Source organism: Nannobrachium achirus, assembly GCF_963921795.1.
Source record: "Nannobrachium achirus genome assembly, chromosome: 14".
Lineage (NCBI taxonomy): Eukaryota > Metazoa > Chordata > Actinopteri > Myctophiformes > Myctophidae > Nannobrachium > Nannobrachium achirus.
Genome location: NC_137821.1, coordinates 20,319,901 through 20,391,989, shown reverse-complemented (window position 1 = coordinate 20,391,989; position 72,089 = coordinate 20,319,901). Strand labels below are relative to the sequence as shown.

At 43.2% G+C, this 72,089-nt stretch overlaps 2 protein-coding genes across 2 annotated transcripts; both read right to left on the bottom strand.

Moving 5' to 3' along the window:
* Window positions 1-16,498: 16,498 nt before the first annotated feature.
* On the bottom strand, window positions 16,499-24,844 carry LOC308298251 (uncharacterized protein). The gene is made up of 6 exons (XM_080741813.1): window positions 24,598-24,844; window positions 23,178-23,277; window positions 20,845-21,222; window positions 20,458-20,547; window positions 20,215-20,321; window positions 16,499-19,534 (listed from the first exon to the last, which is right to left on the bottom strand). Exons 3-6 carry the CDS (start codon window positions 21,026-21,028, stop codon window positions 19,424-19,426), a joined length of 492 nt encoding a protein of 163 aa, XP_080597939.1. The 5' UTR covers window positions 21,029-21,222; window positions 23,178-23,277; window positions 24,598-24,844; the 3' UTR covers window positions 16,499-19,423.
* A 5,148-nt stretch (window positions 24,845-29,992) lies between these two features.
* LOC308297884 (E3 ubiquitin-protein ligase RNF103-like) lies at window positions 29,993-47,718 on the bottom strand. Its single transcript, XM_080741449.1, has 10 exons — window positions 47,667-47,718; window positions 46,708-46,961; window positions 45,197-45,345; window positions 42,704-42,819; window positions 39,613-39,682; window positions 38,718-39,070; window positions 36,133-36,265; window positions 34,673-34,759; window positions 31,586-31,788; window positions 29,993-31,426 (listed from the first exon to the last, which is right to left on the bottom strand). The coding sequence occupies exons 2-10, from the start codon at window positions 46,931-46,933 to the stop codon at window positions 30,094-30,096; spliced, it is 2,670 nt and encodes an 889-aa protein (XP_080597575.1). The 5' UTR covers window positions 46,934-46,961; window positions 47,667-47,718; the 3' UTR covers window positions 29,993-30,093.
* Window positions 47,719-72,089: the final 24,371 nt, after the last annotated feature.

Genomic DNA, 72,089 nt, shown 5'->3' with positions numbered 1-72,089 from the left:
GGCTAGGTCACCCCTGCAAACAACCTTTTCATCCAAGGCACCCCTGGATTACATTGTTACTTACTTTATAGAACTTTACATTTATGTACTATTATGGTACATACAGTACATATGTAAATCTTTTCCCCTAAGATACAGTATAGACCTATGTGTCACAAGGAAACTAGGAAAGCTTGAGAGAATATAGTTTCCATTAAGCCAGATAGAAAATAACTTCATATCCTACTTGACATTTAAGTTACCACTTGAACCCCAGCATCTCTATTCTGGGGGGAACATTCACCATCCCCAGACTTGTGTCACGGCACCCACTTTGAGAACAACTGCATTATCGACTTTAGTGATGAAAAGTGATGAGTCATCACTTTTCAGAGTTTTGTGGGTGTTTTCTGGAGCTGTGGTGACCCCGAAGGTCGCCGACTCGGGCGCCCTATAGCTAAATCATTAGATTAGAGCATGCCCTGAGCTACATCTGTGCAAAATTTTGCACTTTTAGACTGATTAGCACGAGAAAGAAAACCCTAAGGCCTCCGACTAACATGAATGCTCACCCATTAATGCATCGTTTTCTGAGGCCATTTCTAGCCCAAGGAATGTTTTTTGTGCAAAACAAATGCCTGCAATGGATTCAGCATCATGACAAACCCCTAGTTCGACCCCTCAGATCCTACTTAAAGCCATACTGTGTAAGTTGCCCAACTAGTGGTCATTAGCCCTATAGCAAACCGCGGTCGCGTCCGCGTCTTTCGTCCGTTTTTCGTACCTTCAGACCCCCGCGTCTGCCTCCACCTCGCTGAGATCTATCTTTTAAGGGGTCCCTTGTTCCTGTGCGTTCAGTAATTCCAGAGATACGGACTCCTTCACCCTGCCTGGTAGGCGAAATTACCTAGAGAAGGGATGGTACAAACGGGCGACAACAAATATGGCTGCCATAGCGACCCCACTTCAAGATGCGCTGTGATTGGCCGGCAGTTGTATAACCCTCGCTGTGATTGGCCGGTAGTGTGATGACGCAATTTTGGCGCGAGATCCGGTCCACGGCAAGGATCTCAGTTTACATATAGAGAAGGCTTTACAGGCTGAAATTCACGGCGCGGATCTTCTAAAACTTTTGTGATTTAATAGTTAGGAGAATTTTAAGATTTGTTTTATAAAAAAAGTTACATAGTACAACTTTAAATACCCAGAAAAGAAAAAAAAATCTGGGTATTTTCCTCCTGTATAGAAAGTCAATGGGAGTCCAACTTGATTTGGCCGCTGTGGCGACCCCGAAGGTCGTCAGCTCGAAGGCCTAGCTAAATCATTAGAGCAAGCCCTGGGCTACATCTGTGCAAAATGTTGCGCTTTAAGACAAATTTGCACGAAATTAGCATTTGCTCCCCTTAAATCCCCACACTAATAGGCGTTGTCAGAGACAGAGAAGATGTGGGGCGGAGCTTCAACACGCTTCTTGCCTCTGTAGGCACTCACAACCTCCTGGTCGTAAACTGGGAGCCACTTGTAGGGGTTCACAGTCGCACAGAACAAGCCAGAGTAGGTCTGCAGGGGAGAAGAGAGAGAACATTAATTTAACATACAACATAGCACTGAGAATGCCACATAGGCTAAATAGTATCACATAGGTATCTGGGACACAACAGATCACTATAATCAATTTAACTTCAGAACCATGTTTGTTTGAATTTGTTTTTCTGGTTTTCAGTTGGTGATATAACTTGCACTCTGTATTAGGTGCAATTCTCAGCATGTACAACCTTGAACCTTACCTTACATAGATCATCCATGCTGCATAGCGCTCTTTGAGGTTATACAGGACAGTGGCTTCAGTGAGGTGGGTCATCATGGCCATGTCCTCAATCTTGTCATACTTGGGAGGGTTCATCGGGGTGACGTCAGCCTCAGGCACAGTTCTTTCCTAAAAGAACACAAAAAAACCAAAACAAAACACAACTTTAGAATGTACCGTGAAATAGAAATAGAATGTATTGTGAAATAGCAGATCTACAAGCTCACAATGCATCGCATCGCATATAGATCTGCTATTTTCAAATGGCCGAAATGTATATATAGAACTGAAGTAGGTAATGTATGTTTTGTAATAATAATCAAAATCTACAAAGTAACTACTAAAGTTTTCAATTATTAGTTATAGGAAAAATATGAACACTCACTTTTTCCCTTCTACCAGTAGCAGTGGAAGCTTGTGTGCAACCCCTAAGTGTGAGGGGAAAAAACAATAATTTTGAGGACATTAACACGAGTTAAATGATTTAATACAATATATCATAATCATGAATTAGATAGGATTATATGAATCCTAATTCTAATTCTTGACACACACCACTTTGTAAAAGAAACATGTTTAATTTTTAGCTTCAAGGTTCGTTTATTTAGAGTCCCCGAAGGGCAAATGGGTTTGCAGCGGCATAGACAACAATATATCAAACAATACAATAAAAACAACAAAATACACAAATGTGTATTTTGTGTATACAAATGTGTGTGTGTGTGTGTGTAACCTCAGATCATGTGTGTGTAGCTATGTGGCACTAGATCCAGTCATGTTAAAAATGAATAGCTAACATAATATATTTATATGACTTTGAATAGCTAACATCACTAAAACATTTATATGACTTCGATGGACAGATTAAAGTCTCACTCACCACCAAATGGAACTCTGAACTCCTCTACAATGGGTTCCATGTCAACCATCTGAGCATGCTTTTATATTAGCTAGGTGTTAGTTGCAGACTATGCAGAGTTGCCTTTCAAGGTCCTTTTTATTCCTGTTGACATGATGATCTATTAGTATCCATTTAACCATCCAAAGAAAATATCTATACTCTATTAAAAACTTGTAAAATAATACTTCCAACACTTATGTGATATTTGGTAATGCTTCTTGTGCTATGTGGTTTATGTCCGTGCCAGTGGATAATATGGTATAAAAATAGTATAATTTGGCAGGGTGCTGGGTTTCTTCATTTGGCAATGTCATTAGTATACATTACGACATGTCTTGTCAGATACATTATTTTGGAACATGTTAAATAGATATTTCACTTTAAAATCTAATGCGTGAGGGGGCCGTGATTTTTCCAATATTTTCTTTCATTAATTATTTTTGATATATTTGTATATGTTTATTTTATTTGAAAGGGAAATATCCCTTTAATAAAAGTGAGTAAAGGTAAATAAGTACTCATAAATAAATACTGTACTTGTGTATAATTTTAAGGTGTTTCAGTTTAGAGTATTTATGCTACTTCATACTTCCACTGCACTGCATTTCAGGATGAAACTTCACTAAATGTGACCGATTTAAGTTACGCTTTGGGGTGTTGATGTTTTTGTAGACATGTTTATGAGTTAACTGCTACAACAAATAGTCTGGCACTGGTTTAACTGGCTACACTGTCACTTAATCCTTTACCCTTTACTGTCCCATGACGTTATTTACATTCCTACTCATTGGCCTCACACAGCTGATAGCCTACCAAGTTTGACGTCACAGCTTGCTTACAGTATATCACATCTATGGGTTTAATAGTCAAGGCTGAGCACAGAACTGGGCCCCCAAAAGGTTAAAAGTGAATGAGCACAACCGCCAAGAGTATATATATATATATATATATTTTTTTTTTAATCAATTACTCACCAATGGTATGCCACAGCCTATACGGTCCGGGTTTTGAGTAAATCTTTTAATAGTAATGCTCTTTTTATCATGGCCTCCTAAAACTGTGGGTGAGCTACCTCTTTAAGCTGGTTTCAGACAAGACTCAGGAGTTAAAGTATTTTAAAAATGTAAATCTGTTAGCCTCACACCCTAGAAAAATTGAATAGGATTATCTTAAACATGCACACACAATGTTGAAACATTTTGTACTGCTGCTGCCCCAAACAGGGCTCCCATGTAAAATATATATTGAATGTGAATGGGACACACCGACGAACGCACGCAAGCACAATGTGAATATCTAGGGTTCTCTGGTGGTACAGGGGTATAAGTTCCTGCCCCCCACGGCCAGACACTATAGGGTTTCCAATCCTAGACGGTGCATCCAGCTGCGCCTTGCACTGAAACAAATATAAATGGCCATGTTTCCAGGGAGGCAGGTGGGGAGTAGCCTGGCATGGCCAGACTAATATCACTGCGTAGATATTAGGAATCTCTGTATTGAACCTGCATTTCCAAGGAGTGGATTTAAAAAATAAATAACTAAGTGATAGTAAATAAGTGATAATGCCGCCCCATATTTGCATATGGGCCCTGATTGGTCCCTCACTACTTCGGAGGGAGTGAAATCCAATCACAAGTTCACAACTGAGCGGTGCCAGACCAAATCTGCCAAGGTCAATTTCTTTTTTTCAATGGCAGATTTGTCTGGTTTCCAGGCTAGGTGGGGATGGTTAGTCTGCAGACTCTGCACTAGTCCTCCAGGTTGGTCTGGGGGCCTGTTCAGTTGGGTGTGGAACAAGAAGGAATAGTGAGAAGAAGTTTAAAACCATATGGTTGAAAATGTTTTTAGGAGGGGAAGAAATTGCCAGAGGTTGGATCTGCAGTTCTGGACAACCGGGTATAAAAATATAGATACAGTACATATATGCATATCAGTCAGATTGGCAGTTCTGGACAACAGATATATCCAACCGTCTCAACGCTCGGCATATAAATGTCACTAGGGTCATCTGTGACCGAGTGTGACGGCCCTGCCCCTCTGCCTCACTGTTGGCTTGCCGGCAGCTTCAGTGATTGCCAGAGTGGTGCAGGCCGTCAGCCCAACTTGAGACACCTTCGTTATGGGTGTGGAGGAGGGTATATAAGGACCTCTCCTTGAACTCCTCAGGATCTCTGCTACTCTCTGGTTCTGTGTTGGGGTGCCACCTGGCCTGAGTGGGCCTAGCCCTTTTCTTTAGTTTTGCACTTTTATATACAACACGCATACAGCACACTTCACACATTCACACACTGCATACATGACTGACTACTGACTTATTCACATCTCACTCCATTTCTTTGGATTATTGCATTAGTTCTTTATTTTTAGTAAAATAAACCTAAAACTTTAAATGTTTGATCATGTGTGAACTCCCTTCTTTTGCCATGTAACCCTAGTACATGACAAAATGGGGGCTCGTCTTAAAGTTGATTTTGTTTGGTTGTAAATTCAGTTAATTTAGAATTTGTTTGTTGGGAGATTCACACATGATTTTGGTTTCCTCTTAGGAGTTTGAGTAGAGCAGCATTTTGCCCCAGAAAGCAGAGTACCAGGTGAGTGTTGGGATTTGGGAGTTACAGGGATAGGTGGGGGTAGTTTCTTTTGTGAACAAATCCCTCAGAGACTGGTGCCGATAGGGTGTCAGGTTTTTTGTTTTGTTCTTTAATATACCCTTATTGTGGTTTTTGGGTAGCACTTTGTTTGGTAATCTGCACAAGTTAAAAATGTCTATTGTTGAGGATTTTGTTAAGTCACCATCTGTGGAACTGTTCAATCGGTGTACAAAGGACCAATTATTGTTGATTGCTGCCGAGTATAAGATTGACATTACAGAAAGGCTTAAGGAACCCATTAAGAACTGTCTAATGAAAGGTTTGGTGGAAACGGGGGTTCTACAGCAGGCTTTGGAAGAAGAAAAGTGTGAGTTAGAGCCTGGGTTGAGTTTCGAACAGCAAAAAGAGCTTTTGGTATTAAAACAAGAACATTTGATCGAATTGGAAAAAGCTAAACAACAAACTGAGAGGTACAGGTTGGATTTGGAATACAAGAAATTAGAGTTGATCCAACAGGGTAAATTGTCTGCAGACTCACTGAACACTGACAATGGTTCAAGTAGGTCTGGTGCACGTGGTGCATGTTTTGATCTGGGCAGTAATCTGCAGCTACTTCCTAAATTTAATGAAAGGGATCCTGACACATTCTTTTTATTGTTTGACAGAGTAGCAGAGGCACGAAACTGGCCAGATGCAGATCGTGCTTTAATGCTGCAGTCTGTACTCACAGGTAAAGCACAGGAAGCGTTTGCTGCTTTGAGTCCTATTGATTGTAGGAGTTACGAAAAAGTGAAAGCAGCAGTGCTTAAAATATATGAGCTTGTGCCAGAGGCGTATAGACAGCGTTTCCGTGGTTGGCGGAAACGTGATGGTCAGTCTCATGTTGAGTTTGTGCGAGACTTAACTACTCAGTTTTCTCGCTGGTGTTCTTCATCAGAGGTCCATACATTTGAACAACTGTTTAACCTGGTGTTGTTGGAGCAGTTCAAAAACACAGTATCTTGTAATGTGGCTACGTACATTACAGAAAGAAAGGTGAAAACTCCAGGCGAGGCAGCTGTCTCGGCCGACGAGTATGTGTTGGTTCACAAAAGCAACTTCAGTGGTCAGAGCACACATAAAAGTTACAGAGATACATCTTCTCTGGTAACTGGCTCTTCTGAGGTCCAACGCCACAAGGCGAACCATGGTGTGACACCAGGCATGCAGGAGAACGCAGGTGGTGTATGTCATTACTGCAAAGGTGAGGGACACTGGAAAAATGAATGTCCAGTTCGCAGATCTAAAGAAAATTACACCAGCTCACAGATAAGACCAGCTGCACTGGCAAATTCACTCAGACCGTTGCCTCAGCAGAGTTCGCTCTTGCGGCCGAAGGTGGATGGTTATGTACCGTTCATCTCGGAGGGGTTTTTAGCTGTCAAAGGTAGTGAGAGAAGAGTGCCAGTAAGGGTACTGCGAGATTGTGGTACCCTTGATTCGTTTGTGAGGGCCTCTGTGTTGCCCTTTTCATCTGAAACCGACACGGGGGAGACCATTTTAATTCAAGGAATGGGCATGGGTGTTTTTCCTGTTCCAGTTCATAAAATGTCTCGTTTCAGATTTGGTCAGTGGAGAAGTTCACATGGGTGTGCGGCCAGAGTTGCCAGTTGAAGGTGTCGACATAATACTGGGTAACGACCTCTGTGGAGAGCGAGTATGGGCAGATCAGGCACCAAATATGATCACTCGCAAATGGCCTGGGTCAGAACTGAAATGTTCATCAAACTGGAAAAACAAACGAGGAAAAACAAAGCGACAGAAAAAACCAGGTTATTTGAGTCAAACTGTTGGTAAAGGGGGACGTGAGGGAACTGTCAGGGCTTCTCTTTGTACGGCCAGAGTGGCTAGGTCCTCAGCTACAACAGTTACACCAGGGGAAGGTGCAGTTCCTGAGGTCACCTTACAAGGTTGGTTGAACAGTTCGCAATCCTTTCAAAGTCCATGTCAAAGGATGCAATGGGCTTTTTTGCAGCCACAATTTCGACATTTGCCATACCAAAATGTTTTGAAAACGTGATCATAGATCGCATGTTTATTGTGTTCTGTTGTTGATCCTATGTTATGTTTCCTTTTCACTATAGACTGTCCTGTCTCTGGCTCTCTTAATTTGCTCCTGGTACCGAGGTTGCTGAATCTGGGGGCAGGACAGTGTGGCAAAGTGGAGGAGGTAACATGTAGACATGGTGATTAAGCATACAGGGACACATTGGTTATTTTGGTAAGCCTTATGGCAGATTGAAATTTGTAGTTTTGAGCTGTAGGGGGCATTGGTTTATATATGGTTGCTATTGGTGAAACAAAGTATTCTTGGTATTGGTTATTAATTGTTTTCTGTTTTCTAGATAATGTGGTGGAACCCCATTTTTAAGGAGGGGGGTGTGACGGCCCTGCCCCTCTGCCTCACTGTTGGCTTGCCGGCAGCTTCAGTGATTGCCAGAGTGGTGCAGGCCGTCAGCCCAACTTGAGACACCTTGGTTATGGGTGTGGAGGAGGGTATATAAGGACCTCTCCTTGAACTCCTCAGGATCTCTGCTACTCTCTGGTTCTGTGTTGGGGTGCCACCTGGCCTGAGTGGGCCTAGCCCTTTTCTTTAGTTTTGCACTTTTATATACAACACGCATACAGCACACTTCACACATTCACACACTGCATACATGACTGACTACTGACTTATTCACATCTCACTCCATTTCTTTGGATTATTGCATTAGTTCTTTATTTTTAGTAAAATAAACCTAAAACTTTAAATGTTTGATCATGTGTGAACTCCCTTCTTTTGCCATGTAACCCTAGTACATGACACCGAGTTTGAAGTTGGATGGACCATGGACGGACGGACAGACAGACGGATTTTGTGCATCCGGGGGTATGTCGCACTACAACAGATGATGATATCATCATAACTCCCTGGACATCAATCCCTGAATAAGAGCCTATTAATAAAGTGATCATGATTTCTTTCTGGTCTTTCACAAACTTCTACCTTGTAGAATGAAAATAAATTCTTCACATTCCATCAGTTGATCATTTTGGCAATGCATTTATTTATTTTATGTTATATAACACTTGGACTGTAAATAAATAAATAAATACACAAATAAATAAAATAAATAAATGGTTTTACATTTGACAAGGATCAGTGCAAGATGACCTTAAGACATAAGATCTATTACATGTATAAAGTGCTAAAAATTACAATACAATTTTTAAAGTGTCATTGATTTGGGGAATCTGTCGCTTTGAATGTACTTTTAGCAATATTATTTAAAAAAAAAACAATTTAAAATGTAATGATTGCAGTAGTCATATAATGCTGTAAAATAAAATAAATTAAGTGTCCTACCAAATTTTATCTAGAAAGTAAAACACTGTCAGCCCCGAAATACTTGAGCTCAGCCCCTAATGTTCAGTCACCCACTAGCGCCCAGCCTGCCCGGAACCAGCCCAGGAAACCCCTCCTCCCAAAAGCTATTACACTGTCACCATTTACAGTAGCTGCTGTGAGTGTAATGAAATAGCAATGATACATTAATAACAGATAAGTGAGATAACATAATTTTATAAAACACTGGTCAAAATTCTTAGCATGGTAAAGAATATGCACCACAAAATTCTTGACCTTCAGGTCAAAATTCATGTCAGATGCTGTGTCTAGGTGAGACACAATTTGACACAATCTAAATGTCTCAATAGAAGAGCAGGGAGACAATATAGCCACCCCAATAAGTTATATTAACTATATACTAACTACTAACTACTACAGATTAGACACATTTACATTTTATTCATATAAAAACATATTACATAGTTCCGCTTTAACAGGTCAAACAAAAATAGTAGGTAACCAACATACAGTATCAAATTATGCATACAGTAGTAAGACTAGCATCTATCAAAAGGGTGACAAGAAGGGAACAACATTGGGGCCTTTATTCCACATTTTGAGGAGAGGAAATTGAGTCTAGGATGTGTGGAGCAATCTTTTGTTAAAAGGATCCCTGGCTGATACAACAAATATGCCTTAATACATTATAATTGTCCTCTATAACTACAATGTAAAATTAAAAACACACAGTCGTGTCTGTCAGTGGTGTTATGTGTCAGCCCCCTGGGCTGGTGTACTGTTTTAAAAGAAAAAAATAACACCCAATGTGAAGTGAGCGGTGGTCGTGCTTGCATAACGTCTTCAGACTAGGATTTGAGTCTAGGATGTACACAGGCTATGCTACACACACGTTTTGCTATGGCAAAACGCTGAGGAAAAAGGCTACAGACATACGACATATGACATCACTAGACAAACATGATGCTACGTACACACATTTTGCTATGGCAAAACGCTGAGGAAAAAGGCTACAGACACACGCACAGCCACGTATAGGAGCGGTCTACCACCGCTCAAAAACCTAATAAAATACTAATAAAACAAAAACTAAAAAAAAACACCTTCAATATTTTATTTCTTCTAGAAATAGCTAATCTTTCACTCAATAGACAACATTCCTGGCCGATTGCAGGAGGGAGGCCCCGCCCCCAAGTCGAAAGGGAACTTCCGGGTTCTCTCTGTCAGGCATGCATATAAACGTGTTGCCAAGTCAATTTATTTACCTAAACTATCTTGTTTTTTTGCTTATTTATATTGCAAGAGTTGGCTTGTTTCGCTTATTTCTCTCACAAATTTTGGCAACACTGCCCAGCGCTGCAGTAAAAGATTATGACAATGAACTGAAAGGGTTAAACCAACGGAGGTTTTTTTTTCCAGCTGTCAGCTAGATGGTGCGGTGCGGTCATGGTCTCTTGATATGCAAGCCACCGCTATCTTCGATGTTTTTATTCTATCTACACCAGTTAATAGTATTGATGACATCCTTAACATATCCTAAACTCATCAAACTCCCCAGAGAAGCAGCACGACTCACAACAACAACAACAACAACAACAACAACAACAAGGTAAAACTCTCATGCTAGCTAATTAGCATTGTTAGCTACGATCTTTTACTGTATGGTGACTACTACTCTTGTTACAACTAAGTAAAAGTTATTTTCACTTGTGACAACACAACATTGATTATAATTGAAATAAAAGCTCTTCGCTGTTGTGTACGTCCATGCAGGACCAATGAAGCCAGATGTGAGGGTCGAGATCTCCTCATCATATTTATTGCAATAAAATATTTATACACACTTTTCTTTGACTTGTCCATGCCTTTTTTTTAACTGTTGAGGGTTTCAAATGTTGTACTGTATATTGTGTTATTGAGATAAGGAATGTTCCCAATGATGCTTTGAAGGAATGCTTTTAAACACTTGTCATTTTCAATTAATCCAGTTTGTTTTTGTATCTATTAAAGCCAAATGTATTCATTGTTTTGACGTGACAGTTTAGGATTTAATGATTAAATGAGCATTAAATATGAATGGATATTTATATTGCCTTGATTAGGATTAAATCGATGATTTACAGTGATATAGTGAAATGAACACAGCATAGGATGCACATAATAGGTGGGCTAATGTGTATTATGTCTATTCTGGAGTGGGTTGAGTTGTTGACAGGCCTATTTGTAAAAACATTAATGCATATCACACAACACAAGCCAACTGTGACTTCATGGTGACATCCCAGAAGAGTGGAGAATGGAGAAGATGACGTTTGACATGATCAACCAGCGTTCTGAAGGGAAAAGGTTTGCTAGCTAGAATCATACAACATTCGCTTCCATGAAATACTGATTAGGTTCAATGCTTGCTTTCAAATACACAAATCTGTTTATTTGTAGGCCTATATCAATTCAATTCAAAGGAGCTTTATTGGCATGAGAAGACATGTTTATATTGCCAAAGCAAGTGTCAAATAAAATAAAAACAGTTTAAAATGGCGAACATATAATATGACATGCAGTTGGAGGGAGTACAGCATTGTGTAAAAAGCTATGTCGCATTGTGACATTTTATATATATATACAGGGTATAAAGCTTTTGAAACAATTTAAATAGCGTTATTTTTTAAGAAGTTTGCATATGAAAAAAGGTAGTTTCATGACAGTACACTAGTACAAGGTCAACTAAAAGCATACGCCCAAGAAAGCCTATGGCATTGTTTCAATTAGCCGATCGCTATGCCCCTCCTAAAGCCGTCCTCGTCCAATGCCAAGTTAGCAACAGGTTACTAACGCAGCAGACTTGGCAAGCTGCCATGGCGGTGCGCATCGGTGTACCGCTAGTCTGGCTGCTAGATAGAGATGGGATTTATGGTTCTTTGAAGTGAACCGGATCTCTGAGATCCGTTCCTTTCAAAGAGCCGTTCAAAAGACTGGCTCATTTTAGTTACTGGTTACTTTGTAGATTTTGATTATGATTGTAAATCACTTCCACCCAAATAGGCCTGTACATTTTGGCCATTGGATACATTTCTGGCATTTGAAAATAGGTGATCTACAAGCTCACAATGTGTCACGTTGCGATGCATTGTGAGCTTGTAGATCAGCTATTTGCAAATGATTTTTCTACATTTTACTCATTAGAAAACCTGTGAAACAGGACATTCTGCATAATGAGTACGTTCTAATATTGGTACTTTAAGTAGCCTACATTTTGATACCAATACTATTTTACTTTTACTCTAGTAGCCTACATTAATAACATTCCAAACGTGATTGCAGTATTGATATGTTTACCTAAGTAAAGAAATGTAGTACTTTTCCCACCACTGTTCATAGAAAGGAACGGCTCCCTACTGTGAACCGAATCATATCGTTCATTTCAAAGAGCCGTTCAAAAGACTCGATTCGTTCGCGAACGTCCCACCCACTCGCTTCCGTGTCACAAACACTGAAACAAAAACAGAACGGATTGCACTGACCTACACAAACCAACCCACGGGAATAATTTAGGAGCACTTCATGAGAAAATATAACTGGTAACACTTGTGTACTGTATGTTAATCTGACTTTAGTATAGGCTATTGTTTTCTTCCTGGACGTTTGTGGCAGGTTAGTCTGCAGCTGGGTGCTATTGCTGCACGCCGCCATGGCAGCTTGCCAAGGCACCCGCCTTAGTAACCTGTCGCCTAGCTTGGCATTGGGCAAGGACGGCTTTAGGAGGGGCATAGCGATCGGCTAATTGAGATCTCTTTTTTTTTCCTCCAACTCATAACATTGAATGACGGCAGAACGGGTGTGTATCGTCATAACTCATTTATTTATCAGCAGAGTGGATGAGTGTTGCCATTAAGTGACATTGTTAACATAAGTTACAAAGTAAAATTACAAAGTAAAACAATCCCGTCTCATTAGTTAAGAGGAGAATCAGATCAGATGAACGTAAACAGGAAATCGCGCTACGATCAAGCCCAAAAAAGGGCTTCCGGTCGGAAGTAGGGGGCGTGGCCAGGCATGTTGTCTATAGGGGAAATACCTGTCGCAAGTTGATGATGTCATAAATGTCATGTGTGATCTATACCTATGGAATTTATGGCATGCATCCCTTTATTTATTTGTATATGTTTATTTTATTTGAAAGGGAAATATCCCTTTAATAAAAGTGAGTAAAGGTAAATAAGTACTCATAAATAAATACTGTACTTGTGTATAATTTTAAGGTGTTTCAGTTTAGAGTATTTATGCTACTTCATACTTCCACTGCACTGCATTTCAGGATGAAACTTCACTAAATGTGACCGATTTAAGTTACGCTTTGGGGTGTTGATGTTTTTGTAGACATGTTTATGAGTTAACTGCTACAACAAATAGTCTGGCACTGGTTTAACTGGCTACACTGTCACTTAATCCTTTACCCTTTACTGGCCCATGACGTTATTTACATTCCTACTCATTGGCCTCACTCAGCTGATAGCCTACCAAGTTTGACATCACAGCTTGCTTACAGTATATCACATCTATGGGTTTAATAGTCAAGGCTGAGCACAGAACTGGGCCCCCAAAAGGTTAAAAGTGAATGAGCACAACCGCCAAGAGTATATATATATATATATATATATATTAGGGCTGGGATGCGATTAAAATGTTTAATCTAATTAATTACAGGCTCTGTGATTAATTAATCGCAATTAATCGCATTTTAATCGCACGTCGATATTTTGACCTGAGAAGCATTTTGTTGTATGAGGGAATCAACAAGTGAGTTTTTTAAATCTAAATTTTGCATCCACTGGGCAAAGCAAAGCGCTCTGATCGGTTACTTCTCCCTTCGCGTTTGTTTTCTCTTCTTGGTTGGTGCATCGCTATGATCAGTATGCCCGAAACTGAAGGTTCTGTGGTGCAAAAACTAAGTGCGATTAAAATGCGTTAATCTTTTTAATCGCGTTAATTTTCTGTAATTAATTAATCGCAATTAATCAGTTAAAGTCCCAGCCCTAATATATATATATATATTTTTTTTTAATCAATTACTCACCAATGGTATGCCACAGCCTATACGGTCCGGGTTTTGAGTAAATCTTTTAATAGTAATGCTCTTTTTATCATGGCCTCCTAAAACTGTGGGTGAGCTACCTCTTTAAGCTGGTTTCAGACAAGACTCAGGAGTTAAAGTATTTTAAAAATGTAAATCTGTTAGCCTCAAACCCTAGAAAAATTGTATAGGATTATCTTAAACATGCACACACAATGTTGAAACATTTTGTACTGCTGCTGCCCCAAACAGGGCTCCCATGTAAAATATATCTTGAATGTGAATGGGACACACCGACGAACGCACGCAAGCACAATGTGAATATCTAGGGTTCTCTGGTGGTACAGGGGTATAAGTTCCTGCCCCCCACGGCCAGACACTATAGGGTTTCCAATCCTAGACGGTGCATCCAGCTGCGCCTTGCACTGAAACAAATATAAATGGCCATGTTTCCAGGGAGGCAGGTGGGGAGTAGCCTGGCATGGCCAGACTAATATCACTGCGTAGATATTAGGAATCTCTGTATTGAACCTGCATTTCCAAGGAGTGGATTTAAAAAATAAATAACTAAGTGATAGTAAATAAGTGATAATGCCGCCCCATATTTGCATATGGGCCCTGATGGGTCCCTCACTACTTCGGAGGGAGTGAAATCCAATCACAAGTTCACAACTGAGCGGTGCCAGACCAAATCTGCCAAGGTACATTTCTTTTTTTCAATGGCAGATTTGTCTGGTTTCCAGGCTAGGTGGGGATGGTTAGTCTGCAGACTCTGCACTAGTCCTCCAGGTTGGCCTGGGGGCCTGTTCAGTTGGGTGTGGAACAAGAAGGAATAGTGAGAAGAAGTTTAAAACCATATGGTTGAAAATGTTTTTAGGAGGGGAAGAAATTGCCAATTAAGATGCATATTACCATATGGACATAGAGGTTGGATCTGCAGTTTTGGACAACCGGGTATAGAAATATAGATACAGTACATATATGCATATCAGTCAGATTGGCAGTTCTGGACAACAGATATATCCAACCGCCTCAACGCTCGGCATATAAATGTCACTAGGGTCATCTGTGACCGAGTTTGAAGTTGGATGGACGGACAGACAGATTTTGTGCATATATTGTAAGAATGACGTTATGCGTTATTTTGTGCTGCTTTGCGTCAGGTGCATCAAGTGTGAGAGTTGGCACTGGGAACTAGTTCTCATTCCATAGAAGTCAAGTTCTTGGCATTTTCTAGTTTTTTTCTCACGTACCCCCTGGAGTACCCCCGTGTACACTTACCCCCTTTGAGAAACACTTCTCTCTAGAGCACTACAACAGATGATGATATCATCATAACTCCCTGGACATCAATCCCTGAATAAGAGCCTATTAATAAAGCGATCATGATTTCTTTCTGGTTTACAGTTTACAGTTTACAGTTTAGGCATTTAGCAGACGCTTTTAATCCAAAGCGACTTACAATAAGCAGATAACATCACAATAATAAACAAGATAATATGTCAGAACATCAACAATATAACAAATGCAAATGGATATTTATCTAGAAAAAACACAGTATAATCAAAGTTCTAAAAAACCTAAAGACAAAAAACTAATGCTAACTAGCTTCATGTATGGTCACTGACTTTTCTGTAGTGCTAAGGGTTTAGGTGGAGTCTGAAAAGGTGAGTCTTCAGTCCACGGCGAAAGCTAGCGAGTGAGTCCGTTGTTCTAAGTGCGACAGGGAGTTTATTCCACAACTTGGGGGCCAGGAGGGCAAACTGTCTCGGACGAGTGGATTTTTGCCCTGGAGTTTTTAGCGAGGGTTCTGTCAGCATCCCTGTGTTGGCTGATCTAAGTGAGCGGGTGGGGGTGTAGGGGTTGATCAGGTTTTGGAGGTATGGAGGAGCCATACCTTTGGCTGCTTTGAAGGTCAGCATCAGTGTTTTGTATTCAGTGCGGGCCGCAACCGGGAGCCAGTGGAGGCTGCGGAGAAGGGGAGAGACATGTGAGAACTTAGGCTGGTTGAAGACCAGTCGTGCCGCGGCATTTTGGATCAGTTGGAGAGGTTTAAGTGCACATGCCGGGAGACCAGTGAGGAGAGAGTTACAATAGTCAAGCTTTGATATGACAGATGTCTGAATGAGGAGCTGGGCTGCCTCCTGGGTGAGGAAGGGTCTGACCTTACGGATGTTATAGAGTGTGAACCTACAGGACCGGGTGACTGATGCAATGTGTGCCTTGAATGATAGCTGGCTGTCCAGGACCACACCAAGGTTTCTAGCAGTAGGAACCGAAGTCTGGTCTTTCACAAACTTCTACCTTGTAGAATGAAAATAAAATCTTCACATTCCATCAGTTGATCATTTTGGCAATGCATTTATTTATTTTATGTTATATAACACTTATAGCTGTAAATAAATACATAAATAAATAAAATAAATACTGGTTAAAAAAATGTTTTTACAATTGACAAGGATCAGTGCAAGATGACCTTAAGACATAAGATCTATTACATGTATAAAGTGCTAAAAATTACAATACAATTTTTAAAGTGTCATTGATTTGGGCAATCTGTCGCTTTGAATGTACTTTTAGCAATATTATTAAAAAAAACATAATTTAAAATGTAATGATTGCAGTAGTCATATAATGCTGTAAAATAAAATAAATTAAGTGTCCTACCAAATTTTATCTAGAAAGTAAAACACTGTCAGCCCCGAAATACTTGAGCTCAGCCCCTAATGTTCAGTCACCCACTACCGCCCAGGAAACCCCTCCTCCCAAAAGCTATTACACTGTCACCATTTACAGTAGCTGCTGTGAGTGTAATGAAATAGCAGCAATGATACATTAATAACAGATAAGTGAGATAACATAATTTTATAAAACACTGGTCAAAATTCTTAGCATGGTAAAGAATATGCACCACAAAATTCTTGACCTTCAGGTCAAAATTCATGTCAGATGCTGTGTCTAGGTGAGACACAATTTGACACAATCTAAATGTCTCAATAGAAGAGCAGGGAGACAACATATAGCCACCCCAATAAGTTATATTAACTATATACTAACTACTAACTACTACAGATTAGACAAATTTACATTTTATTCATATAAAAACATATTACATAGTTCCGCTTTAACAGGTCAAACAAAAATAGTAGGTAACCAACATACAGTATCAAATTATGCATACAGTAGTAAGACTAGCATCTATCAAAAGGGTGACAAGAAGGGAACAACATTGGGGCCTTTATTCCACATTTATAGGAGAGGAAATTGAGTCTAGGATGTGTGGAGCAATCTTTTGTTAAATGGATCCCTGGCTGATACAACAAATATGCCTTAATAGATTATAATTGTCCCTATAACTACAATGTAAAATTAAAAACACACAGTCGTGTCTGTCAGTGGTGTTATGTGTCAGCCCCCTGGGCTGGTGTACTGTTTTAAAAGAAAAAAATAACACCCAATGTGAAGTGAGCGGTGGTCGTGCTTGCATAACGTCTTCAGACTAGGATTTGAGTCTAGGATGTACACAGGCTATGATACACAAACGTTTTGCTATGGCAAAACGCTGAGGAAAAAGGCTACAGACATACGACATATGACATCACTACAGAGGCGTCAGAGCCTCTTAGAGAGTGGGGGGGATGACATGGGGGGGGGTCGCGCGTGCACGTCTGCGCGCGCGAAAAATGGCGGTTTTTCGCGGATTTGAACGCGTTTTATTCGGATTTCCGCGGTTTATTTCTTTGCAAGCTGTATACCATTTTAAAGCTAAGATTCTTGTGATTCCGAATCCGCAAACCATTTGATTATAGCACCAAAACTCACGCCGCAAACAACGCAGAAGTCGGACATAAACAATAAAGGTTTCCGCGGTTTATTTTTTTGCTAAACAATCAGGAACGGCACACTACACTTTCCCTTTGCCTCTCTCCACAAGCACCAGCCAGCAAGATAGTCTATATAGTTATAGTAGATGTAATTCTTGGTACCAACACTCTAACAGACAGACAACACCAGTATCATATAATCATTCAGTTCCAAAAGCTTTCAGTTAATCTACATAATTTTACACCACTGTCTACTACTACAGCAACTTGCACGCATCGATCCAGACCCCAGTGTTAGGAAACAGTGGTTCTGGTTCACATAGCCACTAGCCCACAACACGACAACAGTGTACATTAGCCAGCAGGCAGCATAGCATTAGCATCCATTCCATCATCATTACTCTAACTCTAATATAGCCACGAGTCACGACTCACCAAGTGTTGAGTTGTTAGGATGAGAGGAGCAGAGGACGATGTTTAATGCCTTTATAGCCTACAGTATATGGTCTTGTCTTGATGTTATTCCTTTATGCCTGTAGTGTGTTCATTTCACCATGAGTCCATAATACGCACGGAAGACAGAGAGGTAAAGGGACTTCCTATGAAAGCCATTTCCTCTCTGCACAGAAGCGCATTTCAAAACAAGAGCCTTTATTTTATTTTTTTCATATACAATCGATCATTCAACATGTTTATTTTGAAATTGTCCTGGAAATATAAGTAGCCATAGCCCCTACTACGCGTTTGTGTTGATGAGAGCCAGCTTGCAGCGCAGGGGAGGGAAAAAATAAAAAAAAAGCACCCCGGCCGGCCAAAAAGGTGGGGGGGATGAGATCACGGTTTTATGAAAGTGGGGGTGTCGCGTCGTACTCACAATGAATGGGCGTGACGCGCCTGCATCACTAGACAAACATGATGCTACGTACACACATTTTGCTATGGCAAAACGCTGAGGAAAAAGGCTACAGACACACGCACAGCCACGTATAGGAGCGGTCTACCACCACTCAAAAACCTAATAAAATACCAATAAAACTAAAACAAAAAAAACACCTTAAATATTTTATTTCTTCTAGAAATAGCTAATCTTTCACTCAATAGGGGAAATACCTGTCGCAAGTTGATGATGTCATAAATGTCATGTGTGACCTATACCTATGGAATTTATGGCATGCATCCCTTTAAAGGGATCCTTCAAAGCTCCAACAGTCTATGTTTGCTGATCTGGAAGTGAGCAGGCCTGCTGCAGCATTCCGAATCATTTGGAAGGGCTTCAGCCAGTATGCCGGTAGGCCGCTATGGCGGGAGTTGCAATAGTCAAGTCTGGAGATGATTGTGGCCTGGACTCCCAACTCCTTTAGTAAGGAAGAGTCTGATCCTCCAGATGTTGTAAAGTGTAAACCTACAAGACCAAGTGATCGCTGCCTTGAAGGACAGCTGACAGTGACTGTCCCAGACAACACCCAGGCAGTTGGAACAGAAGCCACCAGGCAGCAGGCAGGACTTTCCAGGGACACTGTCCTGGCCCTGAACTGTACCCCTATAGTCCATCTACTGCACAGCTCTGCTGGGTAGACAGAGATACTCTAAAATAAATTCTATTGGTTTCTTTCTTTATAATTTAAGTGTGAGCTCCAGTCACATGTTCAGATGAGAGTGACTGACGTTCTTAAGTGTGTCGTTAGCTTTCCAGACAGTAAGTCAGTGATACTGTGTTGGCCAGTAGAATTAAACATTTCCCTTTTCAAGCTCTGCCTCCTATTCAAGTCACAAAGTGTGTCTTGATGGCACTGTCAAACTGGGATTTACAAGTGTTTTTTTTTTATGGTCAATTCTAAATGGGAAGTACTAGTGTCTCATTTCCATCAACATGGACTGTCCAGTGATGATGAGGTCAGATGGTTTTCTTCCAACACTGTATCTGTTTGCTTTGAATTTGACTCCAGCATCCTGTTGATCTCCCTTGAATCTGTTGGCTATTGGAGCAAGAAAAAAACAATTGATGAGCATGATATCATATTTTGAATAATAATAAGCTGTTTAATTGACGCACATTGAGTCTGCGCTTGTCATATGAAATGTGCTATACAGTATAAATAAATGTGACTTGACTATAATATACTGTACTATGATAAATACTGTGAATAAATAACAGCATGTCTTGAAGTATCAAAAACATAATTGATATCAGATGCTTTAGGTATTGCAATGGCGAGTCTATGGACTTGGTAGGGTGTTGTGTGTTTTACAGTGACAACATGTACCACACATTAACCACAGCATCCATAAACCTTTATACAAGACTTCCAAACCTCATGCATTTGGTCTATTAATGCGTGAACTACAGTATTTCGGTTTTAAACCGGTTTTAAGCCAATCATAACAGTATTATTAATCAACTTTGTCAGAAAGACAAGCAACACTTTAACGTACAAACAAGATGAGGTAATTCTTTTGTCAGAATTTGAACTTCTTTAGAACCTCTAACAGACCCGAGTTGCACTGTTATTGATGCATCCTTTTTCGACACCAAATCTCTTTGACGAAAATAGCCTTGTAGGTCAGCTATTTTTGCCAATGATCCCCCAGGCCAGAATAGAGATGCTGTTGTTTAAGTGGTTAAGAAAGTGAGAAGTGGTTGAAGCAGGTTACTCACATTTGGTTGTTGGTGTTTTCTTCTGTATCGCATGTAGATCAATCCCATGATTATCAGCAATATTATCACCAATACAACAACAGCAGCTATCACACCAAATGACACCCCTGGAAATTAGAAGCATTTCAGTTCTCATCATTCTGTGATGAAATGCATTAATTAACCAACATGACAACTCCCATAAAAAACACATTTAGTTGTTATTTGTAAAAAAAAAAAAAAAGTATTGAAAAAGCTTGTTACCTTGCAGGTCAGTGTTACTGTAAGGTGGATTCAGTGTTGAACGTGGTGCCTCTGTTCTCACGTTGCTGGATGTGGTGGTTGGTTGTGCTTCTGAACAAAAATATAAACAGGTTTTTGTTTAAAACAAACCAAAAAGATATATATTTTAGTTAGGTGGGAAAGATAATTGTATCTTAGATGATCATTTTATGTTGTTAGATCTAATACAGTAGTTATGTATGTTCTTCTACTAGGCCCTGCCCTTGTTTCCTACGCACCTTCTTCGCATAAAATAGCAGATCTACAAGCTTACAACATCGTGTCGTGTATTTTGCCAAATGTTCACCCCACAATAGGGTTTCCTGTGGTTAATATTGCGTGCCGGATTGAGTGGCCTCCCAGACTTACCAACAACAACGATGCGGATGACATGCTCTTTCACTTGACTGCGTAACTTGGGGATGAAACATCGGTAGCTGCCGTTGTCAGAGAGCGTCACGTTGGTCAGTTTCAGCGACACGTTTCCGTTCGTCAGTCCGTCTCTGGGGAGCATGGTCCTCCCAAAGTACAGCGGGTTCTTCATTGCGGTCATTTCCCTGCCGTCTCTGTACAGGTAGACATACTTTCGGTTCAGGCCATCCTTGGGGTTGGGTTTTAGGTCGGGCCGGGACCACTCCACCGTTAAGTCTGCCACGTCACGCGGAGGCACCAGGTAACAAGGCAGGGCGATGTCATCCCCAATCACAGCCACGATGGTCTGGGATGGACCAGTGACAAGAGACTGCCCTGAGTGGAGAAAGAATAATAATATCGGTACGTGAGGTATTTTACATGTAGATCAAATGCACCATGGTATGGTGTATTCTTACTCTAGAGTGCAATACTGTATAAATGGTACATTCACTATATAGTATTATTTTAGATGTACTGTACTAATAGAGTACAGCAGGCACATTCACTAGTATTAGTATTTTAGATGTACATCAAATGTGCAGGTGTACTATTAAGGATATAATCTGGAGAATGAAGACCAGCATTCAATCACCATACAGAATGCCCAGAACATGATTATTTAGCTGCTTTTATATTGATGAGAGTAATTAACTTAAGGAGGACCCCCAGGGGTCCTTCCAGGGATTCCCCATCTAAATGATAGTTAGGAAACAAATGCACTCAATTACAGGTCTGCAAGGTGATAAAATGGCCCAATCCATTTCAAACCAGGGGTTCTTGAAATTATTGTATTCGAGGCCCTGTTGTTGTCTTTGCAGCGTTTGTTGTGATTGTATTGACCTTTTAATTGTGTGAAATCATGTGTTTTAATTGAGTTAAAGCTATACTGTGTAAGTTGCTCAACTAGTGGTCAGTAGCGTCCGCGTCTTTCGGCCGTTTTTCGCCGCGGACCGGGCCTCACACCCCCGCGTCACCCCCGCGTCTGCCTCCACCTCGCCGAGATCTATCTTTAGAGGGGTCCCTGGTTCCTGACTGTGCGTTCAGGCATTCCGGAGAAACGGAGTGTTTCACCCGAGTATAGATAGAGACACACGGGCGCCTACAAATATGGCCGCCCTATTGTGATAGCTAGCGACCCCACTTCAAGATGCGCTGTGATTGGCCGGCAGTGTATAACCCTCGCTGTGATTGGCCGGTAGTGTATGATGACGTAATTTTTGCGCGAAAACCGGACCCCGGTCAGGATCATAGAAAACATATAAAGAGAAGGCTTCAGAAGCTGAAAATAACGGAGTGGGTGTTCTAAAACTTTAGCGATTTAAGAGTTAGGACAATTTTAAGATTTGTTTTATGAAAAAAGTTACATGGTAATACTTTAAATCAGGGTCTGTGTGGACTGAGCTATTTCTAAGTGGATAGATATTATATCTGTTAAAAAGTATGTGGGTGGTGACCATAATAAAGTATTCAGTCTTCTCCTGTTGAGGAACAAAGTCAATCCTTTTGTCTTTCATTTCAGACAGGACTAACCTCATATCACCAAGCTTTCTGTGGTACAGTACATCTGTGATAAGCCTGTTTTTTATTTTATTCTTCTTTTTAGTCTTCTGTGCTCTGATCCGGTCTAGAGCTCTACTACTGTATTCAGTAATTTGCACACACACATACATGTCATGCACGCAACTAAGCACCTTTTCCAGTTTCCACTCTAGACCCAGACAGGATCAGTAGGGCTCTCACGATAATGAGATTTTACTTATCGATGAATTGTCGCTCAAATCATTGCGATTAACGATGATCATTAATCGCCTTTCGTCGTTGAACATTGGACCATTATGAATAGAAATAACACTTCTGTTTGACTTTTAGGCTTCGTAAACTAAAGTTGCAGAGGAAAGATATGACAATTAACTTACATTAACTTTGTAAGTAACTTTATATATTAAAAAAAGCTGATCTACATTCTCAAAACGCTGTGTGTCGCGACACGACATGTTCTGAGCCTGTAGATCTGCTAGTTCCACTATTTCTATAACATTTTGAAAATATATCAAGACTTTTCAACATGGAAATGATTGACAATTATACAAAAAATAATTGCGATGATCTCCAATAATTGCGATTAGGTGTTTATATAATAATTGTGACAGCCCTACGGATCAGCAACCTGCAAAGCCAATGATAGATGGTGCATTTCTGCTGTGCCTTTAGCAATTTGCAATGTGTGTTACGTTCACCCAGTCACACACACATCAACACACCAATTGCAGAGGCAACCATGCACCAACCTGCTCATCGGGCGCAGTTAGGGGGTCAGTGTCTTGCTCAAGGACTTTCCACCATGACAATGACATCATGACAGGAGAAGCCGTGTATCAAACCGGAAAACTTCAGGGGTAAATGTAATGAGGTCAGAGAGGTGGAAAGACAAGACAAGACAATACAATACAGGTTAACAACAGGAACGGAACCACTGAGGCATTTTAAATTGTAGTAGTTTTAGATAGTTTTTCATTTTTGACCTACATTTCAATTATGACCTGCAGACATGGAACTCCATGATTGATGTCAGACATCTAACCACCAGCCCTGAATTATAATCTTCAACATGTCATTGTAATTACATGTAAAGCCAAGATAAAAGTGTTTAATAAATATGTGCCAGCTGCTTTTATAGCTAAGTTTACCATCTAGTTTTCAATAATAGCTGTGGTGGAAAAAGTACTCACATTATTTACTTAAGTAAACGGATCAATACTGCAAAGTAGAAATACTCGACTGTAAAACAAAGTCTGTAATTAAAAAAAATACTTGAGTAAAAGTATTGGTATAAAAGTGTACTTAAAGAACAAAAATTAAAACTACTCATTATGCAGAATGTCCCATTTCAGGTTTTCAAATGTACAAACATCTTTTGAAAATAGCAGATCTACAAGCTCAGAATGCATCGCATAGCGACTTGTGAGCTTGTAGATCGTCTATTTTCAAATGCACTTCAGCCCTATAGATTATAATGTATGTTTTGTAATAATCAAAATCTACAAAGTAACTGAATAAAAGTTAAATATAGTTAAATAAATACAGTGTAGAGTAAAAGTAGCCTATAATGTTTGGATCCGAGATGTAGGCTATAGTAGCCCTAAAAATAAAAGTATTGGAAATTGGAAATACTCAAGTAAGGTAAAAAAAATAAAAAATACCTCAAAATCGTACTTAACATACTTCCCACCACTGTCAATAGACAGCACTGATTGGAACAAACAGTGCCCAAGAGTCATCGTCGTCATGGAAAGCATTCCAGGCAAACCCTTTTGTTTACATGTGATCAACGTACTGTAGCTGCGTCACACTAACGTCAACGTGGATGTTGTGAAATTTGAAACCATAAAATGTCCGACCTAAATATTAATAAGTGTAGCCTATTACACTACAGTATAATATGTTGACGTTGACACACAGAGACCACGTATTGCACGCAACTGAAACCACTATACATTAACAGTGATTTAGGAGTTGAACCATAGAGTTGAGAGAGTTGAACTGACAGCTGTGTTGATTGTTTTCAGTTTGTTACGTTACGTTATTGTATTGCTGCAGTGCTTTATTCAAAACACATTTTCCCGAGCGGGGTCTGAGACACATTATATTTAATTATTCTTATCATAACTAACAATAAGATAATTAAGTGTTGATTGAGTTATTATATACCTTCACCGAGCTTCAGAAGCAGCAGAGAAAGGATCCAAACTTTACTAAAGTTCTTCTGTGTAAAATCCCACGTTGAAGCCACGTCCATGGTGAAAAATGGTTTAACTTTATTCAAGGTTGAATCAACGTCCGTCCGTGTAGGTGGAAAAAATAAAACTATTCCTTGCAGAAAAAAAAAATCGACTGTTGGTGATTTTCGTCTTGTCTTGTCTCCTTTTTGAATGTCTCGGTTGTTGTTCGATCTCGGGAGAGGATCAGGATCTCTGCTGGCTCGGGAGTTGGGTGGGAGGCGTTCTTATATTTGACAGCTAGTCAACTCGTTGTCAAGGACAATAACAACAGCATTACGTCATTGGGCGGAGCTTTCTATATATAGCATGGTATCCATCCAAACCCTGATACAAACTTTGGAAGGTTCGGGAAAACAGTGGTTGTGTCTGGCATTAGCCAGACTGACAGTAGTGGGAAAAGTACTCAAATGTTTTGCTTAATTAGAAGGAATCAATACTACTGTAATGTAGAAATACTCTGTTAGGAGCAAAAGTCTGGATTTCAAAAGTAGGCCTACTTGAGTAAAATTACAAAAGTATTCTATTGGTATCAAAAATGTAGGCTACAAAGTTAAACTACTCATTGTGCAGAATGTCCCATTTCAAGTTTTCAAAATGTATACAGATATTTTGAAAATAGCAGATCTCCAAGCTCACAATGTGTCGCATCACGACACACAAGTGGTAATGTTGTTTGTTTGTTTGTATGTTTTGTAATAATTGAAATCTACAAAGTAACTAGAATTTTAAAATAATTGTAGTGGTGTAAAAGTACAATATTTACCTGAGATGTGGAGTAGAAATAAAAGTACTGAAAATTGGAAATACTCAAAGTAAAATAAACTCAAAATTGTACATTAAGTACTGTAGGCCTACAGTAGGCTATTGCTTGCGTAAATGTTGTTAGATACTTTACACCTCTGGTTTGGGGCTTTCCTATGGCATTAGCCGACTCACCGCGTCTAAATAGGTCAAGGCCTAGGTTGTTAGAACTTGTTACAACACTATATGATAACAAATTGTACCCTATTTTTATACAACTTTATAGTACCCTATTCTCATGACATATGCTTTATGACACATTGCCATTTGATTTGATCAGCTGACAAGCCCTGTCTGTTCAGCAGTATCTGGACAAATATACAGCCTACAAGTAACTGTACACAAGTATTCAAAAGTACAAATGAGGAGTATATTTTCTTTTTAATGTCTATGTATTGCTTAAAATAATTGCTGGCTAATAGGCTATTAGAGGAGGAAAAAACCCTAAAAAAGAGCCTTAGTTTTTGAGATACCCCTACCCAGGGTAGAACAAAACGTGACATATTTTTTCCAAATCTTTAGGATGTCCCCTTCATGAAATGGATTGTCACAAGTTTTACTTTTACTGCAAAAGTCATGAAATTGATACATGAATGGACTCACCACATAGGCAAAAAACGCCTATCCCGGAAGATGGAGTTCCAAGTCAATCCTTTGTCATTTTCTACCTGCTGGTTCTTTTTACCTGATACTTGCACAGATGGTCTACAGGTGTCCCTACATCCCAGAACAATCAGAATGCAAAAATGTGGTTCTGTTTTGAATCCGCAAGCTTTTATATAAGGACTTTCTATAGGCGGAAATTACATTTTTTATGGAAATGTAATATTTTACATTTCCTTAAATTCCTTAAATTCCCCAACCAATAGTTGAGGAGCTGCATTTGTCCAAAAAAAAAGAAAAAAGAAATGCATGACATGATTTTTTTCCCTCCTTTCTGTCTTCATCATATGGAAGGTAGGTTGGAGGTTTTCTGAACACTGAACTACAGGTACCTGACAAGTGTAACAGAACCACCCCAGGTTTATGAGGATCAGCAGCAAGAAGTGATACTATGTAATTGTACGAAGGTTTTGTTGTGATTCCATTCCTGGTGTAATATTTCCTGGGTCATGGAAGACAAACTTCTGGCTGACTGTGCAGGAAAGACCTGTATAATCCTCCTTACCTGCTGAAAACAAAGATTTTTTCTGACCCGGCGGAATTTTGTAAATTTACTTTTCGTGTCACCACTACAGCCAAATGCACCAGGTTGTCTTCTCTCATAGAGCAGTGGCTCTCAAAGTGGGGCCCCGGTGACACTCAGTGTTTCCAAATGGACCCTTTACAGGTCTGTAACAAGTTGACAAATGGAACCAAATGGACCCGGTTCCATACGCTCTTTAAGAGTTATGGGGGGATCCTTATTCCAACACAAGGCCAAACACGACACCATGCCATGGTGGCTTATCATAGAATTTGTTTTGCAGTAAAAAAAAAAGAAGAAAAAACAAACAAACCTTGCTTTAAATATGCTTTCAAATGTATCCCTCATTCAATGAGGAGGTTCCTTTATTTTTTGGCAAATTACCTGCAACCAGTCTCACCACAGAACCTGATCCTGACATTGTTGTCAGAGGAAACTGCATTCAGGTAGTTACAGAATTTAAATATCTTGGAATCATACTAGACTCACATTTAACATTCAAAAAACATGTTAAAAAGGTAACAAACACAATCAAATTCAACTTAAATAATTTCAGGCACATAAGACCATATCTCACAACAGATGCAGCTAAACTCTTCATGCACGCAATGATTTTTTTCACACATAACATACTGCTTCACAACCTGGTCACTGACCAATATAACAACCATGGAACCAAAAGGTATATACTGTATTGGTATGACTACATTGCATATAGTGCAAAGATATTACCAGGCATCAAGGCATTATCATGGAGAAAACTAAATTACTAAAAACAAAAGTAAACATTGCCAAGTGCAAAGGGTACAGGAGCTTTACAACAATAGAACTGGAGCTTTTACACACTGCAGGGAGCACAAAATACTGTCAGAGAAACAAACCAAAAAGAACCACGTTGTGAGCGGCAGTAATGGCTGCCATGACTGCTGTTGTTTACAGCTAGATTCACTACACACACTAGAACTAAACAAAACCACAACATTTCTGGTCAAATCTAATACAATCACAAAACAAGCAGTGCTTTTACACTGTACAGTGCTGATAGAGAACAGTTGTCATGTTCAAAAACGTAATTTACCTGAATAAACAGGACAAAGGGAGACAGAGTCAGTTTTAAGTGTAGTTCCTTTCTCCTTCCTTGTTCATTTGAAGGAAAACGTCACCTGACCACCTACTTCTACCTGTCTCACCAATGGAAAGTGGTATAGGTCTGTTCCTAAAATATATGTTCTCTGTTCATTCAGATACACAATAAGGCTCTATAGAATTACAATCAAATCATACATAATTAAACAAAATGTGACTACACATTTGTGTATGTCACAGTAACACAGTTCTCTTTGTTAGAGCCTCCAATCTATGGAGGCTTCAGTCTCCTGACTGAAGTAAGACAGTCCTCCAACTATCTGACCTTCAAGTTTAACCTTAAGAGGTGGCTTAAATCAAACCAAATTTGTAATCATGAGTAATTATCTGCTCCATCGGTCACTGGAGTTACTCATAATTGGCTAGTATTAGTCCCCTTTACAATTTACTATTTTACTTACTACTATTAACTACTATTTTACTATTATCGGCTGCAACCGCTAGAGGTGGCTTGAAGCAAGTCAAACCTACGTTTATGGGTAACTATCTGCTCCATCTGTCACTGGAGTCACTGAACTTGCTATAAGGATGTTTTCCCCTTAATGTTTTATTGTACTGTTTTGTACTGTATTGTATGTATTGAATGTTTTGTATGGATAGCCATACCTTCACTTTTGTACAGCCTGCCCAGGGACTACAGATGAAAATGAGCTCATGGCTAAATATGGCTCATTTACATTGACGTGAAAACTGAAATGTTGATTAATGTGCTTTGTCCCTGACACATAAATAAATACATTTGTACCAGCAGTATACTGCCACATCCGCATTTCAGAGTCTTGACTTTTTTCCTTTGGCATAATTTATACTTCCTCAAGTGATGGTGTAAACTGGAATAATAATAGATAATAACTTCCACCTGTGTAGTGTTTTTCCTTTTGTTTTGTTTTTTGAAAAAGTATAAATCAGCCCTTTTAAAAAATATATATATATATATATATATATATATATATTTCCCTTTCCTCTGAACCATTTTCCTGACCTCCTTACTTTGACATTTTATGAGGGAAAATAAATATTTATTTTACTCTGTCCTCTCCCGCTGGTGTCCCAAAGCCACCAATTGATTTACAAGAGATATTATCTTCCTCTTCAAGTGTTGGGGGGAAAAAAAGTTTTACATTTGCAACTTTTTTCTTCTTCTTATCTTAAAGAACACAACAACAAAAAACAACTTGTTAGCTTTCCTCGCTAAACTCAGTACACACTTCCAAGGGAATGGGGTGGAAAGCACAACAAGCGTCAACAAGCTAGCTGGCGGCAGCCTACAGTAACGTTCTGTTGTAAACAATGCTAACAATCGTTTTAGTACAGCCGAGAAGATGAACAAACGTGGAGACTTTTCTCCTCTCACGAAGACAAGCTGCAACAAAAAGTGAGCTGTGACAATGCTCATGGGGACATAGAGACAGGGAACGGAGACATTAGATTAAGGAGAACGGAGAGAGTTCCAGAGTTCAGTTACAACAACGACAGACAAGGGAAAAAAAACGTGGCCTTTGCTGATCCGATACTTTTGAGGTTTCAAGGAGAATCTGTCAGTCTTACAGATCACTAATATGAGCTTCCTTTTAGGGGGCGGGGCAACAGTTAATCGAACTAATCAATAATAGAAAAAAAGATCAATCGATTATAATAGAACATTATAAATATTAAAAAAATAGCCCATCTGTGAGAATGTAGATTGACTCTATTTTGCCATTTTAGTATTAAATAGGGCTTGTCAATTAGTCAATTATTACAATCGTTTAATGTTGATACATTGATAAACAAATGATCAAAAAGAAAACACTTCTCAGTTATTTGATGAATTGGAAAAGTTATCAATAGAATAGTTGCTAAGACATTAATGGACAGTTACTTACAGAGCTACGTGCTTTCAGGATATTCTTAACATTTCTAATGCTATAGGAGCCTTGGGGGTACACATTTCCATTCCTAAACCTGCCATTCCTACGCACTGCCATTCCTATGGAGGCAGTGACCACTAAACCAAACCCTAACCTCAGTAGGAATGGCAGGTTTAGGAATGGAGAGCTGCCCCTGAGCCTTGGCTAGTGACACAGATCCAATTCTCTAGGAGCCTTGGCTAGTGATCCACACAAGATCAAGATTCTGAACTAAGCTTCTCAAAAGTTCACAGTCAGAGGAGAGAGGAGACAAGGAGGTGGACAGACATCAGAGGAAACAGGGACAGTAGGTGAGGGAGACAGACATCAGAGGAGAAAGGAGAGAGTAGGTGAGGGACACACCAGAGGGAACAAATACATAAGTGGGGGGGTAGTACTGGGGTCAGTCCTGGTCTGGGTTTTGGCTGGGGGCAGCAGCAGCAGCAGCATCGTGGCTCTCTGGACGAGGCTGCGTTTCTTCTTCTTCTTTCTTCTTGTAGCTGGGCCAGCGGCACACGGGGCAGAGGTGTCTGCCGTTCTCAGACTCCAGCCACACCACGATGCAGGGCTGGTGGAAGACGTGCCCGCAGGGCAGCGCCATCAGCAGCTCGCCCGCAGCAAAGTTCTCCTGGCAGACCACGCACACCGAGCAGTGGAGCACGGCGCACGGCCATGTCGACCAATCGGAGGAGGGGGGCGGGTGGTGATCACATGACACGGGTGACCGCTGCTCCGGCCCATCCTCCTCCGCTCCGTTCCCTTGGCGACAGTGGCGGCACGCTTTGGAAACGGGACAGTCCTCGCCGTCGCTGACCGAACCGCTGACCGAACCGCCGCCCGGCGACGGCTGATCGCCGCGTTCTCCGCTCGTCTGATTATCATCGCCCAGGTGGTCTTGCGCGCGGGCGCCGCCGTCTACGAGGGACGAATCACTGTCCGTGTCCACCACCACGCCATCCCTTTTATCCGTCTCGCTGGCCGAGCCGCCGTCTCCGTCTGCGTCCCGCGACTCCTCCTCGTCCCCTCCTCCTCCTCGCCGCGGGCGGACCGCCGGGAACCGCCAGGTGGGCAGCGCCTTCATGTAGTCCACGTCCTCGTCCACCAGGTCGTCGTCCCAGTCGGACTGGTCGGCGGCGTTGGGCAGCACCCCTTGGTTGGGCAGCACCCCTTGGTTGGGCAGCACCCCATGGTTGGGCAGCAACTGGCCTCGCTGCAGCAGCTGCTGCAGCGAGGCCAGGTGTTCGTCCCAGGCAGACTGGTCGGCGACGTAGGGCAGGGGCCCATCGGCGGCGTTGGGCGGGGGCCCATCGGCGGCGTTGGGCGGGGGCCCATCGGCGACGTAGGGCGGGGGCCCATCGGCGGCGTTGGGCGGGGGCCCATCGGCGGCGTTGGGCGGGGGCCCATCGGCGGCGTTGGGCGGGGGCCCATCGGCGACGTTGGGCCTGGGCGGGGGCCCATCGGCGGCGTTGGGCCTGGGCGGGGGCCCAATGCCGACCAGTACGCCTCCCCGCACCTGTAACAGTACGCCTCCGTGCGGGAGCGGGCCTCGCGGCAGGTGGCCTCGCTGGATTAGCGAGGCCAGCTGCTGCCCCCAGACTGGTACGCCTCCCTGCACCCCATGGCCTCCCTGCACCCCATGGCCTCGCTGCTGCAGCGAAGCCATGGGGTGCAGGGAGGCGTACCAGTCCCACAGGCTGCTCAGCCACTCCAGGTTGGTGCTGCTCTCCTCCTCGCTCCTGGAGGTACAGGGGGGAGGTGGGGGGGGGCAGATGTGTAAAAGATAATGTCTGGGTCAGTGGTTATTATCCAGACAGTATGATAGCTGCCGACGTGGAGCAGAGGTGGCTATCATGTCGTCATTTTTGGAACACAGAACAGCGAGACTAATCCCGTACCTGGCGGCGCAGCGCCTCTTCTTCTCTAAGTAGTCGACCAGCAGGCCGTGGGCCAGGTACGTGGAGAGGAAGAGGGCGGGGTGGGAGGAGTAGAAGGTCCAGTCGGCCCGCACCACGCTGGCCAGAGAAGTGGTGTCGGCGTAGCGCAGCAGCTTCAGGCTGTAGCCGTACAGAGAGTCCAGGTAGGGCAGCTGTAGCAGGGCCTGGCAGAGGGAACAGGGGTCAGCAACACGTAGGGCTGTCACGATATGACATTTTACATGACGATTAATTGTCACTCAAATAATTGGCGATTAACGATTTAATTGTGTTTTTGTCGTTGATAATTACATTTCTGTTTGGCTTTTAGGCTTTGAAGTTGTACATGGTAGATATGACACATAACCTAAATATACAAAGAAATTACTGACATATTTGACAACTTACTACTTAAAAAATAACTTTGATAGTGGAAATAGCCGATCTACAAGCTCACAACGCGTCGCATCGCGACACATTGTGAGCTTGTAGATCTGCTATTTCCACTATTTCGGACATTTTTCAACATTCACGATTATGACGATTATGACAAAATAATTGCGATAATGTCAAATAATCACGATTAGACGATTATGTAATAATTGTGACAGCCCTAGCAACACGTCCGTACAGAGGACAATGTGTACGTGGTAAGACTTGGTGTTGTCCGCGGCAAGTTCACCATTATAATGTTTGATTAATTTGATCATAAGACCCAATTTCTTCAGAATAATCATGACACTTATTTACTATGACACTAGTGGCATAGGCATATTAGGAGTCCATTAGTACAGCATGCCTACTAGCGGTTCTCACATGTTCTAGTTACAAGGACCCTCCCCTTAACTCAGAGAGTGTACAAATGGAACCAAATGGTTCATTTGTACACTCTCAGAGTTTCAGACTTGTTATGGTCTTACTCTTTATGTATTTCTGGTAATATTATTGTCCACTCATTTTGTGTGTCTGTGGCAAAAATGGGATTTTGACAAAAAAGTCCAGCATGGAAATGACCCATGTAGAGGGATGTATGTAAACGTCACTTTTTTTGATTGATTGAATACTTTATTAACAGTTTGCTAAATGTACAGAGGTACAGTTATACAATGATGCTAAATGGATTACACAGGAAAAAACCCATGAGGGCGTGTTTCCACTGTGGTGGAGGGCCCTGTGGCGGGGGCCCATCGGCGGCGTTGGGCGGGGGCCCATCGGCGGCGTTGGGCGGGGGCCCATCGGCGACGTTGGGCCTGGGCGGGGGCCCATCGGCGGCGTTGGGCCTGGGCGGGGGCCCAATGCCGACCAGTACGCCTCCCCGCACCTGTAACAGTACGCCTCCGTGCGGGAGCGGGCCTCGCGGCAGGTGGCCTCGCTGGATTAGCGAGGCCAGCTGCTGCCCCCAGACTGGTACGCCTCCCTGCACCCCATGGCCTCCCTGCACCCCATGGCCTCGCTGCTGCAGCGAAGCCATGGGGTGCAGGGAGGCGTACCAGTCCCACAGGCTGCTCAGCCACTCCAGGTTGGTGCTGCTCTCCTCCTCGCTCCTGGAGGTACAGGGGGGAGGTGGGGGGGGGCAGATGTGTAAAAGATAATGTCTGGGTCAGTGGTTATTATCCAGACAGTATGATAGCTGCCGACGTGGAGCAGAGGTGGCTATCATGTCGTCATTTTTGGAACACAGAACAGCGAGACTAATCCCGTACCTGGCGGCGCAGCGCCTCTTCTTCTCTAAGTAGTCGACCAGCAGGCCGTGGGCCAGGTACGTGGAGAGGAAGAGGGCGGGGTGGGAGGAGTAGAAGGTCCAGTCGGCCCGCACCACGCTGGCCAGAGAAGTGGTGTCGGCGTAGCGCAGCAGCTTCAGGCTGTAGCCGTACAGAGAGTCCAGGTAGGGCAGCTGTAGCAGGGCCTGGCAGAGGGAACAGGGGTCAGCAACACGTAGGGCTGTCACGATATGACATTTTACATGACGATTAATTGTCACTCAAATAATTGGCGATTAACGATTTAATTGTGTTTTTGTCGTTGATAATTACATTTCTGTTTGGCTTTTAGGCTTTGAAGTTGTACATGGTAGATATGACACATAACCTAAATATACAAAGAAATTACTGACATATTTGACAACTTACTACTTAAAAAATAACTTTGATAGTGGAAATAGCCGATCTACAAGCTCACAACGCGTCGCATCGCGACACATTGTGAGCTTGTAGATCTGCTATTTCCACTATTTCGGACATTTTTCAACATTCACGATTATGACGATTATGACAAAATAATTGCGATAATGTCAAATAATCACGATTAGACGATTATGTAATAATTGTGACAGCCCTAGCAACACGTCCGTACAGAGGACAATGTGTACGTGGTAAGACTTGGTGTTGTCCGCGGCAAGTTCACCATTATAATGTTTGATTAATTTGATCATAAGACCCAATTTCTTCAGAATAATCATGACACTTATTTACTATGACACTAGTGGCATAGGCATATTAGGAGTCCATTAGTACAGCATGCCTACTAGCGGTTCTCACATGTTCTAGTTACAAGGACCCTCCCCTTAACTCAGAGAGTGTACAAATGGAACCAAATGGTTCATTTGTACACTCTCAGAGTTTCAGACTTGTTATGGTCTTACTCTTTATGTATTTCTGGTAATATTATTGTCCACTCATTTTGTGTGTCTGTGGCAAAAATGGGATTTTGACAAAAAAGTCCAGCATGGAAATGACCCATGTAGAGGGATGTATGTAAACGTCACTTTTTTTGATTGATTGAATACTTTATTAACAGTTTGCTAAATGTACAGAGGTACAGTTATACAATGATGCTAAATGGATTACACAGGAAAAAACCCATGAGGGCGTGTTTCCACTGTGGTCCTGTGTATTCAATTCATCAAGACATAATAATGCTGGGGGGGGGGGGGGGGGGGCAATAGCAACAATAGCAGACCTATTTTGTCATATTAATAAATGTGAAGTCTGAGCCTGAGACCGGTGGAGTTAGGGGAACCTTTTTACATGGATTCATTATTTCTTAACAGAAATCCAACTGAACACCTACCAGGATGGGGAGCCAGGACACCAGCAGCAGGGAGTTGTACATTCCCAGTGTTCGGATCAGAACCACAAATCGCTTCACAGTCGCCCCCTGAGAAGTAACCAATCAACAACGTTTGACAACAACACACAAGATTTGATCATTATTACAAATTATTAGTAAGCCAGGGGGTCAGAGGACATTGAGGTGAGGGTCAGAGGACATTGAGGAGAGGGCCAGAGGACATTGAGGAGAGGGTCAGGGGACATTGAGGAGAGGGTCAGAGGACATTGAGGAGAGGGTCAGAGGACATTGAGGAGAGGGCCAGAGGACATTGAGGAGAGGGTCAGGGGACATTGAGGAGAGGGTCAGAGGACATTGAGGAGAGGGTCAGGGGACATTGAGGAGAGGGTCAGGGGACATTGAGGAGAGGGTCAGAGGACATTGAGGAGAGGGTCAGAGGACATTGAGGAGAGGGTCAGAGGACATTGAGGTGAGGGTCAGAGGACATTGAGGAGAGGGTCAGGGGACATTGAGGAGAGGGTCAGAGGACATTGAGGAGAGGGTCAGGGGACATTGAGGAGAGGGTCAGGGGACATTGAGGTGAGGGTCAGAGGACATTGAGGAGAGGGTCAGAGGACATTGAGGAGAGGGTCAGAAGACATTGAGGAGAGGGTCAGAGGACATTGAGGAGGGGGTCAGAGGACATTGAGGAGAGGGTCAGAGGACATTGAGGAGAGGGTCAGAGGACATTGAGGAGAGGGTCAGGGGACATTGAGGAGAGGGTCAGGGGACATTGAGGTGAGGGTCAGAGGACATTGAGGAGAGGGTCAGAGGACATTGAGGAGGGGGTCAGAGGACATTGAGGAGAGGGTCAGGGGACATTGAGGAGAGGGTCAGGGGACATTGAGGTGAGGGTCAGAGGACATTGAGGAGAGGGTCAGAGGACATTGAGGAGAGGGTCAGAGGACCAGAGGACATTGAGGAGAGGGTCAGAGGACATTGAGGAGAGGGTCAGAGGACATTGAGGTGAGGGTCAGAGGACATTGAGGAGGGGGTCAGAGGACATTGAGGAGAGGGTCAGAGGACATTGAGGAGAGGGTCAGGGGACATTGAGGTGAGGGTCAGAGGACATTGAGGAGAGGGTCAGAGGACATTGAGGAGAGGGTCAGAGGACCAGAGGACATTGAGGAGAGGGTCAGAGGACCAGAGGACATTGAGGAGAGGGTCAGAGGACATTGAGGAGAGGGTCAGAGGACCAGAGGACATTGAGGAGAGGGTCAGAGGACATTGAGGAGAGGGTCAGAGGACATTGAGGAGAGGGTCAGGGGACATTGAGGTGAGGGTCAGGGGACATTGAGGTGAGGGTCAGAGGACATTGAGGAGAGGGTCAGGGGACATTGAGGAGAGGGTCAGGGGACATTGAGGTGAGGGTCAGGGGACATTGAGGAGGGTCAGGGGACATTGAGGAGGGGTCAGCAGACCTGTGTGATGAAGAGGTCCATCGAGGCCAGCAGGTTGACCAGCAGCAGACTGAGAACAAACAGGTCGTTGACCTCTGGCTGCACAGAGCGCAGGAACGTGTCCATGGCCGCCAGAGACAGGAACTCCCCAGTGCTGCAACACACACAAACGCGCGCGCGTGCACGCACACGCACACAGAGTTTAGAAGCATTTTCTTTTAATTGCCCTGTGTTGCCCAGGGCAATTTGAATTCATGAAAGTATATCATCATAAGAAAACTATACAATACTTGTTGTTCAGTCATTATGTAGATTGACCCATACAATTCTGTAACGCTGACAGTGTACAAATGGAACCAAATGGACCCGTCACACTGTCAGAGTTAAGGGGAGACCCTAAAATGTAAAAGTTTGAGAAACACTAATTGCGACCGTCTGTCAGTCAGTCAGTCACACCTCAGGTCGATCATGCTCATGTCCTGTCACGTCTGTGAAAGCCACAGGGAGGCAGCACAGAGCTATGTGAGTGAGTGTGAAAGCAGCAACACAAGAAGTGCACCTTCCATTAGGGCAAGTAGACCAACACCGTAAGGACCGTAAGCTATCCCCCGCATTTTCCCGCGGATCTGTTGCGACAACTGCAACAATGACAAGTTTGTGCCGTATTTAGAATCTCTGTCGACCTGACGGTCGCTGATCGCCATTAGGGTGTTTTACTTGTGTAGAATATGAGATTTAACAATATAGAATTATGCTTATCCTCTATTCAAAACCCAAATTCTTTATGCACTCAAAATGTAATGTGCTGTGCTGTGCAACTGTGTGGCATCTGTCTCCTATAGTATTTTCAGTTTGTCACCTGTTCTTTCATTCTATTTAGGATTGTTTCAGGTTTACATTGCTGTCACAATCCCCCCATGCTGCTGCCTGCTGGCTCAGTAAAACAGCTGATTCTCATGATGTCACCTCAGTCTCACCTCTCCCTTGTCAGCTTAACTTCCCACACACATTTCACAACTTTTCCAGAAGTATTTCACCCCATTTCCAGGCCTGTTGCTACAATAAGGCTCTTCTTACACCAGTGTGTGCTATGCTATCAATGAATGCACCAAGACAGACCCAAGCCAAGGTGCCACGTGAGGAAATATAACAGATCTACAAGCCAACAACTTGTCACGGTGTGTCATTCTGTCAGCTTATATCTACTCTTTCCTGTACTGTACACCCGGTATAAATTAGTCTGCATGCAGCCTGTCCAGTGCAGCACTATGTTTTAACATTATACATTATATAATAGCCAAACATTTTCCAAAACCTCAGTATAAATGTATATTGTTTAAAAGATCAAATATTTGCTTCTGGGCCGGGGTTCCTGGAACAAGTGAAAATATCAGATCTACAAGCTCATATAATGTCACAATGTAATGTGTTTTGAGCTTGTAGATCTGCTATTTCCACTATTCATGTTTCTTTTTTAAAGTATAAAGTTATTAAAGTAAAGTTAAATTAAAGTTGTTAAATTGAACAATTTGTAATACAGTATATGCCTTTTGTTTACGAAGCCTCAAAAGCCAAAGAGAAATGTAAATAACATGAACTCAAACTCTCAACTGTAATTGAAACACTTCCGCATTCACGCACAATACAATATTGATTAAATCGATCCGTTCCATTGGGTGCCCAAAAGGTAGATGGTGATCTAACAGTAGATCAAAATGCTGTGCAGGTAGAACACATGCCATGCCCCTAAAAAAATACATATTAAAATAAAATAAAAACATATGTAAATCAAAAATCATAAAACCCCTCCCCTTTTGGTATCTGCCACTTGCATTAAGGTGACTTGATTGATTGACACCAAGAAAGGCCTCTCAGCTCCCTTAACACCCAAGGAGCCAAACTCGTTCAGTGACGAGTTAAGGCCACTAGGTGTCACCATGCCAAAAGGAGTTAGACAACGAAGGGTTAACTGTACGTGCCTGCCTGCCCTCTGAATGACCCGAGTCCATACGTCACCCCGTAGCAGAGAGAGAGAGAGGGAGAAAATGGCGGAGGCTGGTTTGATTTCCATTCTACTCTGAAACATAAAAAGGGCTTTGTCTATGAATGAGGTGAAAAGAACGCCAGGGAAGCAGAGATCTGATTGTTTTCACGCCGACACTTTACCGCGATGGTCGGCCGCGGTTTGGATTTTAGTTTCGCGAGCTTTTGTAAACAAAGGGATTATCTTCCTCAATCGTGAGTGGACACTCACGTGCACACGCACGAAGCTTCCGAGGCTCTTCAAAATAAAGCGTGAGTGAACGGTGGCAGCAGCAACAGCTAGAAATGCTATAAACCTGAGCAGGCCATGTGTTAATGGCTTCTATTAGGCAAAACCCCAATGCCATGCTTTAATTGTTAATCAGTAGGCTACCATTACAAAGTTATATAAAAAAATTCAAAGAACCCGAAAACCTACTGTACCACTTCCATACAGAATTGGTGGAAGACATTTTTTGCCACACTATTTCCCATTCCCAGTGTGTTTGTCTTATACTGTATGCAATTTTTTTAAAGTATTTTCAGATTTCAGATGAACTGATGCACCCCTCTCTCTCTCCCACCTGTTGCCATAGCGGTAGATCCCCTCCGGCATCTTGAGGATGTAGGCGGGGTCCTGCGTCACGCCAATCTCCGCCAGCCCGCTGTGGTTGTCCCAGCCCTGCACGTCCACGAAGATGAACTCGATGCGTCCCGTGAACTTGACGGACAGCGAGGAGAAGAAGGCGGGCGGCTGCGCCAGCTGGGCGAACAGGAACATCTTGACCGGGTGGGCGGGGTCTGGCCGCCACTCCTCCGCCAGCTGCTCCGCCCGCCGCAGCGTCTTGATTCGCTGGGACACATGTGAGGTCATCCAGCGGAAGATGTGCTCCGTATCGATGCGCCGCCCGTCGTACTCCTTCAGCATGATCTTGACCTTTTTTTGGGGAGCAGGAAGGCAAGTTTTAAATCGTTGTTCACCTTCGATCGGTCGATTATTTCGTTGACGTCAGGGCAGAAATCTCCATATTTGAGGTTTTCGATTGGCAAACGAACGAACGCGCTACTTGATCATACTACAGAGTCACACAAAAGCATCAAAAGTAGCAGATCAACAAGCTCGAAACGGAGCGCAAAGCGTCGCGTTTCGAGCTTGTCGATCTGCTACTTTTACCATTTATTTTATTTGAAACCTGAAAAGTACGAGTTTTGGACATATGAGGTCTCCACCCGACATAGACGATTTGATAAGCTGTAAGAAAAAAAAATAACCTACAACATTTGAGATGGCAATGGCATTTTTGTATGAATAACAGGATTTATTTGTTTTTTATTATTTACTGATTTCATTTTACACATTGATACAATTACAGAAGGAGCATGTGGAATGCTCAATTCATTGTTTAATCGTTTCATTTTATCTGGTAAATTCTTGCATTTAAAAGTCAAGACAAATAGATTATTTGACAGCATTCCTACCTTGGAGGCTGACATCTGAGGAACGGACATGATGAGGGTGGAGCGCTGCCAGCCGTGCTTAGCACACAACCTGAGGAACCAACACACACACACCGTTCATTCAGACACTTTAATTAATGTTCTTTGCTTATTATACTTATTAAAAAATTGGGACAGAATTGGGTGTAGAACTGCCAATACTGTAAAAAAAAACTAGCATTGAGAGCGGTGGTTCCCAAACCTTTTAGCCCGTGACCCAAAAGAGAAATGAGACGTTTGCCCAAACTAGTGAAAATAGCAGATAATAGAAAATAGCATCTACAAGCTCACAAAAGAGATCTACATGCTCACAACGAGGCGGGCTAATTTCACTACTTCTTCAACATTTGTTTTCTAATTTATGGAATAATAATACATAAAAACAAAATGTAGGAAACACAAAAATTAAATAGACCCAAAAAAATCTGTTCCCCAGTGCTTTGCGAAACAGTGATTTAAGAGGCCTGGATGTGGATGACACACAAGAGTGCAGGGCAGGCCTCTCAGCTGTGTGCAGACAGGACTTTAGACTGTGAATCCATGCTAGACTTCACCTGGTCTGAACCTCATTCATTATGTCACACAGTAACATACTCTTATCAGTGATACCTAACATGTGGGCCAAGAGGATATTACAAGTGGGCCACCAAATAATTGGCAAAACACTAAGATGTATTGATATTATTATATAAAAATTATAAGAATTCATCAATCGATATGTCACTGTGGTATTTGATGTGTTTGAATTGTGATATTGAAACGTAAACCAGGAACTTAAAAGTATTAGTTCTATTGATCCAACCCGGAACACGATTGATGAAATAAACAGGCTCTGAAATTGCCCACGGCCCACCCATCTGATCCAGAGGCATCTGGAGACATAGGCAATAGGCATAGTTTTACTGAGGTTAGGGTTAAAGCTATACTGTGTAAGTTGCTCAACTAGTGGTCAGTAGCGGTACAGCAAACCGCTGTCGCGTCTGCTTTTTTCGTCCGTTTTTCGCCGCGGACCGGGCCTTCAGACCACCGCGTCCACCTCGCCACGCATCCGTAGAGGTCTCTCGTGTCCCTCTGCGGACCGGCGTTGGGGAGTTACAGGCTAGACTTCTAGACCAGCGTAAACAACACTGCTGTTGAAGCAAGCTTCCTGAAGAGACGCAAGATGTGCTGTGATTGGACGGCAGTGTATGATCTGGGCTGTGATTGGCCGGTAGGGAGACGTGTACAGAATGATGCAGATGATGCAATTTTGCCCGGAAAAACAGTCCCGGTCACGGCCACAAGGGCTCAGTAGAACACATATAAAGAAAAGGCTTTTGGGGCTGAAATTAACAGAGTGGGTGTTCTAAAACTTTAGCCATTTAAAGCTATACTGTGTAAGTTGCTCAACTTGTGGTCAGTAGCTCTATAGCAAACCTCGGTCGCGTCCGCGTCTTTTGGCCGTTTTTCGGTTCTCACACCCCCGCGTCTGCCTCCACCTCGCCGAGATCTATCTTTTGAGGGGTCCCTGGTTCCTGTGCGTTCAGCCATTCCGGAGATACACTCCTTCACCCATGCCTCCCTGTGCAACCGAGTATAGACACACGGGAGACTACAAATATGGCCGCCCTAGCGACCCCACTCCAAGATGCGCTGTAATTGGCCGGCAGTGAATAACCCTCGCTGTGATTGGCCGGTAGTATGTATGCGAAATTCTCCCCCCTCACGGCTCATAGAAAACATATAAAGAGAAGGCTTTTGAAGCTGAAAATAACGGAGTGGGGGTTCTAAAACTTTAGCGATTTAACAGTTAGGACCATTTTAAGATTTGTTTTATAAAAAAAGTTACATGGTATAACTTTAATAGTTAGGACAATTTTAAGATTTGTTTTATTAAAAAAGTTACATAGTATAGCTTTAAGGTTAGGTTTTGGCATAGTTACTACTGTCAATCACAGCGACTACTGGACAATCACAGCGGGTCTCCCTAGAAAAGCGGTGGTATCCATATTAAGCACGCACCAGGCACATGCAGGAGTAGAACATTCTTTTCAGTAAAATGACACCAGTCAGTGTCCCGGAGGGGAAAATAAACTATAGCACGCTGTGTGCACATTAAGTACATGACTGTACACCATGTCCCACACATCTATTGTTCACCAGGGCTGTGTTTTTGGCATTGAACGAACGTTGGAACATATCACTAAACAATGACACGATTTCTGTTTGCCTTGTTGGCTTTGTAAACAACACTTACACAGGGCAGATAAATTATGATAAATATATACTAAGCCTTTCACTTAAATACACAAAGAAGATGACTGGTCCGGTACAAATAATCGAAACAAATAATGTACATACAATGGCCCAAACAGGCTGCATTCTTACAGCAATAATTTGATGACCAGGTCATCGGTCAATATGAGACTCCGTAGGATACTCTTTGTCTACCGGAGACTCCACCTGACATCAAATTATTGGCTTAGGAATGCGAGAGAAAAAACTAATTCAAGGCTTCATTGGGTGTGTGATTGATAAATTGATTGAAATAAGTCGGTTTTTGGGGGTGAAATAGTGAAGTACTCCTTTGAGGCTAAAAGGAAGAAAAAAATTATCCTGGGGACTTGTTTCCATTGTGGTCATGTAAAAGTTCACTAACAGTATGCATGGGTCTGGCTGAAGTCTCTCTCACCTAGGGCTGTCACAATCATTACATAATCATCTAATCGTGATTATTTGACATTATCGCAATTATTTTGTCATAATCGTCATAATAGTGAATGTTGAAAAATGTCCGAAATAGTGGAAATAGCAGATCTACAAGCTCACAACGCGTCGCATCGCGACGCGTTGTGAGCTTGTAGATCGGCTATTTCCACTATCAAAGTTATTTTTTAAGTAGTAAGTTGTCAAATATATCAGTAATTTCTTTGTATATTTAGGTTATGTGTCATATGTACAACTTCAAAGCCTAAAAGCCAAACAGAAATGTAATTATCAACGACAAAAACACAATTAAATCGTTAATCGCCAATTATTTGAGTGACAATTAATCGTCATGTAAAATGTCATATCGTGACAGCCCTACTCTCACCTGTAGTCGTGGAAACAGTGGAAGGTTCCTGTCCGGATTCCAAACGGAGACACCTTCTGCACCATCTTCCCCCAGTTGGACTTACTGAGCAAGGGCCCCTGATCCTGGGCAATCACCTAGAGAGAGAGAGCATAGCATTTGTAACTGTACTGCCGTACTTAAAGGTGATACACCATGCATTTAAAAAGTATTTATGTCATATTGTTTATGTCCCAAAAACGTTTTTCAAAAGGTTTGAGGCTAAATTACCACTCCTGAATAGAGAGCCTCTCATTTTTGAATGGCTCTCAGAGCATTTTCAGCTGCAGTGCCACCTTTGGCCTGAACTGCCGCCCCCCCCCCCCCCCCCCCCCCAAAAAACGCAAAAAAAAGTGTAAAAAGGAGTAGAGGCTTCTTCTTCTTCTTTCAGAGAGAGGTCAGAGAGAGGCCCATACTCAGTGAACGGGGAAACAGTGAGAATGAGATTAACTCATACCTCGCGATCCCCGTAGAGACCGTAGATTTCCCGCTGTACCGCGCTGCCATGCCCGTAGAGCCCGCAAAGTTTAATTAGCTTTAATCATTATGAAAGGATTAAAAGTATTAGCGCAGATTTTCGCTGATTCTGGCTCTTTAGGCCCGCCCCCCTAACTGTATCCGGTCATTTCCGGTCTGGACCGGATCCAGCTTTCCGTATCCAGTCTGAGCCTGGGCCATAGTCCCGCCTCCATTGGTTTACTGTGTAACTGAAGTGGAAGCTACTCGGCGATGGAACGCTCGTTTTTCAATCGGATTTTTGCGTTTGGAAACTTTGATCCAGTCTCTACACGCCTGGATTATGATCCCCGCACATATCGTGCGTTTTGTGCGCGAACGTGTCCACGTGTTACCATAGCGCACAGTTGGCTTTTTTCAATGCTTTTTCATGTAAACACTGGCGGATAAGCAGGGATACAGCGTGGCAACGGATATGTCTTTTTCAATGGGGTTTTTTGTATTCGAAAGCTTGTCACCGAGTCTACACGTCTACTACATGAGGTATTTATAATTAATTTAATAATAATTCTGGCCAAATTTCATATTCATAAGTCTAAATTTAGTCACTCTAAGCCATTATTCATGGTATTTGAGATTGAAGCCAAACAGTATATTCGAACAATTCGTGACTCAAAAAATAAGAAGGCTGAAAAAACTACTCTTTTGTGTTCACATTTTAATATTTTCGTTTAGTAATTCCCCCTGGCTATGATTTGTTTTATATTGATGTATTGATAACTTGTCTTTTGTGTTGTGTTGTACTGTACTGTATTGTCTGTTTCGTATTGTCTTGTTAATTGTACGTCATGATATTTGAATAAAGATTTATAAAAAAAAAAAAAAAAAGAGTCGCGCACAGATTGTGCACGATGCGTGCGCGTGCCCACGCTAAAAGGTAAGGACAATTTGGCAGCTGCTTACTTCAGCTATGTTTAAAATGGCAGAGAAATTGTTAAGGACCATATCTTTAATCCATCTACTGTATGAATAATTTACAATATTAAAAATGAGTCAGATGATGGTGGTTATGCAAGAGGAGAGAATAGTCAGAGTGGGAGTGATGAGCGGGTGCGGCACGTTGTGAGCTTGTAGATCGGCTATTTTCAAATAGCCTAGGTATAAAATGTGGCCAAAGTGGGATAATTTGTGTTTTATAATATTATAATTTAGACCTGCAAAGTAACTAATAACTAAAGTGTTGAAATAAATGTAGTGGAGTAAAAGTAGAATATTTGAATCCAAGATGTAGTGGAGTAGAAATAAAAGTATTGGAAATTGGATATACTCAAGTAAAGTAAAAATACCTCAAAAGTGTACTTAATTTAAGTACAGTACTTAAGTAAATGTACTTAGTTACTTTACACCACTGGTAGCAAGGAGAAATCATGTTTCTTATCATTGCAGCCTTTTTTCTTTCTTTCCTTTTCCCCCCTAAGGGTGCCCTCAGACCAAAATACCTATGAGAGTGGAATCTGCGTTCCGCCAATGCATTTCAATGAGAAGGGAGCGTTTTTTGCAGAAATCCTCTGCTGGCATGAATCCGCTTCACTCTCATTGAAATGCATTGGCGGAACGCGGATTTCACTCACATAGGTATTTTGGTGTGAGGGCACCCTAATTCTTACCAATTTGCCAATCTACAACCTTGCAATACGTTGCTGTGACGTGTTGTTAGCTTGTGAATCGCTTACTACTCGTTTGTACTTTTTTTGTAAAGCACTTGCGCTTTATTCTTGCTCTGCAAAGCACTTTGAGCTGCATTTCATGTCATGTCAAGGTGCTATACAAATTATGTTTGATATTATTATTATTATACTGTTGATGCTTTTGGGCGTCAATGTCACATGACGAATAATTTACACAAAAGAAAAACATAAGAATAGTGAAATATGGGGAATCTTGAGGATACAAGGTTTCTGCTCAACTGCATCTATGTTTATGCATTATTATTATCATCATCATTGACATTGAGTGTACCTGCACCAGCCAGATGCCATCCTGGGTGTCCTCCACCAGCTCGTAGAAGTGCATCTCTCCACTGAAGGAGGTGCTGCTGGTGTCTACAGCCTCTGTCTGCTCCTTCTCCCTCTTTATGGCCAAGTAGAGCTCACCCTGCATCAGCTCTCCTGTTAGTGGAAACCAACACAATTGACTTTTAACCCATTCAGGCCTAGAATTATTGAATGCTTTAACCAGTGAAAAATAGCAGATATACAAGCTCACAGCGCGGCGAGTGCCGCGCTGCGAGCTTGTAGATCTGCTATTTTTGAAAAAGTCGTGAAAATGTGTGCAAATCTTTGAATATATATGTATTTTCAAAGCGAACGTTTGTAACTCAAATTTTGCTTCTGGGTGGTCCCTGGAACTAGATATTTTGAAATGGGGGTCCGTGGCCAAATAAATATCATTTTGGGGTCCTTCACATGAAAAGGTTTGAGCACCACTGTAGTCTCTCAAGAACAGACTAACTGAGCTCCAGTTAAGTGAAATGGACCTTTTCTTTGACGATGGCTGGCCAGATTGCTGACATAGAAACATAGGTTTTTTCCAAAAATCTTAGAAGGATTCAAAAGACACTTATAGAATCGGGTCAAAATTCTAATTTTCACGATTTTTCAAAAAAGCAGATCTACAAGCTCGCAGCACGCTGTGAGCTTATCTGCTATTTTTTTATATTTAAAGCATAACATATTGCGTCATAATGTGTTCAGGCCTAAATAGTTAAATACTAATGATACTATAAATAATAATAATAATGACTTTAGGCCACTTCTCCTGTTAGCGGAAACCAACACAATATATGACTTTCAGCTACTTTAACCCTCCGGACCAGTAGTTCACAAACCTTTTAATACCAAGGACCACCAAATTGATAGGTTTTGCTCAATTGACTGGACATCTGTTCACAAACCTTTTAACGCCAAGGACCACCAAATTGATAGGTTTTGCTCAATTGACTGGACATCTGCTGTAAAGAAATCTGATGCGGTTTCCAATGGGAAATAGGATGTAGGCGTGATGGAAAAACGGATCTCCGTCCGCTCCCATGTACATTTTTCCAGTAAAATGCTCATATCTTTGGATCCTCTTTTTAGCACAGAGCTGCAGGGCTAACAGCTAAATTCAATAGCAGATATTTTATTCAGCATTTATTTATTTTTATTATTTAAAAAAAATCTGCGATGTCGTAGCATAGCATGGCGGGTGTCCGTGTTCAAGATCAGATTGGATCTTACTTGAGATAACTATTCTGTGACAACTATAAAAGGTAAGAAAAAATAGAAATTGCTGGCAATCTCTGGCAGTAAATGAGTTACGGGGTCGTTTCTGATGAATCAAGCGACTGGTTTTGTGTCTGGGAGGCTACATCAAATGGTAGTCTGTGGCTCAAATAATGGACCTTGGTATGAAAAGGGTGGAAAACCTTGTTTAAAGTAAAAACATTTATTTTAAGCTTCAGGGATCAGGGGGAGGGGTGGGGGACTTGCCTGACTTCTCCACCAGCTCGCTGATGTCCCTCTTCTCGACCAGGCCCGAATAGCCCAGGCCCCGGCACTCCAGGATGGTCCGCAGCTCCTTGGAGCTCAGGGTCACCGGGTCGACTAGCTGGGTGGCGAATGGGCCCGTCTCGTACAAGACCACCGCCTCAAAGAAGCGGGCCAGCACGAACAGGACCGGGAAGTACAGCAGCAGGAAGAACAGCTTGAGACACATCTTCCCGACATTCCCGCTCAGGTCCGATCTGCCCGGCGACAAGTTAGGGTAGATTAGAAAGTCAGCCTGGCTGTCGCAGAGTTTCAGCAAAATACAGTAAACAATAAATCATTTTAACCATGAACATGGTTGACATTGTTAATTAAATGCAGAAAACACATGCTTACTTTAAATAACATAAGCTTCTCGTTTTCGAAACGTTATGGTTTATATATTAGGTGCAACTTCTGAATGATGGCGGTAGTTATAATTGCAAAAACTACAAAACTAAAACGATCGATTGATTTAATTAATAAATGCCTCCGACACGTCGACTCGCAAAATACACAAAATACACTTACACTTGTTACAATTTACTTGCTGATTAAATTGTCACACAAATAATTGTGATTAACAATTTACTTGTGTTTGGACTGGAACATTTGAATACAAATTACACGTGTTTGTCATTTAGGCTTGCACAGCAAATATGACAAATTACTTACGTATACCAAAAACATTATTGACATATAGTTAGTACTTAATATGTATATATGTGTATCTTTTTTTAAAGAGTGGAACTTTGCTCACAATGTGTCACATCACGGCACGTTGTGAGCTTGTAGATCGTCTATTTCCGCTATTTTTGAAAAGGTTTGAAGGTGTTCGAACATTTTTCAACATGGCAAAAAAAACTATTTTGACGATTCCGCAAACTAATTGCGATTATGGATATATAATGATTGTGTCCTACCGACGTAGAAGATGAAGATTACTCGGATTACGCTGGTCTTCGTCAGATGTTGTCGCTGGGTGTCATTGGTCTGTACTGAGACTAGGACAAGAAGGCTTTGGTGAAAAACTAAATGGGGATAAATCAGGAAAACAAGTATGTACATACTGTATGTATGAACATAAATGTATCTAAAAATCTCAACAAAAGATCTAATTTGCTTAACTCAATGGTTTTTTCTCATCAATGTCGGGTCAGGGGCATGCGTACAAGTGCCTAAATATGTATTTTTAGACACAATAAGCCAGCAGTTTCTTTATTGCTATTTACAGTAACACTTCTAGCCCCCAAGTCACATCCAACCATGAAAGGTTGCTTGTATCTTGGGAATGGGCTTATTCTGTGTAAAATGACATATTTATCAACGTGTACGCATGCCCCCAACCACTGAAATAAGAATCTCTAAAACAATAGAAAGAAGTAAATGAAATAATTTTAACACTCATCTTTTATATTCTTTAATTACAATCTAAAATATGAACCCTTGTTGTAAAAAAACAAAGTTGTCCTTTAAATGGACGCTGACGGATCTGTAACTCTGAGAGAGTGTACAAATAGAACCAAATGGACCCTTACTGTAAGGGTCTGTTTGGTTCCACTTGTACACTCTCAAGAGTTATGGTGTACTGCTGTCACTATATAACGTGCCAGTCACGGTTGGAGAGAGGTTAACTGAACCTCAACTAATTTGTTAAGTTTAAAGCGAATACAAGTCCAGTCCTAATACACCTCAGTGTATATGATGTGTGTGAGGATGGATTGATTGGTTGATTGATTTCTGGCGGGCACAACATATAACATGGGGGTCTGTGACCAAATATATATATATTAATTTGGGGATTCATGCAGAGACAGTGCAGTGCCTCGGAAAACTGGGATCACACAGATAAACCTAGAACCCAGCTAATAACATGTGTAACATGTGAAGCTATTGGTTACCTGGTAAACAATGATCCTAGCATCAGTATAAACAATAAAACAGTCAAAACAGTTAAATTATAGGATTCTATCTGTAAAGTTTACCTACATACAGATTATATTGACTGAGTATTGTGATTGTTTACCTGGTAAAAGCTGTGGATGGAGGATAAATACATAGCACACAGCGCTTTAAAGACAAGCATGTACTACTGTACAGTATGGTATCGCTTTTGTGAAGCCAGTGCAGTAGCCTGCTGCATAGCATAGTATTGGTATGTACAGTATACAGTATATTGCCCCATGCCATCTGACAGATGGCCGGTGGAGATGTGAAATCTGAGCAGGCACGGAAATCATGTGGGTGTTGGTCCAGGTTGACAATACTGTCACAACCCCAGCTGCCTCACTCTGCTATATGGATGGCTGTAGATTGAGATGTAAAAGTACAGGGTGGAGGGTAACACAGGCGTGGCTCTCTTGTTCCTTGTTAGACACTGCTAACGTGTTTTCTTCACTCCATGCTCTCCAGGAGCAGAGTTGCTGTACCTGGGTCAATGTGTTGATTGGGTATTTGGGTAATTGGGTATGGTACAGCGTGCAAGGCACTGATGATAGGAGGCCATTGTCATCCAGTCACAGAAACATATCTGTTGGATTGTTTTCATCTCCCCGTTCCATCATCAGAAGTAGGACAGCCTTCTCTCCTTTAACCCAGAACATATCTGTACCGCACTGTGTTAAATCAACCCTGAGAGTGTTATTGTGACCTGTATCGATGTCTACACTCTCAGAGTAAAATTAATTCGATTTTGCAATGAGCAAACCAAAGGCATCAGTGGACAGTTGAAAGTGTACTCTACTTAGTGGACGAGGTCTGAGCCCCCCACCACACGATTCAAATACATTTCTAGGGCAAAATGAATAATATTCTACCGGATGGAGACTCCATTTCTTCTCGTTTTTCACTATTTGTCTTCGCCATCAAGGTGCCAACACTACTGCTGCGCAGGTAGCTTAACCTTCCCTATCAGACTCACCTCACCGCTACTCACCAGTTAAAAGTGGGGTGGCTCAGAGTAGATGACAGAGTACAGCAACTTGCAATGGGCCTGGTGTACAAGATACACCACTATGATACCCAAGTACCTGTCAAAATACTTTATAAACGTTAAGGATGTCCATAATTACAACACCAGAGGCAGTGCCACAGATCACGTTCAACCCAGAGTCAACTCAAAGAAAGGGTCAAACTCATTCTTCTGCTATACCACAAAAATGTGGAATGCCTTACCGAAGGCCATAAAGGAGTGTGGATCACTAGCATCCTTTAAAATTGCCCTGAAAAACCACTTACAGGCAGCAGCCGTTCGCAACTGGTAAAAACCTAGCCCAACCCTACCCTCCCCTGCCCCTTCCTTGTATATACTTACTGTTTGTTTAGACTTACTGTTTTCTTTTTTTTTCCTTTTCTTTATATCTACTGCATAGTACTGTGTTCTATTTGTCTGTCATTCAATGTTATATGAGATACTTAAATGGTTTCCTGTTGAAATAAGCTTAGTCTTTTCATGGATCTCCTTTTAGTAGACCTTGTACCAGTGAACTGTACCGTCATGAATCTGTACATTTTCCTATGCAAACTTCTAATAAAGCCTTCAATCAATCAATCAATCAGGTCAGAGGACCGAATTACTCAGAGCATTAGTCTCACTAGTTGTTATTCAACTCTGCGACGTTGGAAGCGCTGTTTCGTCTTCAACCAGGAAAGTGTCTCCATCCGGTGGAATATTTTTCATTTTGCCCTAGAAATGTATTTTAATCGTGTGGTGGGGGGCTCAGACCTCGTCCACTAAGTAGAGTAAGCTTTCAACTGTCCACTGATGCCTTTGGTTTGATAAGGGGCGAAACAGTTTTTGTTATTTTTGGACCAGACGGCAGGGTTTTCCGGTTTTGCCAAGGAATACGGAGGTAGAGGAACATAGCGTTATAGGGAGAACTCCACTAACGCTATGGACCAGAGCTACGGTTCATCTGAATACGGCAAAAACACATTTTGGGGGTCCTTAACCACTGATAGGCACTTAATGTCTTCTAATCATAACAATTTTCTGAAAAAATCTTATGTTGCCATCAGTGTTTCTCAAACTTTGTCATGTGAAGGACCCCCAGAATGATATGTATTTGGCTACGGACCCCCATCACAAAATATTTTGTTCCAGGGACTCCCAGAAGCAAATATTTGATTTTAGTCTATTCTGCATCTAGCTTAAGGCCACAGACCCTCTTATTATAACTCTATGCCACAGACCCGTTGGGAAACGAGTTTGGGGGCGACTTTGAAAGAGGACGACTTATCTGGCTACCGTTCATCTTACCCCGTTCTCCCCTTACTTAGGGTGCGTTCGGAAATGCGCACTCAACGCACTGGTGTGCCATGTTGTCGTTTTTTTTACTCGGTGCACTTGCATGGTGCGTTGTCGTTCGGAAATCCAGTGCGCGGCGCACTGGTGTGTTGAGTGCACGCACTCACCAACCCTACTCAGAAGATGGGGTTTGACGGTGTGGTGCGTCGGTGCGGTGTTCTGATTGGTTGGTTTTCATGGCCGTGTCTCGAATGCTTCTCAGCTGTGAACAATGTAGGAAATTACCGCAAAATACAGCACTTGCAGCTTAATTGGTCGTTTGGGCTTGATAGTTTCACACACATCAACAACATGCCAATGTTGTGAATTAGACCTACATCTCCTAATACAGTAGCAACGTTACGTTAGCATACTCAGCAGCAACTGCTGCTTTTCAGAAAGTTTACCTTCAGAGTTCAGAGTGAAAAAGCACACAGCTGCCTGTTAAAATCCATGGTTAAAACTGGTCGTTCGTAAATAAGCCACACTGAATGTAACCTCGCCTACCAGTCTTTCTCGGGAGAAAGCCTGGTGTTCGTTCACAACAGACCGTTTGGTTTCCGCCTAAAGTGCGGAAACCACTAGAAGAAGCGGCGTCGCTTTGATTTAGTTCCCCTCGTTTGTTTCCCCAATCCCTATTAAAATGTTCGAGAAGCCTAGTGTAGTCTTGCCAGTCGCTATGAGTTGGACTAAAAGATACACATACCAAACAAATTTTTCGAAAGCAAAACTACGCCGCATCAAGGTGTTTATTAGGTAGGCCCTAAAACTATGTCCTTGGGTGCAGGGGAATATTTTGGGTTAAAACTGAATCCGGTTGATAGTTCCGGCCAAAGTGTAGTCCGTCTAGGACTACAACATGACGTAAAGTGGTTTCCGCTCCCGACCGGATCAAACCTCGTAAAGTGAAGTGATCCCAGACTACACTGAATGCACTCTCCAACGTCACGCCCACTGAACTCACTACACTGAGCACACACCCGGTGCGGGTTTTCCGAACGCACCCTTAGTTACTTTACACCACTGGAGACAAATTACATGTAATTCTTCTTATCATAACTAACAATAAGATAATTAAGTGTTGATTGAGTTCTTAAATACCTTCACCGAGCTTCAGAAGCAGCAGAGAAAGGATCCAAACTTTACTAAAGTTCTTCGGTGTAAAATCCCACGTTAAAGCCACGTCCAAGGTGAAAAATGGTTTAACTTTATTCAAGGTTGAATCAATCCACGTCCGTCCGTGTAGGTGGAAAATTGCAGAAAAATAATAGACTGTTGGTGATTTTCGTCTTGTCTTGTCTTGTCTTCTTTTTGAATGTCTCGGTTGTTGTTCGATCTCGGCGGAGGATCAGGATCTCTGCTGGCTGCGAGCTGGGAGCATAGAGTATATATGGGCAGTGGGAGGCGTGGGAGGAACTCGTTGTCATGGTTACAAAAACAGTCTGTACATGGCCAGGCCGGACATTCCAACTAGGAGTGCAGGGTAAAAGGTCAACCTGGGCCTCAATGAGTCAGGACATCTGGATTTCATCCAGACTCCAGAGTGCGTGCACACACACACACACACACACACACACACACCATCTTAGCTGTCCATCGTAGACGATGATGACGCTTGCTTCACGATGGGGAAGGGGGGGGTTCAGCGTTGTTGCCGCTGATGCCACTTGGTGTGGCTGTCGAGGCCGATGCGCGAGCCGCACATCCGTCCACAGGTAGGGCAGGGGAGCCCCATCGTTGGGAGAATGCCGGCTTCCCTCTGGTGTCGCTGGGCACGTCTCTCGGACCTTCGTTGTTGGTTGCTGTTTATTTGTGTGATTGCTCTGGTACAGGTGACCTGCCATGCTGATCGATCAAGTGCCAGGGTTTCAAGCTGTGTGGGGTTGATGGCAGTGCGCTTCAGAAGGTCCTTGGTGTAGTCCTTGTAGCGCCTCTTTTGTCCGCCGGCGGCACGCTTTGAGTTTTGTAGTTGGCCGTAGAGGACTTGGCGGGGCAGACGATGCACACACACACACACACACACACTGGGCCCCTACTCCCTGGAGCACAGGACACAGACACACACACACTGTTATAGAAATCTAAATAAAAGTAATTTTTATTTTGTCCCTAAAGTAACCAGAAGGTCATGTAATTGGTATAGTGTCGTGTCAGGGTTTATATTCTAAGCTTTTTAGACCAACTGTTGAGTGAGTCACTCCTTCACCTGTCACCAGAATGTCATGTCCTGTCATTAATTATTCCTGACTAAAGCCTTATGGATGTCTCTGAACTACTCCTTTCAGCTATTCCTGTAACCCTGTCATAATTTGTCTATGTCCTATCAAACTCTTGTGAGTCTGTCTGACACGGCAGCTGTCTGCTTCTGTTGCGTTCTATTTTCATCATACAACAGTTACGCCAGGGTTCCGTCCAGGGTACCCTGGACGCTCTGGTTACAAACTGAACATTCCAAAAAGTGCATGCTTTTCCAGTCCAGCTAAATCCATCCTTCCGGTACACTACCATTCCACCTCTCCCAGAGCTTTAAATAGGCCTACTTAGGTGTTGTCATCTCCCATTCTCTCAGCTCAATCCATAAGGAGAACTATGGTAAACTCCCTGACCGAATTAAAATTGATGTTCAGAGGTGGAATAAGTTGCCCCTCTCACTGGTGGGCCGGATTGAAACAGTTAAAATTAACATTTTACCACGTCTTCTTTTTCTTTCCCAAATCCCTTTTTAAGTCTCTTGACTCAACCTTACTATCCTTCGTCTGGGCTGATAAGGTACAGAGGACCTCAAAAATAACTCTCCAGAGACCCAAACAAGATGGTGGCTTTGCGTTACCAAATATGTTATTTTATTATTGGGCTGCAAACCTGCAAATGCTCAAAAAATGGTGCCACTCTCCTGATATAAATTGGTGTAACTAGGGTTCAAGTGGTTAATATAAAAAAGGATAAAAAAGGTTTCTATCACATAAAGATTTGGAGGACCCCCTGTAGTAACTCTGAGGACCCCCTACCTAGGGGCCCCTTTGAAGACCATTGATATACCATGCACTGTGCACACGTACAGCTACATCATGCATTGTGGCTGGATGAAAAGAACTTTCAATCAGAAGAAAATAAATAAAGGCTTTGTTCAGAATAGTATGGGTGATTTTATTTAATCTTGGCTGAGTGATTTGACATGGACTTACTTGTGAGTAGAAGGATCACAGGATCAGATTCCCACAACAGCCAATGTATAGCCTGCATCAATGGCCATTATATGGGTTGAGCAGGACATGGAAGCGGTGCTTAGCGAGTGTTAACCATTCAGCAACACTTAAATCCAATCAAATCAAATCAAAGTAACCACATCCTGCATTCCAACTGTGCAGGGAAATACGTGGCTTTATTGTGAAGACATGCATATTTTAGAGATCTTGTTCAATACCCTCAAGACCAATGCATTCAAAAATTACAAGTGTCCTCTTGAGTGAGACACTGAACTGAATTAATGAAGAATATCCTGAATAAACAAAACCTGTATCCTGCAGTTACAGTTTGTGCAGAGACTGCTTAGGGTTTTATTGTCAAGATACACAGCATTATTCTCCATCCATTATGTGGGGAAAAAGAAAATGCATACTGAAATTGATTCATCAATCTTTAGTGGAAAAATGTAATCTACCCTTGTTTCTTAATAATAATAATATAATAAAATCGAATAACCTATTACTGCGTATATCTTATTAATTCGTTTTACTTTCATACCATTTGGCCATAGTAGGACTGGATCTTAAGAATGAACCTGATATGGTTTACCTGGGTGTGTACTTTATGACTGAGGGTAATTAGGCGCAGGAAGAATGACGTAGCTAGTTCAGGGGGGAGATCTAAGAGGTTGGCGGCGTGCCCCCAGGTGGGCGGAGTATTATATTCCGCCCCCCACTCAGAGTATATCTAGGGTACTAACCCTACAGTGCTTCAGTTGCTAAACTCAGCGCTGCAGGACACACACAGGTGCCACACCTGTTGCTGCTGGAAGCTGTGCTGCTGCCCATGCATGCACCGCTCCGAGAGGGTGCCTAACTTGGCTGAGTATTTCTGGCTGTTTCTGCTATCTACTATTGCTTATTTCATGTTCTTAGCTGCCAAACTAACTTAGTTAAGAAGCTGTGTTCTGGCCAGGTTGTATGGGAAGGTTGAGGTTGTTATTCTGGTAATCACTGAATGCTAGAAGTTGTGTTCTTGGCCAAGTCGCATGGGTAGTTTTGAGATTGTTATTCGGGTAATCGCTGATTCTAAAGTTTCAAGGTCCATATTGTCTTGCTAAAGTTGCTGGTGCCCCAGCTGAATTCTGTACTTCAGTCATGTTGCTAAAGCTAATCTAAAGGTGCTACGGGCTTGCTAACATGGCTAAATGTATACTCAGGATCATAGAGAGTGGGCTGTGGCTACGGGCTAAATGCTAACTTATTTGTGCCCCGGTGGGCCTTTACTGGGCTACCATGAGTTAAGGTAATCTCAGTCGTTGGGTTTGTCGATGATAGCCACAGTGTTTTGCGACTGCGCGGGCCGTATCGGCTAGCATGGAGCAACAGGTTCTATGTATAGTCAGCCAGGAGCTAGCCGGTGGCTATTGCTAGCCGGCTACTCCGGTAAAGATGCTGTTAGCTGGTAAAACAACGTGCTAGCCATGTCAAGGCATAGAGGCTCTATAGAGCGGCGGCCCCTCGCGATAACGTGGCCCCGTAGCAAGTATGAAACACGCCAGGAGGATTCAGTTTGTAGGCTGTTGTAGGTATCGGCTGCATTCACCTAGCATCCGAGCTAGCCGAGTTCATGTCAAGCGGTGGTTTACGGCATGACGTCGTCAGCGCATACTAAACGCTGGGGATGGGATATGTAGTTCGCTAGCATGTCAAGCCCAGCCGGATTCCGTGCTACAGTCTAATGTGGCAGTCGTTTGTTGCTAATGCTAATTTAAGGTGCTTATGGGTTTCGCTAACGTTGCTAAAGATTAGCGGCTGTCCAGGCTGGGTTCAAGGCAAGGATTATGGCATAAATGTTGGGTTCGTCGTTGTGGTAAACACGGCCGAGGTCTACTTCTAACTACTGCTTCATCAAGGTAATGGTGCTCTTTCCAGCTGAGTTTGCATACTACAGATCGAGACGGGAGCAGTTGCGGCTCCTGGCTAACGCTAAAATAACTTCTTTGTGCTTGGCTTGCTTGCGACCGTTCGCTAAGGTTAACTCAGTTGCTTGTGCTTATCGGGAACAGTGGTGTATTTGTCGGGATCAGTGGCGTATTGGTGTATTTTGTCAGCCGTATATGCTACTGTTGAGCAGCGTTCCTTCCTTGCAGTCAGCCAGGGGCTAGCTTTGCTTGTTGTTAGCCGGCTAGCTTTAACTAATGTAAGGATAGCTGCTAGTTGGTAAAACAGCTTGCTAGCCATGTTCTAGGCGCAAGTATGGCCCCGTCCGAAAACGTTGCTCTATAAACAGCTGCTGCTTATGAGGTGCTAGTTGCTATCAGAGCAGTATAATCAGAGAGTGGTGTCACCGCGGGGTCAGAAACAGCGCTGGTCACGTGGTTCATTGTCACTTTACACCTCATAGACTTCAATGCATTTTGTAAACTTCCGGTTCGCCGTTTGTCACTATACGCCAATAGATGTGTGCGTAGAAGACCTGGCCCCATGAAGTGAACGGGAGTGACGCAACTCTCCATTCTAGGGCTCTGGTTGCTATACCTTAGCAGCTTCTAAATGGTTCCTGTCGCTTGTATGTCTGCGCGGGCTCCTGGAAGGAGGAAAACCTGCAAGCTCATGGGTGCCACAGTTTACGTGCAAACAATGTTTTGCGTCCGCTAACGCTAGGCGTGCTGTCTGTCTTGACGTCACCAGTTGACTCGCTAGTGCATGCAGGGAATCGTAGTCTTCTCTAAATGCTTGGTAGCTCCACTCAACCTGCGGCAGCGTGCTAGCATAACTGCTAATAATTACAGCTAAGGCTGATGCTTGTAAAAATGCTGTATCATGTTTTCTTTCAGCTCATGCTAAAGCTAATACTTGTTGGTTGCTAACATTCTGTCTATTATTTCAGCAAGTTATTGTTTCTACTGCATGTCAAGCTGTTACCAGGGTGTTGAGTGTTTCTGCTAACATGTTGTCATTACTGCTCCAGTATGGCAGCTCCAGGCTCAGCTAAATCACTTTTCTTAACAGCGTCTCGCTGCGGCGGCTATAAGGGCGCGGCTAACAACAGGTCTACGTTGTATTTTTCAGGTTCCTAACCCTAACATTATGTTTATTTTTCAGGTTTCCTAAACATGAGGTTTATCTTTCAGCTTCGGGCTAAAGCCGACGCATAGCGACAGCTACAGCAGGTCGTCATTGCAGCGTCGCACGGCAGCTGCGGGGTGTTTCAACTGCATGTTAAGCTGCTACCAGTGCTTCAGAAGTTAAAGGGATTTAACTCAAATATTTGTTTCAAACTAAGGCTATAGTACCGGGTCACACAGCACACCGTATGTCCTAGCAGTGTTTCCGTGGCCGCTGCACTGGCTACAGTTCTGTTTTCCTTCAGCTCATGCTAAGCTAATACATACTGGTTGCTATTCATCCTGTTTATTTCAGTTTCAGGCCGGAGCGGCTGCAGGCCCACGGCTATGACAGCAGGTTATCATGGCAGCTTTGGCTGCGGGTCCCACTAATCATGTCATGAAGGTTATGTTCCTAGCTTAGTCGACTGCTGTGTGCGGCTGGGAGTCCAGTCGGGAGTCGGTCGGCACCACGGAGGGTATTGTTGCGACGGCGCAGCTGCTTCCGCTGCTGCCTTGGGCCAGCCGGCCCTCCAGCCTTCCTGACTTCCCGGCGACCCGCGAGCCCACGACGGAGGCGCGTAGGGCTCAGGCTCAGCTTCCGGGGGAGCGACACCGCCGTCATGCCGCGAAGGAGCAAAGGAACGCCAGTTCTAGCGCCAGCGGCGGGAGCCAGTTCTCTCGCCAGCGACGGCTGCCCCGGAAGCACAGCGGAGCCAGACTCTAGCAGGTAAATAGCAACGCATTTGCTTGTTCGGTTCCGTCAGGGTGCAGTCGCTCTAAGCCGGGGACTTTACGCATATCGGTTGGGCCATGTTTTGGCATTGCTTGACTTCAAAAGTCAAGAGCTGGGTTGTAGAGTTTCTTATATGTGCGTCAGCAGACTCTGCAGCAGAACTAACGCACTTTTCCATTCTGTGTCTCCATGCCGAAACACCTGGCTGCCCGCCCGATGTCTGCCCCAACGACACTCTGTTCCATGACGCACGCTGGTTCGCCGCGAGACTGAGGGAGCAGGGCCAGAGTGAAGGCGTCGCGCCATCCCTCTACACGCCACATTCCCTGCGGCGCGGAGTAGTTTCGGCAGCGGCGCCCCTGGCGCGGAGCAGCTCGGCGGCAGCACTCCTGGCGCGGAGCAACTCGGCGGCAGCACTCCCGGCGCGGAGCAGCTTCGGCGGCAGCTCTCTGGCGAGGAGCATCTTCAGCAGCGGCGCCCCCGGCGCGGAGCAGCTTCGGCGACGGCGTTCCTGGCATGGAGCAGCGGCGGCGCTCCGGGCGCCCTCGGGCCTCAGCTGGTCGTCAGCAGCAGGCGTCCGCTGCATCGGATGCAGCAGGCTGGGTTCCTCCGTATGCAGCGGCGGAGGAGCAGTCAAGCGGCGTGGGAACGATGTGAAGCAGCCCGTGGGTAATGGACTGATGGGGCCGAGGCACGCAATCAGTCACGCGTCCCGTGGAGGACGCTCAGGTTCAGAAGGTCGCATTATGAGGTTCTGTTTCGGCTGTGTGTTTATTGCTGCCCCTCACATGTATTTATATACAAGGCAGGGTGTCTTTAAGGTTATAACAGTATAGTTACTGTTATGTGCAGCGTATACCTTATATTTGTGGGTTTTTACGTGCTGCCTCTGCTGCACTTCACAGGTCTTTAATTTAGTGTTATATCTAGTTGCTCATGCCCACTACAGCATTGCTAAAAGTACACTAGAGCTACCTTTCTTAGCATTGGTTGGCTTTAGGCAAGCTGCTAATATCTAATACTTTGGTACTAACGAGTATTCCTTGCCTGCTCATTCTAGTATTCAATAGCGCTCTAGAGTTCTGGAGTTAGCAAGTAGATATTTTAATTGCTTCAGCTCAGCAGTAATCGCTAAAAGAAAGAACGTCACGCGGAGGGACGGAGCCCTTCGTATAATGGTGTTCTCTTCTGCAAAAGCAAGGTGTGTTGGGAAGGGGAGAGTTTAATAAATGTATAGGTTGCTGCATAATTCAGGTAATTAAAGGTGCTGTATTCTGAGTATGGGGGCATAGTAAATGTACGCTATAGTGTCAGTTTAGTTATTTCGCGCTTCTGGTCACAGCAGTGTCCAAGCTGTTAGGTCCGCGGAAACAAATCATCCTCACCGGTGATTAGCCTTATTCACGGCCCGCCCACCTACTTCCGTTTCTCAGTTTTCCCCGGGTGCTGACTTCAATTTAGAAGGGGAAACTATACTGGACTTAAAGCCAACAAATCATTATTTCTAACAGTAAAGTAAATTATAGTGCTTTGTGCCGTTTAGTATCTTGTGTTCTTGATCATGCTAGCCGTATTTTATACTTTACTATTCGGAAATTGCATTAAATTTGCGATTTCTGTGCTAACTCCATAGGCTATGGTAGGATTTACCCCTTCAAAATGTGACTTCAGCACCCGTGGGATGCTTAGTGGGCGGGCCGTGAATTAGGCTAATTAGGAGTCTATGGATTCTAAGCGTTGCGTGTGTTGGGGGGGGACCCGCGTGGGTCCTTCCTTTTGGAATCCATAAGCCACTCTTAGGTTCCGCTTGTAGTATAGATTATGCTGCATTTATCCATGCGTGCTGCTCATATTATTATGCTGCCTGCGGCTCATGTCCTTATATGCTGCCGTAATTGTTTAGGATTGATCATGGATTCGGAAGCATTGCGTGTTTTGGGGGTTAGGACGCCGTCCTGGCAGGACGCCGTCCTTCCTTCTTTGGGGGTCTCGGATCATGTGACGCGGAGAGCTTCAGTCACGTATAGATGATTATAGCTTAATCATTTATCGTGGACGCGGCACATGATCCGTTAGCCGAATCCATCGCCAATCTTGATGCTCCACATGTAGTCTGGTTATGCTACATATTCATGCTGCTGCTTAGGCTATAGGATGCTGCTGCTTAGGCTATAGGATGCTACTGTATTGCTATATATATATATTGCTCATATGTCTCTGCTGCCTGCTATATTGTATGCTTCCATTCTTGTCAATAAAGTCCATTCAACCTTAATGATTTGCCCCCTGAAATTAGGCGCAGGAAGAATGACGTAGCTAGTTCAGGGGGGAGATCTAAGAGGTTGGCGGCGCGCCCCCAGGTGGGCGGAGTATTATATTCCGCCCCCCACTCAGAGTATATCTAGGGTACTAACCCTACAGTGCTTCAGTTGCTAAACTCAGCGCCCCACCTCCTTCCCCAACTCCACCTCAGGATTAGGCTATCCCCTTGCTGGGGGTCTCGGATCATGTGACGCGGAGAGCTTCAGTCACGTATAGATGATTATAGCTTAATCATTTATCGTGGACGCGGCACATGATCCGTTAGCCGAATCCATCGCCAATCTTGATGCTCCACATGTAGTCTGGTTATGCTACATATTCATGCTGCTGCTTAGGCTATAGGATGCTGCTGCTTAGGCTATAGGATGCTACTGTATTGCTATATATATATATTGCTCATATGTCTCTGCTGCCTGCTATATTGTATGCTTCCATTCTTGTCAATAAAGTCCATTCAACCTTAATGATTTGCCCCCTGAACTGTAGTATTATATGAGAAATGCTGCTATTGCTGATGATGCAGATGATGCACTCTGTTCCACTCTCTTTCTCTCTCTCTCTATTGTGTCTTTCTTCCTCTCTGACTCTGACTCATCTCTCTTTCTCCCTTTCTCACGCTCTGCCTCCTTCCCTCTCTCTTTCTCACTCTCTCTCATAAATACAGTATATGTATGGATGTATGGATAGGTAGATAGATAGATGGATAGATAGATAGCGTTGCATTCCAGTGCCTTCTTTCCACATAGTGGAAAGAAGGCACTGGAGCAATCACAGACTGTTTAAGCCTTTTTTTTATTCTTTACAGGGTGCAGGCAAGAGTGACACCGTTTCGAAGTCAATACATCTTCATCAGGTCATGACCGAAGATGTATTGACATCGAAATGTGCCACAGAATCCACACTACTTTCACCTTAGTGGGTGCAATGCCATCAATAGCATCTGCCATTTTGAAAGTGAAATGATCATGCTCATTGACTGAGACCTAAAAGAAAGAGGGACAGAGGGACAGAAAGCGTGAATGTATATTTCACTGGTGTTTTCAGTGATATACTGTTTTGGATGATTAGACAGCACAACATCAGCTTGTTGTGAATTGGCTCCATCACATAGAAGAGCACATCAACTGAAAAGCCACATATTTAATATGAACTATTGCACTTATAAGTACACTGAAGGTAATATCTTTCTCTCTCTTCCATTTCTCCTTATCTCTTGTTTAACTCTCTCCATCCATCTTCTCTTTCCACACCCTATCTCCCTTCTTCCTGTCTTTCTCTCTACTTTGATATTATTACCTCAGGCTCTCTGCCACGCCCTTTACAACCTAGGGAATCACTGATACTGTGTCTACCGTGTTTATGACATGCCAACATGCCACAGATCTCTAGGATTTGGGGACGAAGTTGTTTGGCTTCTGAGCATATTCGCTCGTAAATAAATTGATATTCTATATTAATTTATTTTGAGCTAGCGGAGTTAAGTCCTGTGAAAACAGGCAAAGGGGGGATAGGATTTGACTGGGTGGAAGAGATTTGCAACCTGAAAAAAAAAAAAAAAAAGAAAAACAGATAATCAGAAAGAGCCTCTTGACAGATTTGTCCAATCCTGTGAAATATTCAACATGGCCACTACTTTTGAACAGCAGTTTTGATTGATTGATTGAAGAATTTATTAGAAGTTTGCAATAGAAAAAAGTACAGTTTCATGACAGTACAAATCACTGGTACAAGGTCAACTAAAAGGAGATCCTAGAAAGACGAGGCTTATTTCCACAGGAACCACACTTTAAGTATCTCATATAACATTGAAAGACAGACGGATAGAACATAGTACTTTATCTAGGATAATATCAGTTTCAAAAGCATAACATCAAATACAAAAGGCAGAATACAAAGAAAAGGGGGGGGGGGAGCATGGGGGCTTAGTCTATTTACAAGTCACGGGTAGCTGCTGTCTGAAGGTGATTTTTCATACCAATTTTGAAGGAGGCTAGGGTTTTGCTCTCCTTTAGGGCTTGTGGAAGGGCGTTCCACATGTTGATGGTATAGCAGGAGAACGAGTTAGCGCCTTGTTTAGTGTTAAATCTACGCTGATGATGATTAGTGGAGCTGCCTCTGGTGTTATGATCGTGAACATCCTTGACCTTTAAGAAGTAGTTTGTCAGGTACATGGGAATCTTGGAGGTGTAGTGTATCTTGTACACCAGGCCCATTGCAAGATGCTGTACTCTGTCAGCTACTTTGAGCCACCCCACGCTTTCGTGGTGATGCTCGGTAAGGTGGGTCAGAGGAGGGAGACCAAGCACAACCCTAATTAGTTTGTTTTGGGCTGTTTGGAGCTTTAGCTTTAAGGCAGCTGGGGCGTCGCGATACCAGACAAGGACTCCGTAATCAATGAGGGGCCCAATAAGAGCACCTCCTAGTGTCTTTCGGGATTTAATATTGATCAGCGGGGCAACTCTTTGCAAGAAGCGAATTCGTTGATTGACTTTATTGATTACCTTGGTGGTCATTTTTTCACTGGATAGGTTGGCCTCCAGGATGCAACCCAGGTAGCAGATGTGATTTTTTCTCTCTATCACAGTGTCACCTACTTTAATTGTGAAGTTCTCAACTAGGCTAAGTTTCTGACTAGATCCAAAGAGGATACATTCAGTTTTCCCTAGGTGAATTGAGAGTCTGTTGTCATTGAGCCAGGTGCAGATCTTGTTAAGTTCACAGTTAAGGGCCTTTTCAACCTGCAATATGTCTCTGCCTGAGACTAGGAGAGCCGAGTCATCCGCGAACAGAAACAGATTGCAGTCACAAGCAGATGACATGTCGTTTACGTATATTAAGAACAACAGTGGTCCTAGTATACTCCCTTGAGGTACTCCACAGTTTACTGGGAGGGGGGGGGACAGGGTTCCGTTGACTTCCACCATCTGTTCCCTCCCCACCAAGTAAGAGTGCATCCATCTCACTGCTGTGCTATCAAGACCAATAGCTTTGAGTTTTTCAATCAGAATAGAATGATCGACGGTGTCAAATGCCTTCTGGAGGTCCAGCATGACCATGCCGCAATATTTGCCATCGTGAATTTCACGTTTGATGTAATCATTCAAATAGATGAGGCATGTATCTGTGGAATGGGACTCTCTGAAGCCAGACTGGAACTCGTAGATCAGTTTATTCTCTTCAAGATATTTAGCCACCTGTTCATAGACAATTTTTTCCATTACCTTAGAGATGGAACTAAGGATTTAGTTCGCTGTATATGAAAGGAGCCTGGACTCCACACATGGGAAAAAGGCTATTTCCCTTGTCCATCAAGACCAATCTCTTATTGACAGAATGGAAGAATGAAGGAATTCTGATCTTGACCTTACACCCACATGAATGTGGCTGTGTACAGACTGACCCCCACCATTGGCCTAGCTGACACAAGAGATCAAATATGCCAAATACATAAATTTGAGGAGGAGTGTTACATCCCATGGTATGTACAGTACTGTGAATAATGTGCCATTCTATTTAAATCTAGTGTGGGACTCCAGCTCCCTGATTGGAGGGGAACTCGACACTTCCTGGAGAGATATTCAAATCAAGTGTGTGGCTCCCGCCTCCTGATTGGTGGGGAACTCAAACCACCTGGAGACCTATCAGAACTCTGCCCCATGGTGATTGGTGGGGAACTCTCCAGCACCTGCCTACCAACCAGCACTCACCAGTGTTCCTATAAAACTGTCCTGATGTTCATTTGTATGGTCTCTTTTCACTAAGCATGTCCTGCATGGGCATGCTGTCTGTTAAAAGTCAATACTATGTTTGACCTTATGGCAGGGGTAGGCAAGGTAAGCTGGGGTGGCTACATTGGGCACACATGTAGGATGTAAATATAATGTCTAGACTCACTAGGTAAGAGGGTAGGGGCCATTTGTTGTATTTTGGTAGTTTACTTAGTATAGTCAGTTAAGTTAGGTTTATTTTGGTATTCCTTATTTTCTTTAGATTATTTAGGTAAGCGTTAAACCCTGAGGTAGTTTAAAGGTTCTTTTGGTAATCACTGGCCCTGCCCAGCCTTCCTCTGTCTGGTCATTATTCTGAAGTCATTCATGCATTCAATCCTGCCTTATTCATTCATTCAATGTTAAAATTACTTAATGTAAATAAATCCATTTTCTTTGCACCTTAAAATCGTGTATTGTTACTCCCTGTGCCCTAGACCTGTAGCAGGGTCGTAACAAATGGGGGCTCGTCCGGGATATCTTTCCCGTAAGTGAATTTAAAAACATTAGGTTACCTTAAATTGGTGTTTGTAATAACCGGTGCATTACTAGTGATTAGTGTAATAACTGGTGCATTACTAGTGATTAGTTGGTTGAGAAGTAATGGTGGCTTTTGACATTGAACAATTTGCAACGGATCCAACCTTAGAAGCATTAGACAAATGTCTTAAAGATGAACTGTTGCAGATAGCTGCTTATTACAAGCTACCTACTCATAAGAAAGACCATAAGAGGGATATCCAAGCTGTGATTGTAGCTAAACTGTTTCCAGTGTCTCTCGTGCTCGAGGAAAGCCCAATGTCTGAGGGTGGTGTAACTTTGGGGACACCCTCCCCACCGGTGCCTGCTGAGAAAACCAAATCTCCTGATGCACGCTCAAAGTATGAGGCTCTTTCTCCTTCTGGCGAGGACGACCCACAACTCAAACTTCGGTTGGCCCGTCTCCGCATAGATGCAGAGGAGAGAGAAAACAAACGCCAACTAGAGTTGCAGCTGGAGATCCGTAGACTGGAGGTGGAAGCAGAAAAAGCTGTTAAGATGCACCGAAATGAGTTAGAAGCCAGGCAGGGGTTTAACGTTGCTCCTCCTCCCAATCCCTCGGGTACAGTTGGTCCTATCACTCCTCAGGGTGTGGCTGGTTCTGGTCGTCCCCACCAGCCTTTTCCAGGTCCTCAGTCTTTTGATGTGAGTAAAAACATTTCATTGGTACCGCAGTTTCGTGAAAATGAAGTTGACTCATATTTCAGTGTTTTCGAGCGCATTGCTGCTGCTCTTCAGTGGCCACCAGAGGTATGGCCTCTCTTGTTGCAATGTAAGCTCTCGGGTAAAGCTCAAGAAGTTATTGCCGCTCTTCCTCTTGAGGAAAGTTTAAAATATGACTCAGTAAAAGCTGCTATTATGCGTGCCTATGAATTGGTACCAGAAGCCTACCGACAGAAGTTCCGTAATCTCAGAAAGGGCCCCAGTCAAACATATGGTGAATTTGCTAGAGAGAAGAGTACCTCTTTTGATAAATGGTGTAATGCATGCAAGGTATCAGATTTCAATGCCCTTCGTGAGATGTTGCTGCTGGAAGAATTCAAACGCTGTCTTCCAGAGCGCATAGTGACTTACTTAAATGAACAGAAGGTCATTAAGTTGACTCAGGCTGCTATTTCAGCCGATGAGTTTGTGCTCACCCACAAGAGTTTGTTTCACAGTGGGTCACCTGAAAGGTCTGCAGTATCCCGTCCCACTACTGTGTCTCAGCCCAAAGATGTGTCTCAGTTCAAAGATTTTTCTTCTCCCGTGACACGGCCCCGAGAGGAGCGGGAGTGCTTCTACTGTCACCGAAAAGGTCATATTATTGGTAACTGTTTAACCAGAAAGCGCAAGTTGGAACAGCAACAATCTCATAGTCCTAACCAGCAAAAGGGTGTGGGGTTGATTAAAACTGTTCCCTCTCAAGCTACCAGTAGCACTGCCGAGATCCCAGATCCTTGTTTCAAGCCATTTATGTCTGAGGGGTTTGTATCTCTTACGGGAGATTCAAGTGATGAGCAACCTGTTCATATCTTAAGAGACACAGGTGGGGCACAGTCTGTTATGCTCACAGGGGTTTTGCCTTTTTCATCTGACACTGCCTGTGGAGCTAGTGCGATAGTCCAGGGGATAGAGATGGGATTTGTGCCGATGCCATTGCATCGTGTTTTTGTTAAGTCCAAGATGATCACTGGATTCTTTAATGTAGCTGTGTGCTCAGCATTGCCTGTAAAGGGGGTGGAGTTCTTACTGTGTAACGACATTGCTGGAGGTAAAGTGACTCCCACCCTCGAAGTATATGATCACATCCCAGAAAGTGTTGAAGATGATGATCTTGATGTCTCTTTTCCAAATGTGTTTCCAGCTTGTGTGCTCACCCGCTCCCAGTCTAGGAAGCAGAAAGAGGAGATCCCCCTGTTTGACACTGTGTTGATGCCATTGCTTGCTGGTGAGGAGTCTCCTGCGAGCAGTGTAGCGCCCTCACAGGGTGTTGGGGGAAACGGCAGAGGTACCACGACCACCACAGCAGACCCTGATACTGAGCTCTCAATACCTGCTACTCGAGAGAAGCTCATTGATGCTCAACAGGCTGATCCAAGCCTTGCCCACTGTTTGGCAGCTGTGGTGAGTCAGAGTGTGGCAAATGAGAGAAACCCTGCCTACTTCCTCGACCAAGGTATGTTACTGAGAAGATGGTCACCATCAGTAACTGAGAAACTAGACTGGGGTGGTGTGTACCAGATCGTTGTGCCTACAAGTTACCGTGGTCAGGTGTTGTCCATAGCTCATGAGAATCCATGGTCTGGTCATCTTGGCGTAACAAAAACATACAACCGTATTCTCCGTCACTTCTTTTGGCCTGGCCTCAAATCCGATGTTGCTAAATTTTGCCGTAGCTGCCATACATGTCAGATTATTGGGAAACCAAATCAAGTCATTCCGCCAGCTCCTTTGTGTCCTATTCCAGTAATGGGAGAACCCTTTGAGCGCATTATCATAGACTGTGTTGGTCCACTGCCCAGAACCAGGTCTGGAAATCAGTTCCTCCTGACAATCATGTGTGCTGCTACTCGATTTCCTGAAGCTGTTCCCCTAAGGAACATTACTGCTAGATCAGTGATTAGAGCCCTAACCAAGTTCTTTTCTACCTTTGGCCTAGCCAAACTGGTCCAAAGTGATTGTGGGAGTAATTTCCAGTCTAAGGTCTTTAACCAGGTTTTAGAGTCACTGGGGATTGTGCATGTAACGTCAAGCGCTTACCATCCTGAAAGCCAGGGGGCGCTAGAACGCTGGCACCAATCTCTCAAATCCATGTTGCGCAAGTATTGCCTGGAGAATGGCAGCAGTTGGGATGAGGGGGTTCCCTTTGTGTTGTTTGCTGCCCGTGAAACTGTGCAGGAGAGTCTGGGTTTTAGTCCTGCAGAGTTAGTGTTTGGGCACACTGTCCGGGGTCCCCTTAAAGTGTTAAAAGACAAACTGCTGTCAAGTACTGAGTCTTCTGGTCAAAGTGTGCTAGAATATGTCAGTCAGTTTAGGGAAAGGCTACACAAAGCCTGTACGCTGGCAAAAGAGTCTCTGGCCAGTGCTCAAACTACCATGAAGCAGCATTATGACCAATCTGCAGTGCCCCGATGTTTAAGCCTGGGGATAAAGTTTTAGCTTTGCTCCCCATCCCTGGTTCATGTTTATCAGCTCGTTTTACTGGCCCTTACACCATTCAGAAAAAAATCAGTGAAACGGACTATGTCCTTAATACACCTGAGCGAAGGCGTAAGAGTCGGGTTTGTCACATTAATATGCTGAAGCTTTATCACTCCAGGGAAACCGGTTCCAGTCCAGGGTGCTCTCCTGAACCGGTTGCTGTCTGTCAAATGTCCTCTATCATTGTTGAGCCTCAGATCAGTGAGGAAACTGAGTGTAAGGTGGGTAACACTAGTGTGAGGTTGCCAAACTCTGAGATGCTAACTGTGCTACCTCACCATTTGACCCATCTGAGGGAGAGTCAACAGCAAGATGTTATTGACCTAGTTAATGATTATGTTGTGCTCTTTGGTGACATTCCTTCCCAGACCACGGTGTTGCAGCACGATATAGATGTGGGCCATGCAGTTCCCATCAAACAGCACCATTACCGTGCCAACCCTACCAAGAGAGCTTTGATGAAAACAGAGGCTGAGTATCTGTTAGAAAATGGGCTTGCCAAAACCAGTTCTAGTCCTTGGAGTTCCCCTTGTCTCGTCCAGCTTAAATCTGATGGGTCTCCAAGGTTTATTACAGATTACCGTAGAGTAAATGCTGTAACTGTCCCTGATTCTTATCCGCTGCCGCGGATGGAAGACTGCATAGATAACATTGGTCCTGCTAAGTATGTGACAAAGTTAGATCTGTTAAAAGGGTACTGGCAAGTACCTTTAACTGAACGTGCCTCTAAAATCTCTGCTTTTGCCCCTCCAGATTACTTCCTCGAGTACACCGTCATGGCCTTCGGAATGCGGAATGCTCCAGCCACGTTCCAACGGCTAGTCAACATTGTCTTGAGTAATGTGCCAAATTGCAACGCATATCTGGATGACCTGCTGGTGTACTCGTCTGGGTGGGAAGAGCATATGGAGACATTGAGGTTAGTATTTGCACGATTGGCAGAAGCCTCGTTGACAGTTAACCTAGCCAAGTGTGAGTTTGGTAAAGCCACTGTAACTTACTTGGGGAGAGAAGTGGGTCAGGGTCAGGTGAGGCCTGTGGAGGCCAAAGTCTCGGCCATGCTTAAATATCCTTCTCCCACTACACGGCGTGAGTTGCGCAGATTTTTGGGTGTTGCAGGTTATTACAGATCCTTCTGTAAGAACTTTTCAACTGTAGCTCACCCTTTGACAAATTTACTCAGTCCTAATCAAGAGTTTCAGTGGACTAGTGAATGCAACCATGCCTTTGAAAGTATCAAGAGTTTGCTGTGTAATGCTCCTGTGCTCTCCGCTCCTGATTTCATGTGTCCCTTTAAGCTGGAGGTGGATGCTAGTGGTGTAGGTGCGGGTGCAGTATTGCTGCAGGAGAAGCAGGATGGGGTGGACCATCCAGTTGGTTACTTTTCACGTAAATTTGACAAGCATCAAGTGAAGTATGCGGCCATTGAACAGGAAGCTTTAGCTCTTCTGCTGGCTCTCCAACATTTTGATGTGTATGTTGGATCCAGTCCTCTTCCTGTTACCGTATACACTGATCATAACCCCTTAGTCTTTCTATCACGTATGTATAACCACAATCAGAGACTCATGCGTTGGGCTCTGGTTCTACAGGAATACAACCTTGAGATTAAGCACAAGAAGGGGTCTGAAAATGTCATAGCTGATGCTCTATCTCGTGTTTAACTTAACATTGGTTAAACTTTGAACAAACGGACGTTTGTTCTTTTAAGGGTGGGGATGTTACATCCCATGGTATGTACAGTACTGTGAATAATGTGCCATTCTATTTAAATCTAGTGTGGGACTCCAGCTCCCTGATTGGAGGGGAACTCGACACTTCCTGGAGAGATATTCAAATCAAGTGTGTGGCTCCCGCCTCCTGATTGGTGGGGAACTCAAACCACCTGGAGACCTATCAGAACTCTGCCCCATGGTGATTGGTGGGGAACTCTCCAGCACCTGCCTACCAACCAGCACTCACCAGTGTTCCTATAAAACTGTCCTGATGTTCATTTGTATGGTCTCTTTTCACTAAGCATGTCCTGCATGGGCATGCTGTCTGTTAAAAGTCAATACTATGTTTGACCTTATGGCAGGGGTAGGCAAGGTAAGCTGGGGTGGCTACATTGGGCACACATGTAGGATGTAAATATAATGTCTAGACTCACTAGGTAAGAGGGTAGGGGCCATTTGTTGTATTTTGGTAGTTTACTTAGTATAGTCAGTTAAGTTAGGTTTATTTTGGTATTCCTTATTTTCTTTAGATTATTTAGGTAAGCGTTAAACCCTGAGGTAGTTTAAAGGTTCTTTTGGTAATCACTGGCCCTGTCCAGCCTTCCTCTGTCTGGTCATTATTCTGAAGTCATTCATGCATTCAATCCTGCCTTATTCATTCATTCAATGTTAAAATTACTTAATGTAAATAAATCCATTTTCTTTGCACCTTAAAATCGTGTATTGTTACTCCCTGTGCCCTAGACCTGTAGCAGGGTCGTAACAGGAGCGCTGGCGGTTTGCCAACGAAGATAAGAAGAAAACTGGCTTTTCTAGCAGTACAGAGAAAAACGCTGAGAAGCACTATCAAGTTTCTAATCTTTTTTATCATAATATTTGATTGACTTCCCCTGAAAAAAAATCCGAGGCCCAGATAGCATGTGAAGCGCCAGGGTCATTAAACACGAACACACAATCGCTGTATCCTGCTCTGTCCACACTCTGTCCACCTCCTCCTACTCATGCTTCACCTCCCACACCCAAGGCTCTATTCGAGCCCACACTATCTGACTTACAGTGTGAGGGCTTTGTTGTCACAAACCCTGTCGACGTGACAAACAATGAGCTGGACATAGGCAGTGACAGTGTGAGTACCACGCACGCTAAGGTTGGCTTAACCATCCCTGAGCTGTTCAAGCACATTCTAGAACAGCAACAGGTCTTGGAGGAACCCAGTAAAATGGTGCAGGATGTGTATCAAAATCTGCTTCGCCTTGCCGCTGCAGGGAACATAAGTGAGGGCTTGATAATCCCTATAACATTGAGGAGTATTACATCCTATTAATTATTTAACTTAGACAGCTGTGTGCATCGGTCGGACCCCTTGTATTGTCACTTACCCAAGATATCAATGAGACAGGAGACGTTAGATCAGCTTCCTTTGTCAATGTACAAAGTAGGGTTTATTTTAACAATGTATCAAAGTAATTTCCATGCAATCAAGCGGGCTTTAGTTCCTCGTGCAGCTCTGTATGTTCAGACTGACATGGACGACAGAATAAGCCCCGTCAGCCTCTAACAGACATGTACTTATACCTTACTGATGAATATATTATTTGTAAACAACAACACCTTCTTATTCCCATATGAGATACCATAATCCATAACATAGAAATAAGACAGGAGAGTGATCAGAGTGAGAATGGAATGTTTTACTATGGAGAGAGAGTATTCAAGACAAAGAATAATCAATGGTTCGTGCTCTCTGACAAATTATGTTTTGACATGAGTATAAGTATGGTCATTTCATCAGTCAATGGATGACGTTTCAGCAGTTCATAGGATATGTTTCTTGTCCATAAATGACAAGACAAAGAGTCCATATACAGGGTTCCTGGGGGGAGAGATGTCCTTGCTGGTGTCTGGATGACACCAGGCCGAGCCTTAGAATACCAAAACAATTCTCATTGTTTAGGTACAGGCTCCAGGCAGTTGATAAGGCCTGATTTCTACCAGACGGAGACCTTGTGTGTGTACTGTACATGAACATTATATGACACAGTCACTGTGGTCATCAATATGTATTGATAAAAAGATGATATGAACCATAACAAAATACCTATCGCTTACTTATCGCCAGAGCGTGCGTGCAGCTCTTGACGTGTGCGTGTGCATCGAACACAGTGGTCTGCACGCCCCTATATGTATGTGCATGTGCCGTGCGTGTCTGTACCTACTGCATATTCCTATAGGGTCTTTACCTAACTAGTTCAGTTAGGTAAAGAGTCACAGGTGTCAGCGTGCCTTTTACTCCCAGGCACAACTACCAAATGTTGCCGAACCCGCAGTGTGTACTCCTACTGTAGATGTGCTCTCTGTATGTGTCTGTGCCATGTACTTTTTAGGCTCACCCTCCAGTTATCAGCCAACGTCCTCCCTTTGAGGCCTGTGTGCGTGCTGTGTGCGTGTTTCTATTCATTCCTATCGGCTGACTTCCCCTTGAACCCCTACGCACGACAGACGC

What these genes read in the sequence shown, in the direction of transcription:
- LOC308298251 (XM_080741813.1), bottom strand. Translation starts at nt 21,028, where the DNA reads ATGACCGCAATGAAGAACCCGCTGTACTTTGGGAGGACCATGCTCCCC. An exon ending in CATCCGCATCGTTGTTGTTG is followed by an intron (nt 20,548 to 20,844) that starts GTAAGTCTGGGA and finishes ATTTTTGTTCAG; the next exon opens with AAGCACAACCAACCACCACA. An exon ending in GAAAACACCAACAACCAAAT is followed by an intron (nt 19,535 to 20,214) that starts GTGAGTAACCTG and finishes TTGCTCCAATAG; the next exon opens with CCAACAGATTCAAGGGAGAT.
- LOC308297884 (XM_080741449.1), bottom strand. Translation starts at nt 46,933, where the DNA reads ATGTGTCTCAAGCTGTTCTTCCTGCTGCTGTACTTCCCGGTCCTGTTC. An exon ending in ATGGCATCTGGCTGGTGCAG is followed by an intron (nt 42,820 to 45,196) that starts GTACACTCAATG and finishes CTCTCTCTCTAG; the next exon opens with GTGATTGCCCAGGATCAGGG. An exon ending in ATCTACCGCTATGGCAACAG is followed by an intron (nt 36,266 to 38,717) that starts GTGGGAGAGAGA and finishes TGTGTGTTGCAG; the next exon opens with CACTGGGGAGTTCCTGTCTC.